This window comes from Pithys albifrons, chromosome 3 (assembly GCF_047495875.1).
Source record: "Pithys albifrons albifrons isolate INPA30051 chromosome 3, PitAlb_v1, whole genome shotgun sequence".
Classification (NCBI taxonomy): Eukaryota; Metazoa; Chordata; class Aves; order Passeriformes; family Thamnophilidae; genus Pithys; species Pithys albifrons.
This window is the reverse complement of record NC_092460.1, coordinates 63537530-63588508: the sequence shown is the minus strand read 5'-3', so window position 1 is coordinate 63588508 and position 50979 is coordinate 63537530. Positions and strand designations below refer to the sequence as shown.

The 50979-nt window shown below is 38.0% G+C and overlaps 2 protein-coding genes across 2 annotated transcripts; both read right to left on the bottom strand.

Annotated features, from left to right (window-relative positions):
* Positions 1–3139: 3139 nt before the first annotated feature.
* Positions 3140–34230, bottom strand: CAPS2 (calcyphosine 2). The gene is given in 19 exon segments (XM_071549954.1): positions 3140–3952; positions 3955–4062; positions 5352–5448; positions 6464–6565; positions 7110–7270; positions 9618–9694; positions 12526–12641; positions 15189–15282; positions 15378–15473; positions 17033–17107; positions 18189–18308; positions 20541–20608; positions 23011–23133; positions 25316–25471; positions 29176–29288; positions 29410–29453; positions 31024–31070; positions 33329–33435; positions 34148–34230. Coding segments are annotated over 18 exon segments (1740 nt in total). The 5' UTR covers positions 33407–33435; positions 34148–34230; the 3' UTR covers positions 3140–3887.
* A 2939-nt stretch (positions 34231–37169) lies between these two features.
* Positions 37170–44821, bottom strand: LOC139670461 (protein RIC-3-like). Its single transcript, XM_071552197.1, has 6 exons — positions 44600–44821; positions 42168–42373; positions 40966–41032; positions 39642–39732; positions 38420–38529; positions 37170–37848 (listed from the first exon to the last, which is right to left on the bottom strand). The coding sequence occupies exons 1-6, from the start codon at positions 44772–44774 to the stop codon at positions 37559–37561; spliced, it is 939 nt and encodes a 312-aa protein (XP_071408298.1). The 5' UTR covers positions 44775–44821; the 3' UTR covers positions 37170–37558.
* Positions 44822–50979: the final 6158 nt, after the last annotated feature.

The window sequence follows — 50979 nt, the reverse complement described above, 5'->3', positions numbered from 1 at the left end:
CTTTTTAGCAGAAGTGTAAATCATGATGGTATGAAGACAGTTTTATTATGCAGTGAGTTTCAAGGAAGAAACTTCTTTGAGAATCCCACTTTAACTAACACATTCTAATTTGGAAAACATGGGCAATTCTGAGAAATGTAGCAAATACAGAAAAAGTTTTGTTTGAAACACATTCAAAGGCAGTAAACCCCAGTAGACATCTCCAGAAAGTTTTAAAGCTACAAAGCATTGATGAAAGAACAGAATTCAGGTTCATTAAATGTTCAAAAGTAAGTCAGAATGCAATTAATCAGGGCATTGAGACCACTGTTAATAAAAAGTCAGATGCCACAGACCCTTGTTGGAATCCAGGTTATATGTTATTTTACTGACTGTAAGAATGGTTGGCAAGCCTTAGGTAGAAGCTACTTTGAATTGTCTGCTGCCATCTGAAATTTACTCAATAAAAAACAGTGGGCAGAAAAAAGTGACTTTTGTGAAAGCCGTTAAAAATTCACCATAGTCACCGTACCTGATGTTTTGAGACAGCTACTGATCATAGAATCATTAAGGTTGGAAAATACCTTCAAGATCATTGAGTCCAACCTTTGACCAAACACCACCATGCCAACTAAACCATAGCATTCAATGGCATGTCCACTCATTTCTCAAACACTTCTAGGGATGATGACTCCATCATCCCCTTGGACAGCCAGTTCCAATGCTTAATCAACCTTCCAGTGAAAATTTTTTTCCTGATCTCCAACCTGAACCTCCCCTGGCACAGCCTGAGGGCTATTCTACTTGTCCTGTTGCTAGTTGCCTTCCAGGTAGTTGTAGACAGGGGATAAGGCCTCCTCTGAAGCCTCCTTTCCTCCAGGCTGAAAAACTCCAGTTCCCTGAGCTGCTAATCGTACAACTTACAGTACAGGCTCTTCACCAGCTCCACTGTCCTTCTCTGGACAAGCCCCAGCCACTCAGTATCTTTCTTGAAGTGAGAGGCCCAAAACTGAACATGGGATTTGAGGTGCAGCCTCACCCTTGCTGAGTACAGAGGGACAATCGTTTCCCTAGTCCTGCCGGCCACACTATTTCTGATACAGGACAGGATGTCATTGCCCTTCTTGGTCACCTGGGCACGCTGATGCCTCCTGTTCAGCTGCTGGTCAACCAGCACCCCCAGGTCCTTTCCAGCCACTCTGCCTCCAGCCTGTAGCTTTGCATGGGGCTGTTTTTACCCAAGTGCAGGACCTGGCATTTGGCCTTATTGAACCTCATACCACTGGCCTCAGCCCATTGATCCAGCCTGTCCAGATCCCTCTGCAGAGCCTTCCTGCTTCTGGCAAGACCAACACTCCAACACAGTCTGTGAACTTAATAAGGGGCCATTCAATCCCCTCATTTAGATCATTGATAATCAAAAGATATTAAAGAGGACAGGCCGCAATACCGAGCCCTGGGGAACACCACTCATGACCAGCCCCCAGCTGAATGTAGCTCCATTCACCACTACTCTCCAGGCCCGGCCATTAAGACAGTTTTTACCCTAGCAAAGAGTGTACCCACCCAAGCCATAGGCTGCCAGCTTCTCAGGAGAATGCCATGGGAGGCAGTATTGGACACTTTACTAAAGTCCAGGTAGACAACATCTACAGCCTTTACCTTCTAAACCAGGCAGGTTACCTGGTCATAAAAGGAAATCAGGCTGGTCAAGCAGGATCTGCATAACCAACCCTGTAGTTAATAGAAATTATATATTTAGCAGGTTTCACATCATTACCAGAGTACCTGCTTGTATGTTCAGGCAAATTTGACCTTTAGAATTTATCTTACATGACTCTGTTAGGGATCTCTCTTCAGATTAAAAAAATACTACATGACTACCAAAGCTATGAAAGTAATATTCTTATATATATTCAATATTTCTTTGATAAGAACAACATAAAGAACAATTAATTTGCAGCAGATGTAACCTATGCAGCTTCTGCTGATAAGCAGGCCCACTTAGAAAACATCCACTTATGAATTTTTCCATTCCACAGGAAAATGTGGAATAATCTTCCTAAAAGCTTAACCATAAAATTAACCATTGCAAAAAGAAAATACCTCACTTCACAATTACTTCCATTCATTAAGCTGAACTACAGTTGTATTTGTTGGTACAATTCCCCTAAGTGAACAAGTCTAAATAGAGCGGGTGATTCTTTAAAAAACTAATAAAAATTCCACTTGGTATTTTTCAGTTATTTGAACTGACACATTAACAAGCAGATCACTGTACAACTAGATGAAGTTGCCCTTCTCAGAATCACCAATTCCAGGAACACTAATTAACAAAAATCTTTCCAGCAAGAGAAATTCTGGCAGGAATTGGGAACAAGAAAATCGTAATGAGCCACATCCGAATTCCTGCTTAGAATAATCATTGACAAAATCCTCACTTCCCTGTAAACCAATGCATAAAGACTTTTGCAGCCCCAAAAGAACCCTCCAAAATCTCTCATATGAGGATCTACAGCAGAAACTGCAATTCTTGTTATAGTTGAGGTCAGGGTACAAATAATCAAAACATAAAAATGCACAGGCTATCAGAAAAAGGAAGTACTATATCTAGACTATACCAGTCATCCACAGAGGGACCAAGTCCCTCATTTCAGCATCCATTCCAACACTGCCCTTTAATTCCTGAAACACAAATTCTGTCTCAGAGGAAGGCTCTGTTAACCACAGACTAAAAATTCAAAACCAGGCAGACAAGGTCTAAGGAAACTAATATATTTTAATTGCATAGGCTTAAGAAATGCAGTTCAACATACAGTAAATTTTAGTGATGTGTGTATTGAAAACAAAGGCTCTTTTTCTCTCTCACTCTCTCGCTTCTCAGTCTTTCTCTCACTGTAAAATTAACTTTTTTATTTCTTAACACCAGTAATTTTACAGAATTAACAAGATGTGTTACATTGAAAAGAGCATCTGTCTGAATACTTAAAGTAGTAAGGAATATTTCAATTTATGATTTAATTTTTGTGGTGACAGAGGTGGTTGTTTTGGAGATTTTTTTTTATACTTTTCTGGTTTACACTTTCAGAGCAGATAGGAAATGCTATATATCAGTTTGACAAAATATATAACTGCTAAGTTTTAGTTAAAATATCCCAGGGATATAAAGAAAACAGATATTTAAATATAAATTATTTCTTTAGAAAACCACATAGCACAATATGGGAAAGGAAGATACTAATTATAAAATACATGTGTGTTTAATAAAACCGTTGGGATTCAATGCTCAGTTTTGGATGCCTGACCAAAATGACAAAGTAAGACCAGTCAAGACGGCCCACAGGCCAAGGGGCTAGCTGCTGTGAACATCTCTGCACTTTCAGTACTGCAAACATCCTCAAAACTGGAAGAGGATGACCTGCTCTCTTTCAAGCCAAGTACCACCATAAGAAAGACAAAACAAGACAAAGAATGTTATAAGAAACTTTCTTAAGAAAAGTTATTGACACTTTAAACAGTCAAACCTAAGACTTTTCACAATGCATCATAAAATGAAATTTTCTCTTGCATATACACCTTCATGAATTTTTGTATTCTAATTCCCTCTTATTTTAAAATAGGCAACTTTATTCTAGTATTAAAAAATTACAACTTCTTGTATGAGAAACTGCTTTTATTATTTCTAACGGAAAAAAAAAGAACAGCATTTGTATTAAGAATGGCTAACATAGCTGAACAGACATTCTAAGAAATTTGCCATATATTACTCTGAAAGCATCTAAAGTTTTCAGTCCCTGAAATCAGTTTAACACACTCATTATAAAATAATGCACATTACGACTAAATCCTCCCTTATTTAGTCACTCCTTGTTTAGAAAATCTCTTCTTCATTTTTCTTGTTTTCCACTCTAAATTCCCCAAGAGTTCCTTAAGATATTAACAAAATCATCATCACACATGACTCCAAAACTTATCCTTCATAGTAATCTTCAAACTCGGAATAGGAAACTTCACTGGGGCTGCTGCAGGACTCTCCCAATGTTTCTAGAAATGATGATTTAATTTCTTCTTCTGCAGCTTTGCCTATAAAAGCATATATCCCATTAAATACATTTCAAAGAACAGTGAATATGCATCATTTAATATACTTCAGGCAAGAAACTTTCAAATTTTAGCTTGCAAGTATTTTTTTCATGAACAAAGTCAATATTCTGATTTCAGAATTAAGTCACTGGCTCACTTAATACCAGCTGTAGAAATCACCTTACTCTGATAGCATAGCATTAAATATCAACAGAAACATGGTCAGTAAATTGCAATGAATTATGACATCAGGAATATTTTTTCTTCAAGTGATGGCAAAAATTGAATAATGCATTTGTAAACTAAAATTTTCATATTTCAAAAGTTATCTTGTAAGAAACCATGTGTTTAACCATAATACAAATTCAAAGGTCTAGGAAAACTTTAAGATGCAAATTAGCATTTGAAAAGTGTTCTGCAATTTACATCTGCCTAGTGGCTTTATAAAGATAATACTAAAGATGATTCCATATCATTCAGAAAAACTGCAAAAAATATGCCATTATAGCATTGGAAAAAAATGCATGTTGTATTCCTATTACCACTATATGTCTTCATGTGTTGCCATTAAAATCATTGGCACTACAAAAAACATCCTGTTCTACAGGTAAAAACAAAAGGGTCACAACACAACAGACTTTCACAGTGACTGGTTGGGTACATGGAGATAATATTTTAGAAACTGTCATACAAATACTTAAATTCCTACTTTTTCCTAATGGCACATTTTAAACATTTTTGAGAATCCTGAAAAAATAATGAATAATGAATGAAAAATGAAGAAACCAGCACTTCCTCTATAAAGGATGACAAACCTGTGCCAGAAATAAATGAAGTTCCTTCTGAATGAATTATTCAAGTGCTGAGTACACTCTGTGTCAGCTGGAATCCTTGCATATTTTGATGGAAAACATTATTGTGAAAATTAGAGTATTCTCCTAAGTAAAAACTATTATCATGGTATCACTGATAACTTTCAGATGAAAGCTGAGAAATAACTGCTTACATGTAGTCCTACACAGGCAGGGAAAAGAACTACTCTGCATATATGCAGTGTTTGCAGCTTGATAAAGAGCAGTATTAAAATTGTATATATGAACTCCAGTACTATTTATAGTCATGTTCTGGATAGACACATTTTAAGTCATCAGACAAAAAAGTTATGAACAGCTCTAGTCTAAGCCAATGTGAAAATAGTTTGTATTTCTAACCAGTTTCTGAATCTGGTATTTTTGCTAACAAGATGACTTCAGTAGTTACAGATCTTTTTGTCTGTTCATGTGAATTACCTGCCAATACCAGAGGATGTTTCTTTGCACAGTAACATTTTCTGACATCTACCATAGGCACACTCCCAGTTTTGTTGAAATCTAATTTCATATAAGCCTATAGGGAAAAAAGAGTTAAATTATAGGCATATAAGGAAAAAAAGTGTAAAGATGAATATATCAAATATACTTAACTATCTAGCACATACTTACAGAACTTGTGCAGTGGATTATGTCAATTTACCTATTTTATGTAAGGCACCAGATACCAGAATATTATTCTACATTTTGCAGTTTCATGATTATGTTATGTGAACAGCTTTCATATCAATTGTGATCCCCTCATCAACTCAAAAAAATTTATCTTCTCTCCATAATTTCTAGCTCATCCTTAGAATCAGAAGTTAAGCTGCTTCCCCTTCTGTCTCCTCCAATTACTAAGATTCCTGCATCATTTTGAAAGAAGTCTCCACACAGCCTCTTCAGCACTGCTAACAGCAGCTTCATTTTCATTTCAGTTTACTCAAATGCACATACTCAATACATAACGCTAGAGGAGTCAAATCCCTCCATGATTGAAAGTATGAAAGTATATGTCATTTTTCTTCATCTTGATATCCAGTCACTACTACTTGGCTGGTTTGTAACTAGTGTTTGATACTGCAAACAGCTCCACATTACATTATAGACATATAACAAGTGCCATCTAAAATACAACAAGTCTCAAATATAATGACTAATTGCAGGTTTCAAAAGGAGACAAGTTATTGCCTTCTATTTCAGGCACTGTGGGAAAAAAAAAAAATCAACCCAGATACCATCATCTGCCAAAATAAGGAAACAGACGTCTGGAACAGATAATTTCAAGATGCCAAATACTTTATACACTGGATTGAACTATAATAGCACACATACACATAAATTCAAAATAATAAATAGAGTTTAAAATTAACGAATTCAACAGTGGAACAGCATGCAATCCTCTAATTTACTTTTACTTTAAAAAGTCAATTACCAGATACACAACTTAAGAAAAACAACAACAAAACTTAACAATCAGAACATGATGAGTAACTAACTCCAAAGTTAGACTGCAAAATATTTACACTTAGCATATCTGCAATGAAACTTACTTTTCTTACAAATGCTTTCCTAAATATGGCACGAGTAAATTCTCCATAGTCGACCTTATCACTCTTGCTATCATCAAGAATAAGCCATAGGGATTCAAAGTCCTGCAATTTAAAAGTATTTTGCCAAAGTTCTTCACTATGTCCTAGAATAAAACATTTGCTATAATGGAAAATTACAGTATTGTCACCCAAACACCCCGAATCTAAATCCAAAATCACTCAAAGATTTGTAAAAATAGTAACTGTCTTCATTGGTCACTAGTGACTATAATTCTAATTATTTGCAGTTCTGACAGCTATGGGCTATTTTTTAAAACCTAGTATATACAAAAATCAAGAAAAAATGTAAGAAAATAGCCTAAATTAATTTTTTAAGCAAAAAAAATTAGTTTAACCATAACCTCACTTGCTTTCTCGTGTCATGATGTAAAAAGACTGCCTGTTTTTAAATATATTATTTTTTATTTTTAAGAATGTCACATAGAACTGAATGCAGAAATACCAGTATACCAGAAGGGGAAAAAAAGACCACCACTAAAAAAACCCATGTGTGAAAATCAACTATTAAACTACAGATTTAAGAAGGAAAAAAAAAGCAAGTCCATACACTAAGAAAGATAATACCAATTATTACAATTTCAGCTACACTTAACCCTTCAGGCATTTCCAAATGAAATACATTTAGAGCTTCTTTAAAGGTTGCCTGGGAGAGGAAACCATTTCTGTTCTGGTCTACTTGTCGGAAATACTTTCCTAAGCCTGTTATAACCCGAACTCCTCCTTTACTTAGTGTTCCTCTGAATATACCTGAGAATTTCGAGAAATAGAGGACACAATGTTTACCTGAAGTTGGCCACTTGCTATGGAGACAACACGGAACACCACATCTACTTATGATAGTGCTGGTTAAAATGACATATCCATGTATCTGGGCTCCCTGATCTTTGAGGGAAGAATGCCAGTCCAAAAAGAAACTATCACTTACTTACATTAGAGTGGAAACCATATAAAGCAGCAGCAATATCTAACAAACTTTCAGAGAGACTACAGAAGGAAAGGAATAATGGCTATTGCCCTCTATCTGCTCAGACTGTAAAACTGTGATTATTTCTGCTAGCACTGATTACTGTCATTCAACATATAAAGCAACTTCAGAACAATACAAACATTCCACTATGAAACAGAGTTGCTTCTTTATTGTACAAAGATGTTAATACATGTGGAGACAAGAACAAATAAGAGTAATTCTGCAAAACCATTCCAGAATTACAGGCAGAGAACAAGAGCCTTACCAAAATCTTGAGATAGGTTTACTTTAGGGATGCCTGAGTTTCTCAGCCTACTCTGTTAACAGAAGTCACCTGCTATTACCCTCAAATTACTTGTATCTACAATTATAAAAAAAATAGGGGCAAGGTGCAGCAGGATGCTCCGGCCTGGAATGTCCTCAAGCAACTCAAACAATTCCCTGTTTGCAAAGCTAATAGTGGTGGACTGAGAGAAGATATATCTTGCTGGTTTTGGTGTTGAATTATGTTAAAAACAGTCTGACACATCAACCCCAAATTAACATCCTAATAATGAGGTAAAGATTTGGCAGAGAAGCTGCTAAGCTGACCTGGAGACATAAGACTGACAGTCAATCACTTTATACGATAAAAGCCCAGTCCACATTCACATGGTAGGTTCTTCTAACATAATCCTTCTTGAAGTGTGTGTGGGGACGCCCCTCAAGGTTACCCCTCACGGCTGAGTGAGAGATCTGTCCATGGCTGTTGGTATGGGTGAGTTTCATCAATCTCTACTTAATAATAGTTTCCTTTCTTTTTTGATAGCTTTAATACAGTGCACTATACTATCCTATCCTACTAGTTTTAGCTTCTATACTTTGTAGTAAATAATTCTGATTAAGATCTTTTATCTAATCATTTGTCATAATAAATAATTTGTTTTATATAAATATACCTGGTTTGCCATCTTTAGTCCTATGATAAACGTTGTACAAAGGTTCAATCACACCACTATAATTCCTTATATTTAAATCAGTTGAAAAAGTCTGGAACTAAGATTGGATCCAGCTGCACCTAAGCTCCTCTCTGAGAAGTTTAGAAAGCAAGGGCATCCTTTCTGCACCTCCTGACTCAATGGAAGGGCTTCTCTAATAAACTTTATCTGAAGCTCCCACTCCCAACCACAACATAATGTGAAAGAATGAAGTTTTTTCCAGTGAAGTTGATACTCAGATGCCAAAGGTGCCTTGAAGTATACCCACATAACCTTCTTTCAGGCCACTCCAGCAAACCTTAGACACAGATTTCTCAATTGGTGTCTATTCTGCAAGGGGAAAAAATGGAATAGCTAGAGGATTAAAAAATAACCCTAATTTTTATTCCAAAAATTTTTTGTAACAGTAAATGTCCAAGCATATTCTAGTGACCAAAGAGTGTCTGCATAAACCAGGTTTAGCGAATGACAGTAAACAGCGGAGATTATACAAACCTGGAACTGCTCAGATCAAGTTTTTGCTGACCACAGGTTACAAAGATAATATACGGCACTGAAAAAACATCCTACCATAATTTTAAACACAAAGCTATGCTTTTGTCCTAAAGACTGCAGATAGGATCCTAACAGAATTTATTTACATATTTGAGAGTATACTACTCAACCATACTCACGATTTTTAATAAGTGTAATAATAAAGAATACCAAACCACAACCTATCAATATATAGAAATAATGGCCAAAAGAAGTATCTAGAAGAAAATTAAGAAGTAAGATTGTGCTTGTACACTTTGCCAACAACAAATTTAATGTCAGTTAACAGGATCAGTGTTATGCTTTAGGATTTTTTCAGAGAATATTTCAATACAGAGATTAACAGTTTATTGATTACATTCATAATTATTTTCTACCTTCTCCACATTCTTTACCCAGACTGTTTATTTAAAGAGACAGGAAAAAGCATTCGTATGACTGATTTGTGCTAGTATCAGATTCTAGTAATACTCTGATAAATAGCTAACTGTTGTCTAATTTCTTTTATACAAATGAAATCTCCATAACATCACTACTGTTCATTCCACTGAGCTGTAAAGATACAGAGATACGAGATACAGAAATTAAAATAAAATGGGTTCTGTTAGACACAAACCTTGAATCTTCTTGAAAACTTTGCCGTCATTGACCACTTGCTTGGAACACTGTTGCTTGAATTCTACAGAAGAAGCTCTAAAGAAATAAAAACTAATGTTCACTGGTGAAATTACATGTAATACTACTATATTCAAAACAGCTGTAGTAAAAACCCCCAAAACACACTGAACTTTATATTTAATTCATATACTACCCTTAATAAGCACAGTATCAAATTGCTTGAGTTTGAGAGGGCACTAATAAAAGTTCTTGCTGAACAGCTACAGATATGCAGAAATTCCTTTCTGACAATATTCCATTAACAGCAAATCTACTAATTCAATAATCATGGAAAATTCTTCCCGTGCATAAAATCTCCAGAAAGTTATTTCAAAACAATCCTAATCTTCAGGTCATGCTACTGGAAGAGTTTATTAAAGCAGCCAGATTTAATCACCAATAGGAAAATAACATGTAATAGTTACAAATCTCTCTTTAGGATACAAACAGCAATGGTGCAGACTGAGAGCTGGATCAGCAAATCTAGAATTATGGTATATTTTGTGTTCTTTTCCTGGCAAGTTCCCTTCTGAGAAGGGCTTCCCATAGGCCTTCACCAAAAATTGTTATAAAGGTTGATAAAAATATATTGTGGAAGAACCCACTGGAAGAAGAAAGCTGCTTGCTCACTGGTGCTTTGCTGTGGCATACTCCTGTTTTCTGAGGTCAAAGACTTACCTCTCTACTGTCTATTAAGAATTTGCATCTCTGCTCTACATACTTCCAATTACAAAGTTCATAAAAGCTTGCCTATATCAAACCACCTAAACTGGAAAGTCAACAACCACCCACAGAAGACAATGTACTTTCTTGAAAATATGTGTAAATCAAAAGATTCATGGTTTGAGACAGCAGGTCATAGCTGCTCCTGGAAACCTGCAAGAGACCTTTTGGACTGTACCTGAGCAGCATTCTCTGTCAGTACAGTAATGAAGGTAAGAGGACTCAGTTCCAGGGTTTTGCACCAGAGACTACAGAATTCAGTAACACTCACATATAGAAGAAAAAGACAGAGTTTATTGTCTGAAATTTAGTTACTAATGGAAAGAAGAGAGAGTGTATAAAAAAAAAAGAAACAATCTATTCCACCACAGATAGAAAAAAATCCAAAATTACAACTCAGTGAGCAGGTCTTCTTTCTGGAGCCTTCAGTAATAACATTGGATCAACTCCAAATTTCAGACATGTAAGATTAGCAACAAATGAAAGAAAAAGCCTTTTACCTGAATGACGGCTTCTGAGATGTAAATTTCTTACATAAAATATTTTAAATTAAACTATATTGTGTTTTATTTCATGGAAACCTTGCAGAGAGGGAACAATTAGCACTAAGCATCATACAACTATGTATTTCTATAACCAATTAAATTTGAATTTACTGTTCCATGCACTGATATCTCACTAGGGCTCCTTTGCAAAGCTTTTATTATAAAGGGACATTACAGTGAATATTACCATCACTGAGAACACACTTCACACGTCTAAGCACTTGCAGAAAGAAAAATAATAGTCAACTTGTGCTAACAAAAGTAGTCTTTAGATATTGAAGATATTTAATTGAGATTTTATTATGCTGTTCCTAATCAAGAAGGGATCAAAGCCTCTGATATATGTGGAGAGGCTGGGAGAGATGGAACTATTTAGCCTGGAGAAGAGAAGGCTTGAGGGATCTTACGAGTGTGTATAAATACCTGACAAGAGGGAGTAATGAAGACTCTGCTCAGTGATACCCGATGACAGGACAAGAGGCAATGGGCACAGACTGAAACACAGGAGGTTCCCTCTGAACATCAGGAAACAATTCTGTACTATGAGGGTGACTGAACACTGGAAGAGGTTGCCCACAGAGGTTGCAGAGTCTCTATCCTTAAAGGTCTTTAAAAACCCATCTGGATGCAGGCTTGAACAGTCTGCTGCCATAAACCCTGCCCTGAGGCCCCTTTCTATGATTCCATGAAAATTTCTACCTTGTAACATCTGCTATCAGCAGACAGTCCTCACCAAAACCTGAGTAATCAAATCCTGACTGTATTTCCAACAGTGTTAAATAACTTCCATGATCAGGCAGGCACAGCAGTGTGATAAATTTTATACCAAGATTTTATTTGTGCTAAAAAGTGGTACATTCACAATAAAAGTCAGAAACCACAAAGAAAGATACTTAATTCCCTAGACAGATTACTTACCATATAGATATTGGTATGAGACACATACTCAAAATTACCATTCACCTAACCATTTGAAAAAATTCTAAAAAATTCTCATCTTTCAGACTCTTCACAATGTAATTTAGTAAAAACTCTTTTGAAAGAATAAGTGCAGAGATCCTGTCCCAGTGCCTGCAGTTTTCAACATGAAGCAATGCCTGGAAGAATGAAGGCAGAGGAAGGAAGAAAAATGAAAAAAAAAAAAAACCCCACCCAGTAAAACCCCAGAGATAGAAACCTCCAATTCTTCTCTTGTGCGTGTTCAAACACTTGCATTACCATGACTGATACAAGCTTTTAACATACATGTCACAAAAGATTCAATAATAATATTCATCATAAAATAAGCATTTTTCTCCAAATGTAGTATTTTAGTTCATCATGTAAGAAAATTTTCAGTTTATGATTTGTGCATAAAAACATGTGACTTTAAACACAGCAAATAAGATAGCTTCATAATTTAATTAATTCTTTCACTCCTTATTCTAGAAAGTTACTGAACTACGTAAAATCCACTAACATCTATTACTAATTTAAATAGCCTAAATACAGATTGCTTTTAGCAGTATAAGTAAGAAGGTAATAGAAGCTCTTATGAAAAAAAAATCTTTTTTGCTTAAAGGAGACAAAGTAATTTGAAAAACAGTTAGCAGCACTTACTTCAGAAAATCCATAGCTGCTTCATCAATACTTATCACATGAAGAGTGAAAACAGGGTTCTGCTTAACACTTTCTGGAAGGTTATGATCAACACTTCGGAAAGTTAGATTAGCTCCCTGTTGGTAAAGCATACAATGATTTAAAAATAGGTTGTGCCTTAGGCCCTGTGCTCTTTAACATTTTCATAAATTAATTGGACACAGAACTGGAAGGGGTACTGAGCAAGTTTGCAGATGGCACAAAACTGGGAGGAGCTGTTGACTTCCTCAAAGGCAGGGAGGCCTTGCAGGGAGACCTCAACAAATCAGAGGACTGGGCAAATCACCAACATATGGAGTTCAACAAGGGAAGTGCTGGATTCTGCACCTGGGATGGGGCAACCCTGGATATTCTCACAGAGTGGGGCATGAGATGCTGGAAAGCAGTGCCACAGAAAGGGAACTGGTCCATGGCCAGTTGAGTATGAGTCAGTAGTGCCCTGGCAGCCAGGAGGGCCAACTGTGTCCTGGGGGGCATCAGGCAAAGCATCACCAGCCGGTCAAGAGAGGGGATTGTCCCTCTCTGCTCTGCACTGGGGCAGCCTCACCTTAAACACTATGTGCAATTTTGGTCACCACAATATGAGAAAAACATTAAACCATTAGAGAGTGTCCAAAGGAGGGCAACAAAGTTGGTGAAGGGCCTTGAGGGGAAGCTGTAGAGAGGCTGAGGTCACTTGATCTGTTCAGCCTGGAGAAGAAGAGACACCTCATCACAATCTACTATTTCCTTATAAGGGGAAGAGGAGGGGCAGGCACTGATCTCTTCTCTGTGGTGACCAGTGACAGGACCCAAGGGAATGGCCTGAAGTTGTGTCAGGGGAGATTTAGGCTGAATATTAGAAAAAGGTTCTCCACCCAGAGGGTGGCTCGGTACTGGAGCAGGCTCCCCAGGGAAGTGGTCACAGCACCAAGACTGACAGTTCAAGAAGGATTTGGATGACACTCTCAAGCACATGGTGTGACTCTGGGTGATGGTCCTGTGCAGAGCCAGGAGTTGGACTTGATGATCCTTGTGTGTCCCTTCCATCTCTCCATATTCTGTGATTCTGTGTGTTTTGTATATGACACTGTCCAAGACTTTCAAGTGTTTGTTGAAAACATTTATGAAATGATGAAAAAGTGTATCAAAGGTCAGTTAAGCTTCTGAACACAGACTAAAAGCTGAGCTGAAGACTCTAGATGCTGGTTGGTCTAGTAAGAGGGCACACTGTTGCCTAACCTACAGCTACGAAACGTGAGGCTACAGGTTGTTGTTCCATCAGACAGGCTGTCCTTTTCAACTTTTCTTCTCCCTTCATCCCTGTAAGATCCAAAACTCACTGGATCAGACAAGCAAGTCACAGAAGGTGCAACACTGATTCCATGAGAGCAAAATTCTCTCAGACTAGAAGAAACTCTTCAGTTATTTTCAAGAAACTCAAATTGTACTTGAGATAAACAAACAACTAAAAAGTTGCCTTCTCAAAGTTAAAATTATTTCTGCAATGTTTAACAGTAAAGTTATTCTTTAACATTTCTAGATTTCTCTAAGAAATACAGAATAAAAACACATTATTAGTAGCACAGAGTTCTATTACCCAGTATTACAAATTCCCACTCCTTCCAAGCTCAGGACTGAGGACACACCTCACACATTCTTCAAAGTTAGAGATGCTTTTTGGTTTGGAAGAAGAGGGGAGGGGAGAGAAAGAAAAGCAGAAAACTAAAAGCCAAGAATGCTGAGAATAATAATAATAAGCAGTGGCTCTAACTGTAATATCCATGCAAGCTTAGGTTATAAAATCTTCAAAACTCAAGAATTCACAAGGAGGAGACAGAGACACTGTTATAGTGCGAATGTTTCAACATTTGAACTTTGTGAGAAATCTGTTTATCTTAATGTCAGCCCAGAAAGCAAGACTGAAAACACGGAGATTCACAGATACAACATCATTCCAAAGAGCTATTGAACTTGAGAGTAGGCTGCAAAAATACACAACAATAAAAAAAGAAAATCTCTAACAAGTACCTTCAATCTCCATAACGTTAACTCGTCTATTGGAAATTCTTAGATTGTCACTACAATTAAGCAGTTAGGATAAGCCATATGATGAGACAAAGCACACAAAAATACTAATGTCATCTTCTTTTACTTTCAGTACTTTATACAGTTTTTGCTCTGAAACTTCAGATTTGCAGGGGGATGTGAAGAACTCAGTGAAAACAGTCTGTACTTTAAAACTTGCTCAAATATTTATAAACCGTGAACATTTAACCCAGAAGTACAGCAGTACAGAAGATGGAATACAATTTGCAGACACTCTTCAGATCAGCTGATACGTGAAGCTTACCATTGTTTTAAACGCTAATTTTGCCTACAACAGGTCCACACTCCTTGCAGTCTTGTGCCCTCTAGGGGGAAAAAATCACAAACTACAGCTTAATCTGAAGGCTAAATTGGGATCAATAAAACGTGGGACAGCAAAATAATCCAGACTCCTGAAAATCTTTAATTTGAAAATGTTACTGAAGGGAAAGACTTTTCGTCTTCCCAGAAGGCTAGATCACAATTTTCAATTCGAGTATCTAAATATTAGTTCCAAATCACCAACAAAATTGCCTTACATTCATAGGAATACTTACAACATAGAGATCACTAAGATCATATGCTTTTCCCTTCCTTTGTCCACGCTGAAGTTGATAAACTCCCTTTTGAATGAAAGGCAAGGCATTTGTTCTGTGAAGTAATTCAAAACTGGTATTAAAACAATAAAATTTATTTAAGCTTCTTAGATATAGTGGAAAATGTTTTCTAAAACCTTTTTATCCTACCTGTTTTTTCCAAACTGTCAAAATTCATACACAGTAAGTGATCTGTCACATGCGAAAAAAAATCCAATAAATTCTCTACAAGCATCACGACCATTTCTAGAAGGGAAATTAAAAAGCACCTTCATGTTTTTCATCTACATAAATCCTATTCAACCCAAACATAAATAATATTTATTTTGGAATCAGAAATGGTTTGGGTTGGATAGGACCTTAAAAGGTCACCTAGTTCCAACCCCTCTGCCATGGGCAGAGACACCTTCCACTAGACCAGGTTACTTGGAGTTCCAGCCAACCTGGCCTTGGATACTTCCATAGATGAGGCATTCACTTCTTCTCTGGGCAACCTGTTCCAGTGCCTCACCACCCTCACAGTAAAGAATTTCATCCTAATCTGAACCTGCCTTATTTCAGTTTAAAGCCATTCCCCCTTGTCCTACCACTAAATGTGCTTGTAAGAAGTCCCTCTCCAGCTTTCTTGCAGCCCTCCTTTAGGCATTGGAAGACTGCAATAAGGTCTTCCTCATGCCCTCCCTTCCCTCTTGACTGAACAATCCCAACTCTCTCAGCTTGTCCTCCCTGGAGAGTGCTCTAGCCCTCTGATCATCTTCATGACCTTCCTCTGGACTCACTCCAACAGGTCCACGTCCTTCTTGTGCTGGGCACCCCAGTGCTGCATGCAGTTCTCCAGACAGGGTCCCATGAAAGTGGAGTAGAGTGGAAAATCATATGCCTGGACTTGCTGGCCACACTGCTTTTAATGCAGCCCAGGACATGGATGGCTTTCTGGGCTGTGAGTGCACACTGCCGAGTTCTGCAGCTTCTCATCCATCAGTATCCCCACGTTCTTATCCTGAAGGCTGCTCTCAATACTTATTTTCAATGTTGTGTATTGTACAACTGATTTTTATTAAAGTGGTATTTAACTATTTTCTCTAACCCACCAAGGAATTCAACTTCTGGATTCAGTCACACATTTTCATGCAATATTCCATTACCATAATGTTAAAAACACCTTTCAAGGCTTCACGTTTTAGTATATAAATATAATTTTCACTCATTAAAGGAGATTATGTATACCAGGACTACTGCAGTCATTGTGTATGTGAAGCTATGTGGCTGAATCCTTAGTTTTGTCTAGTAAGTATACAGTTCACAGCTTCAAAAAATCATCACTTTCAAAGCTGAAAAAAAAATGTTTATGCCACAGCTATTCAAATTAGAACAGTTTCAAAGATGTCCTAAAGTCCAATACATAACAAGATGCAAATAAGTTGCAAAGCCACATCTACAATTATGACATTTACAACAGTTGCCACATGTAAGACAAGGCTAAAATAAGTTTTAATCAACTGGGATGCTACAGCTAAAAGCATTATTTTACTAGTCCCTGTGCTAATTGTCCTGAACAGAGCTATGGGTAACATAATATGACTTACAGTTCTTAACACTCTACAGTGGGACTGTAAAGCCACTATCCATCAGCCATGTCAAAATTTGTATTGCACATGTATGCATGTATCTACAACTACACAGCATGTACTTTTTTCTTCAACATAGACAACAGAAACATTCAGTGCAATTCATTAGTTCAAGAGAATAAGTATCATCACACACAAATTCACAGATTTGAAAAGCTTCACAAAATTTGTGATTACCTCGATATAATCCTACTATCAAAGCGTAGCTTGCTGGAGAGCATATTTTCAGTTAATCCTGATTTGGTCTTTATTCTGTGAAAATAATGCAGCATGTTAATGATACCTATAGGTTCACAGATAAATGTTACATAAAAATCAACCATTTTAAAACAGCAAAAAACATGAAATATGGTATCCTTGGCAACTGGCTGAGGAGATGATCCCTTGTAGCTGAATAAGAAAGCAACTCAGAGTTGTAGTGTGTTCTGTGATTATATAATATGAGAGTACATTCACAGAAGGCATAAATATGACCTGGATACTTTGTTTACATACACTTATATACAGAATTAAACCCCTACCACTCACCATACTTCCAGGAATCAATGTGTTGTCTTGCAAAAATACCCAGATTAGGGCTTCTTTACCCACCCAAACATTTCATATTGGCCTATTACTAGTTCCAAAAAAGGAGATTTGTCCGTGTGATGTGTGTAAGAGATTGAGAGACTGGTTTTGTTGTCTTTTTTAAGATTACATTTGATAAGAAAGACTTTAGAGCAGGGTGCTAAAATACACAATGCAGAGATCCTTGCCCGAATGTTGAAAAAAATTAACAGAAAATACCTCAGACCTGCAAATTCATTTCATTTTATGGATCACAGTGTTTTCTCAGAGCTAGTCTTTCAATGCTGAGTCCAGGAATGTCATTTAAATGCCAGTAGAGTTAATTATTGCAGCAGAAATCAAAACATGAAAGAAAAGTATGATTATATTGTGAAGATCTACATTAGCATTTACAGATGCATATTTATGCAATTTACGTACCTCATGGTAGGAACCTCTAAAAGGATATGACAGGATTGCAAGCACCCAACTTGCTCAGAAGAGGCTGACAAAACCTTGTGATGAATAATATCAATGCAAGCTTAAGAATGTTCTTCCAGGTCTTATAAATTCTATGAATCAATCATTATACACAAAGAATATACATAAAAAGATCCCACTAGGCAATAACAAGCACATGAAGGCTGCAAACAAGGCCTCACATGAAGCTGGGGGATCCAAGCCAGAAATAAAACATCTGGAAAGGCAAACAGACTTCGCAGAGCCAATAAAAAATAAAAAAAAATATTAAAAAAAACCAGCAGAAAATGTATTTCTATAAACTTACTTTGTTTCATGCAGTGTTCTTTTTCTAAAACGCACTGGTGCTGTCCCAAGTTCCAGAAGTCCTTGAGCTTCCTTGCAAACATCAGAATGCATGGACTGCTCTGGGTCACTTATAACAGCTCTGACCACAAAGAGCAGGGAGAACCCCTCTGACTATTAGTGTGTTTGAATTTCAGATTTTACATATTCTTACTCAAGAAAGAAAACACTGAAAAATAACACAGCAATAAAATCCTGAAGTTGTCCATTAAGCTTGCATACATTTGTGGCCTTGATTTTTAGTTTGTTTTTACAAATCCTTAAGTCTATTACTCAAAATCAAATACATGCAATAATATTCTGGCAGTGGACTACTATGTTGCAACTTTACATGTATATATGCATTATTTAAAGTTTATTTTATATATCTTTATATAAAATAAACTTTACTATTATGAAGGGTTGTGCATTTTTTCATTAATTCCACTGTTTCTGTAAATATTCCATCAGTGATATTCTTATCTATGGCTCCCTCCAAGATCAGTGACAGCAGTTTCTAGTACTGGCCAGTGACCTCATCAAAGAATGGCTTGGGTGGAACGGATCTTAGACCATCTAATTTCAACCCCCTGGCTGTGGGTAGGGACACCTTGCACTAGACCAAGCTGCTCAGAGCCCCATTCAACCTGTCATCCAACAAAAACATTCGTACTTCCTCCCTCAAAGAACAGACTACACAGCTGATAGGATCTTAAAAGTTGCATCAAGCAGAAAAGAAATAGATGAACTGGTTTTGGAACATTTTGATATTCTTTGTATCAGTTCAACAAGTAAACAAAAGAAGAGACCATTTAAAAGTAAAGGAGGTACTTGTTTTGTTATTGAAATGGTTATCAGAAGGAAAAAAATAATTTTGCACAGCTATTATGGTTTTCTACACTTGCTCTCTGATCTATTCAGATGCATCTTTACACACATCAGTTACTGATTTAACTGCAAAACTGGTTCTACTAAAAAAATTATTCCAAACACCTTTGTGTTTCCTTTAATAGGGTTTTTTTTCATTCAACAGTTTTGAACTAATCTTCTCCAATTAACATCTTGTTATCTGATACCAATTGGTTTGACAGTACTGGCACAGTTATATTTGGAACATAAGAGATTTTTAAAATTAAAACTTCATCCTCATGCAACTTCAGCAATACTGAATATTGTTTTCACATTATCAATAGAAGGATTTAGAGCAGTAGAAAGAACACAAGAAAAAATAAAGTACAGCAGCTGAAGGACATTAAACACAGAATGAGCATTCATGAACTAAGATGCACAAAAGTGTACCTTAAATGCAACAAGAGTAGTAGTGAAACACTTCAACATAACCAGTGTATTTTAAAATAATTTTTAATAATCTTTAAAGATATATGACACAGGCCAAGCATTTGTTTGAAAACTGGGGATTTGTACACTGAACAGTTGCACAATTTAAATCCTACAATGACATTTGGAATTTAACATTATGTTTCATGATGATCTTGTTTCTCTCAGGCAACCTTCTTGTTATCTCAGCTTTTAAATAGCATAAAAGCATTAGTAGACTTTTAAACAATACAAGTCATTTAAACAGCCATCATAACGGAAACAAAAATAAAATGGTGAAGTGCAACAATTCAACCTCAAAGTCTTAAGATTTGATGGGCTAAAATACAAGTACAGATGACTTTGGACACTGTAAACTAGGCACAGAATGCAACAGACTGTAGATGTACCCACAGATAATTTATAGCAAGTGAAAAGTTAAATGAAACTATATTAAACTAGCTCATATCTTCCTATATTGCCATAATCAGACATCTTGCACAAAGCCCTGAATTATTAAAGTGTGCTTAATATAGGGGGATCTTTCCACACAGCAGCAATGCTTTCTTGGAGCTAAAGGGATAGCAGTGAATTTCAGAGAGCCTAACTGTACAACTTCAATCAACTTGATTTCCTCATGCCTTTTTTTTCTACCTGCCCAACACTGGTATAATACTCCTTTATATCTGAAAGATGTTGTGTGAGTATTGTTAAAGGAGTATTAATAAAGCTAAGATTCTAGGACAATAAATATTGAAGAAGTGCAATTTGTAGCAGCAGGGATCCATATATTTTGTTGAGGTGCAGGAGGGTTATTTCTCAGACCTAGTGCTGTTGTAAATCCTTTAAAATAGGTTCAAGTATAAAATTAAACATTACTCTTAAGAAAAAAGATAACACACACATAGCAATTCATACTGATCCTTTAAGCCAAAAGCACGTCTTAAGCAAGAAAAGCCACAAACAGATCTAAATTCTTCTAAGGAAGAATTCAATTTTACAGCATAAAGTCACGTACCTACATAACTGATCCACCATCACTTGTTCTATTACAGCCTGTTTTCTTCTCTCTGCAGCAACATCCTCCTGCAATGAAAAACTGACTAAGAGCAAATTAAACATATAACACCAGAGGCTTCAAATAACAACTTATCTTTTAACCATTCAGAGGTCACAATCTTACCAATGTCACAACTGATTTTTTTTTCTATCTTTCTTAATAGAGTTCTATTTGCATAACAAATATACATTCATTTTCTCTGTTCCACACTCAATTTGTCTATGCATATTAGCTGTCAAGAAATATGAGAATTCTACTATTCCCCTGACAGACAGCATCCTTATTTCTCTATTGTTTCCAAGACATTCTGGAAATACAACAGAGCCTGAGGAAACTCACACTGTTCTACGTTTCATGGTTGACACAGATTCCAACTCTGAGAATGAAACTTTACCTCCAGCAATATTTTGTCAAAAAATTCTTTTAAGACTTAGTCTCAGTGCAAGATTTTTCTCTCCTGAATGCCACAATAATTTTCTGCTGAGACAGGTCAATCTGAAAAGCCTCTCAGGAAATATCATCCATGAACTTCTTATTATTTTTATTAAAATAACACTGAACCATAACCTTGTGCTGCTCACTGCAAAGTGTGCAGATGTTGATCATCACCCCTTACACAGAAACAAACCAAAGCACAAGAGGATGCCCCAGGACAATATGGAGGCCACCAGCAACAGCCAGGACTCAGCAGTTCTGTTTTTTCTTCCAGATTTCAGAACTTTTTAACTGCACTTCAATTTGCCTTTTTTTCCCAAAAGACAATTTTTATATATTAAAAAACAGATATTATTGTTACTTAGGGGTCTATGCAACCTTTCTGACATTTTTTTAGGTATTCTGAAACTAAAGAATTAAGATGTTTTTCCAATTAGTTTGGGGGGTTTTTTGCACAATTCTTGTGTACAAACCCAGACAACTCCTGACTTCCTTTTAGAGCATGCCAGCTGCAGACTATCTGCTATTTTGTGGTCCTGCACTGCTCCCTTTCCCTTATTTGATTTAAGTAGTTACTCTAGTGATACTTCAAGACTTTTTTCCATTATCTTCAGTCCATAGTATAGATTTCTAAATTTAGTCCAAAACCACCACCTTCTTCAACTTCTTCATCAAAGCACTTTCTCAAAAGATTTTCTTACCATGAAAATGAACAGTGACTTCAGTAGTGGAACATCTGCATTCACTTTGACAAGATTAGAAACCAATGTTTGCAATGATGCAAAATTCAGGGCATAGTCATGAGTAAAGAAAATATTATTGACTTGAAACACAGCATAAAATTTCTCATGGCTTAATATTTTAAGAGAAAGTTAGAACATATAACTCTGCTCAACAATACTTTCAAAAACCAGTTATGAAAGCCATAATTTTGCATATGCTGATACTGAGTCATGCAATATCAAATCAAGGTTCTTCATCATTGCAATTGATCCTAAATTCAAGAGCTAACTTTAGATGGGCAAGAATCTTAATGGTTAAGTCCTAAAAGGAGTAAAATATATGTCTGTGTAAGAAATTAAAGAAACATTATTGGGTACCTCCATGAAAGAAAAGTTTTAATTCCCCTCTATGCATGCTAGTGAGACTATACTTTCCAATTTTCAGGGCTTCCTCCTTCCCAAGAGGAAGGATGAGGGGAACCCAGAAAGGATCTGACAGAGGATCAGAGCCAAAGCAACTGAAACAAGAGGCTAAGGGAGGTTGGGTTTGTTTAGTTTGCAGGACCAGCAGCTATGAGCCACTCTGAAAACATCCTGTGATGAGAAAGAAGTTACAAAGACATAATCAAACTCTTTTTGACAGTAGCCAACAGTATAACAGGAGGTGAGATTTACACACTGAGCCCTGAGAGGCTTGGTATGGACAACAGAATGAACTTCCCAAGGAGACTAGTGTATGACATGAACATGTTGCCTAGAGATGCCGTAGAAGCTCCATCCCTGGAGCTTGAACATTTGGCCAAAGTCATAGCTGACTCAAACTAACACTAGAAGTAGAGCTGATAGAATCATGGAATACAGGCTCCGTTAAAAGCTACAGATCAGAAGAAATCATAGAATATCTTCAGTTGGAAGAGACTCGAAGTATCACCAAAATCCAACCTGGCCCTGAATGTAATACTATATTCAGGTTCAGTCAACTCGCTCAGTTATTCTTAGTTGTATGAACATATCTGTATTTATTATTCATAATTTGCATTTTCATTTATATACACTGCAAAAATAAAAGCATTGCAGATAAGATTTTAAAAATGCTCACTGGATTGCTCAGTTCAGCTCCTATTGAAAGAAATGTTTAAACTCGCATGACTTTAATAGGTGCACTCACATATTAGAACAAAATCACCAAAGGCATAACTTCTGTTGAACATCTGGGAAGTCATTCTCCACATCTAGATTGTTAACAGCATAATACCAACCAAAACACTTACAGCTTCCGATTTCCTTATACTGTGCTGCATATTATAGGGCTTGTTTGTGTAGCATTGCTGCAGGAGAGCTTTCTCATCAAGAGCGACAAGATCATCATTATGTCCATCTTCAAGCTGTGTACTCTACACAAAAATACATTGTTTCCATAAATCAAATGTAATGCATTGTAAGAAAAACAAACAAAACCCCCACAGACATCTTTTCCTCAACAATTTATTTCAAAATACTGTTCTTCCTTTCTTTCTTTACTTTTTAAAATGTCTACTTCTTCCAATTCACATTAATTAAAATTTTCAACAGAAACTGAACTTATAAATCTGACTCTCCAGTCTTTCCTTATATCTTCTGAATACTTACCAGCTTTCATTTACACAGAAATAAATTTTAAAAAAGCTCAAAGCTACTGTGGTTCCTATAAGCTTTACGAAAAAGCAGCAACAAGTCAGAGAAAGCAGACTGTAGTACCTCTGAGAAGAAGACAAGAGCTCATCCTTTTTTCTGTTCTGCTCAAGAACGGCCAAGAGAAAGCAGTGGAATTGCTCTTAGGCATATAGCTCAAAGTTCACCACTGCAGAGAGGCTGCTTTGTGACCATCAAAGAAGTTAAATATAGTCTAGACAGGGAAAAGCCAAAGCATGCTGCTGAATGGTTCTAAGAGACTTGTAAATCAGTCCCAAGGTATTACAGAAATACATGGAGGATATGAAGAAAACAGACAAAGAAGACCATTTACAGATGTCAGGAAGGGCATAACAAGGGAAAGAAATCAAGAGTAGGTGTGTTAGCAGTGCTCCTCAACAAGCAGCTTCTTTCCATAAAAGAAAAATGATTGCAACTTCCACTAATCAACTAAAATACGTGCAATGAAATCTAAAAAGGTTTTATTAATCTAATCAGCTAGTGATAATATCTAAGCCAAAAAATTGTTTTGATAGACATCATATTGAAATTTGTGTTAAGAACTGGCACATATACTTTTAGTGCTTAGTATCTTTCTGGAACCCAAAGTCACCAGAAAAGGCCAGTCTCGCTTCTTCTCTACCAGTATACACTTGCACTCTATTTCTTCATTTTCAGATTAACTTAGCTGTTCTTATCTGCCACCAAACATAAAACTAGACCATTCATGCCTTTTGAGTAGAATGTTTATTTATAGGTTTTTGGAGGTTCTCTAAGTTTTATCTGAATACTAGAAGCATGACTGTGGGAGGAGAAAGCTCTATTAAAGCTATCAACAATATATGTAAACCAATAACAACAATATGTGAAACATAATTTGTGCCTTATGTAAGACCTTCCCTTTACATTCTACTGAATGTTAAGCAAGTAAAATCAGTAAACTCACTGTTATTCACAACAAACCTTTTCTCTGAAAAGCAGTAAGCACAATATGACCCCTCAACATCTGCATACTTAACTTCTCATTAAGATTCTTAAATGGTCATCTGCCTTCAGCAGAGTTTAGCATTCCACCTCGCCACTGTTCTTTATTTATTTTTCCAACTTCCTTACACCTACAGTGATGTATCTTTCCCTATTCAACCACCCTTCTCCACTATCTCTTTCAGAACAAAAGAAGAGTTGGTTTTATTCACCCTTTTGTTTTTCAGTTTCTCTCCATTGATCTTACCTTCTTTGCATCTTAGTTTTAATTTAAAAACACAAAACGAACCTGGCAGAATGAGTATGGCTTGCAGTTCAACTGTAGCGGATCTTAAACAACATCAAAGCAAGAAGTATGGATAATATCTTTCATTATTTTAACACCATATTTCTTTCCATTTTCAGTTAGTAGTTCCTTCAGGGTCAGATAACATCTTTCATTTCTCCTTTTTTAAGTCCTATATACAGTCACATTTAACAGAATTATAACTAAATTACTTGTATATTTAAAAAATAAAAAAGCTTGAATGAATTTCTGGTTTAGGAAATAACATTTTACCAAGATCTTCCTGCTATCTCTTCTCTTCTTGGGCTGTAAATTCTTCCTTATCAGTCATGCTAATCTTCATGTTCAGGTTAGAGGTGCATTATGAGGGCAATATGTTACTTTTCTTAACAAAGAATACAAGCATACTTAAATTCTCAAAGCACCTCACTTGCTTGCTCTGGAATTACCAAAATAAGCTTCCTATATTTTATTTCCTCTTCAACATTAAATGCTGAAATTACACATTTTTATTTCTTTACAATAAAAACATGGAAGAAATTAATGACACACACGAGCAAACCTCTCCAAACACTGTAATTATATACTGATGTGCATTTGCTATTTAAAAATGCCATTACTAGTTTGCCAGCTACCTTTATTGAAGCGTCTGGACACCGGAGGTGGTCTTTTCTCTTTTCTGCAATTCTCTGAGGATACTGCTTATATTCTTCATTCCTATCTGCTTCATAGTGATGATACTTCAGTTTGTATCTGTCTGTTGGGGATGGCAGATTTTCTGGTCTTGTCTTCTGCTCCAAAACAGAATGTCAAAGCAAAGAGAAATCAATACAAAAGTCTCTGGTTGATCTACAGAATGAGAACAGCATTAGTATAATTCCTATCCAATAGAACTTCTGAAACTTCTTGACACGATACTTCAAATTAAGAAAAAACGCCAACGTGACTGTATGACTGCATATTCAGGCTTAATTTTCATTAAGCTCTTCAAATTCTACCATTTAAAAAAAATACACAGGTGTTTTTACTTGGTTTTTCCTTTAAAGAAAGAAGCCAAATTCAGTGGTTCCACCATAAAACAAAATGCTACAGATCACTGAAGTGGAAATTCTGACATTTGATTTCAGAGGGCTGAAAATGGACAGACAGATGTTTTTCACTCAGAAGTTCTAATATTCTTGTATGGTAGATGATTATTAGCACTGGGATTTGGTTCCCTAGAACAACATTAGCTGAACAGGCAAAGTGCCTTTCTAACTTTATGCCCTTTTCAGGGTTCCACACAATGAAGGCTGGGAAACAGCAGCAATGACAGAAGGCCAATCCTCCATTCATTTTTCTCTCCCTGAATAATTAACACCTTCAGTGTTTAAGTTATATTCCTTCACTGCCAACAAAACTAAGGTGACCATATCTAGCATTTCTACTCGACACAATTCTTCCTGCAAAAGCAATGTAACAGTCCTGCTCTAGAAAACCATTTCTCAAAACGCAGAAAGATTCAGGCCAAGACAGGATTCACATCCATGTACTGGTTAATTCCTGAATTATAAGACTATATTCAAATTATTCCTCCAAAAAGTGACCTATTTTGGGAAGATTTACTTACACAGTTATTGAAGAAGCTGGAATGTATCTTGCAAAAGTAAAGCTCAGTCAGGGCCCAGAAACAAGCAATGCAGACATAAAGGCTGCTCAGAGGAATACATTGAAATATTCTAGAACAGCTTGAAAACCTTCACAAGAAGACAAGTGGGGAGCAAGTCAGGCAAAAAAAGAGAGAGGGAGAGCAAAAAAGGGTAAGTAAACAGAAGATACATTCCAGCACACTGAGCACTCAGTATTTAAGGCATAATGAAGGCAGAAAGCAAGCAAAAAGAGATAAAAGAAAGCAGAGAAGAAAGGGAGAAAAACCCTGAGAAACAGACAAAGCTGTATCAACCTTCTATTAGCATTCCTGCAGCTAGCCAGAATTATATGTATGAACTTTGTTTTCAAAAAAAAGGGTAAAGCAAGCAGTGAAATTATAAGCATCCAGACCTAAAAAGGCTATAGCAACTCAAGTGTGCTTGCACTGCACATTTACAAGGCAGTACAGAGGAAAACAACCTATACTAGTTACATGTTTACAGTTACATCTTAAGACATGCATGAATACCTATGTGGGGCACATACTCTGTAATAAAATATATATTTTAGTCTGTTATTTAAAAAGGACCAAAAAGCACTTAGCCATTTCACTTTTAATCTAAATGCAACTTTTTTTTAAGTCGAGAAACTACTTGGCTTTACAGGGAAATGTACAAACTTGTGATCTTGGCACATTCACACTGAACTCCAGCCAATTTGGAGTCCTGCCCTGCAAATCACTATATTATTTGTTTCAAGGAGCACAGACTACATACCAAATTAATTCAAAATTCGTTTTTCCTCTAGTTACACTTCTGGGGTTTTCTTAAAACACTCACTAGAATATTCTTAGGCTTACATAAGTTAAATATTTTTGAAATAATGGATTTTTAGTAAGTGTGTTTTTTAATCCTTCCAGAAAGAGATTACATTGTTAAGGTATTTCCTGCACTCTGGGCTGCCTTTGGCTGAGGCAGACTTAACTGACTTCACAGGGGCTAGTACGGACGTTTTGGATTTATGCTGAGCACTGATGATAATGCAGAGATGTTTTTGTTATTGGTGAGCAGGGCTTACACAGAGCCCAGGGCCTTTCTGCTTCTTGTACCACCACACCAGTGAGGAGGCTGGGGGTGCATGGGAAACTGGGAGGGAGCACAGATGGGACAGCAGACCCCAGCTGACCAAAGGGATCTTCCATACCATAGGACATAATGCTCAGTGTATAAAATAAGGAGGAGGAAAGGGGGGATGTTTGGAGTGATGGTGTTTGTCTCCCGAAGTACCTGTCACACATGATGGGGCCATGCTCTCCTGGAGATCACTGAACACCTGCCTGCCCAAGCCACGCAGTGAATTAATTCCGTGTTTTCCTTTGCTTTTGTGCACAGCCTTCGCATTTTCTATTCAACTGTCTTTATCTCAACCCATGAGTGTTTCTTCACTTTTACTCTTCCAATTGACTCCCCAGTCCCACAGGTGAGTACTGAGTGAGCAGCTGCATGGCACTTAGTTGCTGGCGGGGGTTAAACCATGACACAAATCAAAAACATGTTACTTACTACTTTTAAGACTTTTGCCATGATTATGTATGGTGCATGATTATGACAAAAAATAACCATATAGGTAGCTTTCATCCTGAATTAAAGTGCCATATATCAAATCTCTTGAATATGTAGAGACAACAAGCACAAGAATATCCCTGGTAGTACTTCAGCATTTTCCCTTCCATTGTCACATATGAAATACTCAAAATACTGATGGACTTCCTGCAGATTAAAAAGTTTCTCCCATAACCTAGTACCTGTGACATAAAATATGTTAAGACATATTACATTTCCAGAGTATATAGTATAGTACTAAGCTGCTAATGTTTTCTGTCAGTCTATTTTTTTCCAGCTCCTTTACCTCCATGTTGTTATGACAAAATTTTCTAGACCCCTGTTTAAAGGAAAGCAGCAATTACTATGTATGATGATCAAATAAAAACCTGTCACATTCATTTGTTCAAATTTAATTTAAATATAAGAGTTCAAATGAAATTTTTCCTGCATTCTGAGAACTTTAATAATTGAGTCATTACATTTTTAAAAGTGGTATTGCAGATATTGATCCTGAACAATGTTGTACCATATAATAAATCAAAATGTCAGCACCTGGGCTACTGATTTTCCTTAAAAAGGACTTGAGATTAATGGTGATTAAGTTTCTTCAGTCATCCAGGAGGAAAAAAATGCATTAACCCGATAAGGAAATTTTAACAATAAAAGAGCTTTGAGAAATTGAACATAATTCCACAGTTTATGTCACAGTTTTGGTTTACAGACAACAGCCTTAAGAAAAATCCTATTAAATGTATGCAAGTGACTCCAGAAGTTTTCTTTTCACCAGAAGTAATTATTCTTCTACAGAAGTAATACTTAGTGCTTGTAAACACGGAGTTTGTCTTCAATCATACACTTACTGACTACCAATCTTACCTTTATTATTAAGTTCCATTTTGTTTGGAAAGATAAACCAAGGTTACCTGCTATCTCAGAAGTATTATAGTTCTTCAGTTGCTTTCACAAATTGTTAATAAAGCTAGCTACTAATACATCTCTTAAAAAATAATTACAACCAAAGGGTAAATGTATCAACCAACAAAGAAGAGCTAAGGTATGTAATAAAATATTTTTTTAAAATATTCTACAGGATTCTCAGTAAAAAATACTTTGCCAAAAATATTTTGGAACAATAGTACCTGGAGACATGAGCTTAAGCGGAAGACAAAAAACAGAGAACTTCTATGAAAAAAGCTATGTATGCTTTTCCAAATAATTACTAAAGAGGTGTATTATAAAGATACTTATAGTGACAGACTGACATGTTGATGCTGTGCATATGGTGTTTGTAATGACGTTCTCAAATCTGAAAATGAATCTAGGTGACATGTATGAGGAAAGCTTCCACTGTATGCTATGTAAGAGTCCCCATCCTAAAATTACAGGAAAAAAACAACAAGCAGTTATAATTGTTTTACATTTAGAGTGGTATTTTTACATACTCCTGCAAAACATGAATTCTAAAAATTCAGCACAGAATTAGTTTATAATTATCTCTTCATGAGAATCTCCCAGCTTCCCTAGATCCAGGCATGGCACCCTGCACAAGTTAAAATTATCTTAATGGCAATACGATCTCTTCATTACAGTAAAATCAAACTGCCTATTAGTTATCACTATCTCCTCCACAAAAATTTCCCTGCAACAGGGATTTGCTCAGCAAATCCCTGTTAGCCCCTCTTGCTTCAGCTCAGCAACTGGCCACTGAGCTTCTTTTCTTTCCCAGTAGCAGAGTGCCCTGGCTCCACTTAAAAAAAAAAAAAAACAAAAAAAAAAACCACCCTTCTTCACCCCCAGCACAGCCATCTTTGCCTTCTCTCCACTGCCCAAGAGGAGCTGCTGCAACAAGATCATTAATCCTGTTTTCCACAGGTGATCTGTGTCAACATTCCTCTCTAATCAGTTAACAGAGAGGCAACAGAAAAGCGATCACGCCTTGGGATGCAAACCTTACAAACATTTTTTAAATTATTAACACACTAAAAGACAACCATATTCCAGTATTTTGTTCTGCTTAAAGAAATTAAAACATCTCCAATTCATCAAAGCATCTCTGTGCCTTCTTTACTCCAGACATACTCCAGCACACCATGAATACGTATTTTTTATATTTTACCACCAGTATTTCCAAGCAACACTATTAGAACTTCTTGGAATAAGAGTTTCTCATTTGGCAGTCTTTTTTTCATTAGATAATGACTGACAATACACAGAAATTGACGTTCTTTGACTTTGGTATGAACAATCCAAGGTCATGGCCACACACACTTGTAAAATAATGTAGAGAGATACATTGGCTCTAAGGCATTCCAGTAAACAAAACTGCCTAAAAGTAACAAACGTGGTCCTTGAAAGGGCAGATATTGCTTATCTGCCAAAGTCACTATCAAGTTTCAAATTTTAAAAGCATGAACAAAATTTCCCATTGCTTGTAAAACCCTTAACAACAGTTTCTCTGTAATTTGTACTGTAATACCTGCAAAAGTGAATGGTCAATTGTTGAAATATGTTTTTGCTTCTTTTGCAGGCATATTAAAAATATTCAAGGAAAATTATGTATCTATATGAAAGCTCTGAGTGACACCCTCTAAGGAGAATGTCAAGAGGATGAAGCGAGATTCTTCTTGGCAGTGCCACGCAACTGGACAAGAGGTAATGAAAAGAAACTGATGCACAGGAAGTTCCACTTGAGTATGAAGAAGAACTTTACTGTGTGGGCGACCACACACTTGAACAGATTGCCCAGAGAGGTTGTGGAGTCTCCATCACTGGAGATATTCCAGAACCATACGGACACAATCCTGTGCTCCGGGATGACCCTGCTCAAACAGGGAGGTTGGATCAGATGGACCAGTGGTTTGGACCCACTTTGCTCCCTTCCAGCCTTACCTATACTGTGACTGCAACTCCACTGTTAAGCTCAACCAAACATAAATCAACTTAATTCCAATATAAATAATGAATCAAATATTCTACTTCAAATATAAATCACAGAAAACAAACCTATGATGATAAGTTTAATGGAACACTGAGTTGCACATCAATACAAAAGCAAATGCGCTGTGTTAATAATGCACAATTAAACAAACTGATGAAAACCAAGCAGACAATCTGGTGGGCGGGGACTGTGACTAGCCCGTGTCTCTGGTCTCCAGACCTAGAAGAATTGACACGTGTTACATGCCTAGGGTATTAGACTACCTACATCTTTCAATTTCCCCTGGAATATTTAAAATCAAAGGCTCAAAGTATCTGTACGACATATTTGACTAAGATCTTTACAGGACAAAAGAATTTCTCATTAAAAGCTGATTCTTACAGACCAGATGACTACATATTCATCATGACAGAAAGATTTGCAGTCATTAGGAATCCAGATAGCATCCACATCAGCTATTAATAATACATTAAAAATAATCCATGTTCCTGCAGCTTTGTACCATCACTGCTCACAGGGCTTTAGGTCACGTTGTCCTTGTTGGCTGGAGACCAACCCTTAAACAAAACCACAATACCAACAGCCAGCTGGTTCACAAGAAACTAGCTCAGACACCAAAGAACCCCTGATACTTGGTGTAACTTTCATCTCAGATCAAGTACAGGAGTACATGATGATGACTTAGCAGCTCACACTGTTTATTTTGCTGTGTACCTCACAGACCTCCAAACCCAACCAAGCAAGAACATGGCAAGAAAAAAAGACTTGAGCCAAAGTTTCATCTCTCCCACTATGGACTTCTGAAAACAGGTCCCAGAAAATCCCTAGAGAAGGCTTTTTGACAGTGGCAAGCACACTGTAAAACCCTCCCAAACTGGCCCATCCACCTGAAAAAAAAAGTGGTTCAGGAATGTACAGAACGAGGGACAAGATCTCTATATTCACACTGTTCAGCTCAGAGATCTTGGCATAACAGCCTGAACTGAGCAGACATCCTATTTACAGAGGTGCCCGAACATCTTTCACGATTTGAGAGCATCCATAAAACTCACAAAACTGTAACTCCTTTTGCACCCTTGTGGTCTGCTCCCGAGAAAGAAGTTGAGCAACACAACCCTCCAGTGCCTTCAAAACATCATTCAGCGTATTCAGGTTAGAAGTTTCCCTGAGGTAAAGTCTCACGTAATGACACCGCCACCGTGTGGTCATGTACGTACAACAGTTAAGGCATCAAACAATTTAGACTTACTAAGGCTAAATGCAATGCATTAAATCTCAAGTGATGATATAAAGAACAGGCCACAGTCTAGATGTTAAAGCCTTAATGTAATTCCTTTTCCAGAAGTCATCGAATCAGGAAGAAAAAAACCCAAAATCATCATCCTGAATACTGGGGTGAACCACATGGTTTCAGTCTAATTTTAATTTAAGACATTTTTGCAAACTACCAAGGATCACATGGACCAAGAAGTCTAAATTTGGAAAATTAGTTGCACGAGAAAGAAGAAAAGGGATTAGAGAATTAGAGAAAAATTGATATTTCATTTGTTTTACAACCCGCACTAAAAGTCTCAAATGTTCTTGTTGTTAAATTTCAAAAAGCTGGTTAAAAGTTACCATTAAAAATTGATGTGATAACCTTTACAAAAGCTCCTCTTTCATTCCAAATAAAAGTGAAAAGAAAAATCAGCAACTTGGCAGTCAAACTCCCAAGAATTCCCAATGGAGTCATCCAACAAATAAGGAAGTTAAATAGGTGCTTGGGGGCTGAGGGAGGATTAGCAATTAGTTCACGGACATAAAGTACAGAGTATCTGTGAGAAAAAACAACTGTTACTAACAATATTAATATTTACCTTAGCTATAAGAAAACCAATGGCTCTCAGAATCCGAGATCGTATTATACTGACTTTGAAAAGTTAGCCTGAAAGTTTCTGCTATAGTGATCTTGTAAGGGTTGCACATCTATGTTCTCTAAAAGCATACTTGAAATACCTGGAAAACAAAATGCCCCTTCTTTCTGAACACAGAGTACTGGTTCATTTTACCTGTCAATCTGAAATCATGCCTTTGCAAATTACGGTTTTGGGGTTGCTTTGCTTTACTGCTGTCTTGCAAAACAGAAAGACACACCTGTCATCAGTTTCACCAACAGCCTGAGACAGCCCACAGTACAGGTTCAAGCCTCTGTTGCTCTTAGTTGCAAATACTAATTCAATCTTAAAAACTCCACACCCCAGTTAAGTACTTAGAGTATCAGTTATTTTAGGACAGCTATTTTTTTCTTGGAATTTCTTACCTTTATTTGAGATGTCATCATACTAAATTATCCCTTTTTGACAAAAATAATTTCTTTTAAAAGTTTTCTTCTCTATGGATGGATTACAACCTCAAACTAAGAGTCTTCTGAAGTATGATTAAAATATTTGTTAAAATGTTGAAGAAGGAAAAAAACCACAAGCCTTCCATTAACACACCTCACATTTCTTCCCCCTCAATGACAGCTCAGCCTGCCTTCCAGGTGATCCAGCAACTCCTTTAACTTGCAAATCCATGCAAGTTCAATGACACCTTTCAGAACAAGCTGAAAAACAGAAAAGACTATTGAGAAAAGCATATTTTTATGTAAGTACTTCTGAAAAAGTTATTGCATTAGAAAGAATCTGTGTATTGTCTTCAGCAAGCTATGAAATGTTACTGGCTTCCCTTTCTTCAGTTCTTAATTTCAGACTTTCCTTACCAATGCTTAACCAGATTCCTAATTGTAACTCCCTCTTTCCCTTACACTTCTTGATACCGTCTCATACCAGTATTGCTAATTTGCTACCCCTTCCCAGCATCAAATATTTTGTGCACTTCACTTACAGCTCCTGGCTCGCCACCACACCATGCCCTGGGAACAGGTATTTCCAGGAAAACACAAGGCCTCTCCCGACACACAGCAAGCCCTCCGAGAGCTCCAGAGCGACATTTCACCTGCGTGCCACCTGCTGCTCTGGGGCTTCTCCTTCCACCCAGCCGGTTTTGTGCATACCGGCCACGCAGACCCCGGCAACCAGACACTCCATTTCCAAACCACCACCCACAGAAGATGCCCGCATTTCGACCTCCCAAGCGTGTTTCGGTTCCCAAGCACCCGCTCCTTCACCGAGGACGGGCAAGGCTGCCGGGCTTGCAGGGCGATGGGCACGGAGCGGCCGCACAGCCTCCGGCCAAAGCCCTCGGGGGAGGAGGGTCCTCTCTTCCACCTGACGGCACAGACGGGACCGAGCGCTACCGAACTTAATGGTTCACACCTTTCACCACAAACAACGCAGCTGTAAGAGGCGAAATAGACATTATGGGCGCGGCAGCTCCACGGAAACGATATGCTCCCGCAGCCTCCCCGCGGTCAGCCGAGCGGGGCCGTCCCCCGCGCGTCTCCGCGGCGCCCGCGCCGGGTACCGCAGCGCGGAGGGGCCAATCAAAGCCAGGCGCCGGGGGCACATCGCGGGATGGGGAAGCGGCATTCCCGATTGCTCCTGCGGATACGCGCAGCACCCCGTCCCCAGGGCACGGCTGGTGCCCGCCTGGCCTTCCCCGCGCCCGCGGCGGCTCTGCCCGCCCTGCCCCGCCGGCCCCCGCAGCCCCGCCGGGAAAGGCGGGCGCTGTCACTTCGTAAGGAGTCGTGCCCTCGACAATCCCCGGCAGCCGGCATCGGAGACCAAAACTGCAACGAAAGGGCTCACGGTGCTTGTTTAGAGCCTTTCGTCAGAAATACAGCGATTATCGCCAAGTAGCTCAAAGTCTTTCGGACAAGTAGCAGCAGCATCCGAAGATACTGGAGGTGCAAACCACGACAGCGATGATTCAACCACTGCCGCGGGCAGGGAACCCCTGCGGGAAAGGACACCGGCACAGCGCCTGGAAGGCAACAGGACTGACCTGCACCCTGCAAACACCTCGGCGGGGCAGCACGGCTGGCTCCCTTGTCTTCATTCCCCTTGATCAATGGCTTTGAAATGAGTTTCAGTTCACTTTATTGGGTATCTGAGAGAAGTCTCTATGCAATTATGACTTTTTTAAACAGTTCCAGTTGTCCTGAATAACCAGGCCAACATCACGTATTTTTAAAAATCCAGCTGAGCTCTTTCCAATAACCAATAGTGTGAAATAAGGTTGCATTCTTGCACCAACTCTATTCACACTCTTCTTGAGCATGATGCTCCCAAGAGTCATGCCAGACCTCGATGAAGAAAACAGCATCTACATCCGATATTGTACCAATGGAAGCCTATTCAACCTAAGGTGATTGAAGGCCCACACTAAGACCCTGAATCACCTCGTCTGTGAGCTGCTTTTTGCTGATGATGCCACCCTCATTGCTCACACAGAAGCAGCTCTGCAGCGCTTAACATCCTGCTTTGCAGAGGCTGCTGAGCTTTTTGGGCTTGAAGTCAACTTGAAGACAGAAGTTCTCTACAAACCTGCACCTAAGGAAGTGTTCCATCATCCCCACATCACCATAGGTGAATCAGAGCTTAAGTCAGTCCAGCAGTTCACCTATCTGGGAAGCAGCATTTCCTCAGACAGTTAGATTGACAAAGACAATAGGTTATCAAAGGAATAGAGCTTTCAGAAAACTCCATAAAAGAGTCTGATCCAAAAAACACCTGAAGAAAAGTACAAATATCAGTGTCTACAGAGCCACTGTACTGTCTACTCTTTTACATGGGTCTCAATCATGAGTCATCTATCGCCACCACCTGCGGCTCCTCGAACACTTCCATCAGTGCTGCCTCTGTACAATTCTAAACATCCACTGGACTGATTACGTGGCCAATGTGTCTGTTCTTGAACAGGCAGGGGTCAGCAGTATCGAGGCCATGCTGATGAGAACGCAGCTGCACTGGGCAGGACACGTCTCCAGGATGGAGGATCACCGCCTCCCAAAGATTGTGCTCTATGGTGAACTCGCCAACGGCTGCCACAAGAGAGGAGCCCCGAAGAAGAGATACAAGGACTCTCTGAAATAACACCTCAGCCTTGGCCATATTGACTGCCACCAATAGTCCACTCTGCCCTTTGGTCAGGATTCATGAAGACACACCATTCACGACACTGCTGCTTCGAGAACACACACAGAATCAGTGTCAAGGAGAAAAGACAACACAGAAACGTTCCTCGGCAATATCGCCAAAGGAGACGTTCCGCTGCGCCTTTTGTGACTGGACTTGCCTATCCCGTATCGGCCTTTTTAGCCACCAGCACGCTTGCAGCAAGCGTGGGTAGTGCCCTTCCCAAATCTTCGTTCGCAAAGCCTAGCCATGATGATGTGTCCAAGTACTACTTCTGACTCATCCATTCATTCCTAGGGAAAAATCTGTCACCTCTTCGGAAACCCTGGCTCTGTATTGAGTTTTCCACAGTTAGGCAAAATTTAACTTACTGCAAAACTACTAACACACAGACCCCAAGAATGTATTTCTGGGCGCTGCTACTTCCAAGCCTGTGTGATTCAGTTTTAGAACCAAAAACATACCGTGTTTATATACCAGAATGAACAATTCATTCCATTTCAGTGAGTGACACAGTAATACATTTAGTCCCTTTAAGTACAGTACATTTCCTCCATAAAAACAAATCCACATGCTATTTTCCTGTAAGAATAAGGATGGCAAAAGAGTTCAGGCATTAACAACTGGCCTACTTAGAAGCTATGCAATTCTAATACAGGAAATTTAATAGTCTTGTACTGTCAAACCTACCTTTAAGGCAATGCCTGTTATTAAAGGCTGGCAGTACCATAAATGTGTGCATTAAGTGAGCAAAATAATTAGTAAAAAATGAAGGTATGGACAAAAATTATTCTGGCAAGGGAAAGAAATGCTTTTCTTAACACTGGCCTAAAAAGGCCACTATCAAGTTGGCATATTGGAAAAAGAACTGTCGATGCCCACAGTTCTTGAATGATACATAGCAATACATCTGTTAATTCTGATGTAAGAAAAATTGTATTAAAATGAATCAGAAAGCGAGGTTCTACCGTGTTAAAATAAATATGGTCAGTTATTAGAGAGGTGCTGAGTTTAAGCAGTGACAGGTAGGGAAGAAATTAAGTGATCCAGTGTAATGCATTAGAGTTTAAATTGACATACAAAACAATGCATCATTACTGAGGAGACTGCAAACTCAGACATAATTATTTTCATAAAGTGTCCACAGCTAAATTTCTCTCTCTAAATAAAGAAACTTAACTGTGAATTAATCTCAAAGACTTATCCCATACTGCTTTTCCATATCCCCCTAGAGAAATGTTTTTCACAGAGCTAAAATTCATCAGTGCATGCTCTTTAATGAACTCAAGAAAGTCACAGTTCAAGTGCCATCATGCTTACTAGTAACAAAGCATTTATGAAACATCTCTACTTTATAGTCTCAGTTACAAGATATTCTAATATTTTAGGGAGGCATCAGATGTAATTACAATGCATTATATACAGACTACGGAAATATTTTGATACGGAAAAAATAAATAGAAAAAAGTATGTAAATATCCTGAGTAAAATTCTGCTGCCACTGAAGTCAGTTACAGGATTGTCACAGATATGAGCACAGGCAGTATTTCACCCCTCTTTTTAAAGCATAAAGCAGTGCACATGACTTCATTTAAAACAGTTTAAAGTGCATACAACATAATAAAAAAAAATCAAAAGCTTTTAAAAGTTTTACATATGCAGATTCCATTCATATCTATTACGTCTCCTCAGTTCCATCTCTTCTGGTTCATTAGTATCTTTGTTTATCATTTCTTGGTCTTCTACAACATCTGGCTCCAACTGATGTATTTCACATTCATCATGTAATTCATGCTCTTCTATTCTGTAATCATTATCACTATCCTCAAGCAAATCTTCATTATAGTCATCTTCTCTGTTGTCCATTTCATTCTCTTGAGAATGTTCAGCAAATGACTGAATGAGATCTTCAAGTTTCTCATTACAAATGTCGCCAAGATCTTAGAATACACAAAAAATAATCAAATAGAAAGGCTCTAAATTTCACAGTCAGTTTAGAAGTAGAGTATTTTTTACTTGCTTTTTTCTGTTTAATTAAGACTCAAATCATGCAAGAACTCCCCAAATTTCTAGTGAACCATTCTTAACAATTTTTCTCTTGGGCTGCTATGAAGCTCTTGGAAGGCCCCGGCTGAAACTAATGTACAATTTACCATTTAGTGTTTTACCCACAGCCTCAGAGGTCTCATTTGGGAATCCTCAGACTAAAGTTAGTCTAATACCAACAGACTACTTAGGAACTGGCATTCAAAAAGCCTGTTTCAACAAAGCAGAATGTGACTGTAGGGTCCATCCCAGTTCAATGTCTTTTAGCACATATTCTTACAACAACAATAATGTATCAAAAATTTGAAATTGGATAGACCTCAAATAGGAAGAACGGTACTCCTCCAGAATAAAACTAATTCCATACAAATTGCCTAAGGTGCAGGAGCTGAGCATTATCATAGCAAGATCTATTCATTCTTTTAAAATATACTTAGTTCTCTACCTATGTGAAAATTAAACTACCTTTCATCTTGTCTTCTGATTTATCCAATCCACTTTCTTTCATCAGTCGTCTAATTGATTTGAGCTGTGTCATTATTTCATCCTTCTGCTCACAAGCTAAAGCATTAACACTAGAAAAGAATACAAATGTTAACAGCTGAAAGATTATCTTAGAAGTGAGTGCTTGATAGTAATACACGAGACTGAAATATTTTCTTCCATGGATGAATACCATAGTTAAGTTTGTGACACGTTTAGGTCAAACTTTCCTTGAAGAACTGTCTCTTGAGAAGTGGGGAGCTTATCACATACACCTGCTGAATAACCGAGTCACCAAATTCTAGTATTAGAGTCACAGTGGCCAAGGCTGAGTAACGACTACTGAAAGAAACAATTAACCAAAGTCATTTTCATGTTAGTATAACAATGCCTAATACAGAACTTTTCAGTTTAGGGCCTTTTCTCATTTAATTCAGATTTCCTTTACTTTCCTGGCCATCACTACTAGAAATTTATTAGGCAAATTGGTCAGTGCATTTGCTGTTTAATAGTTTCAGCCCATATTAAGTGCAGAAGTACACTAAAGGAACAATCATGGAGTTCTGCATATTTTAACCTGGGATTCATGAAGGATGTCAGTCTACAAAATGGACTGCATGGATATTTTTATTTCGAGTAGATCAGTAAGGCTCTAGCTTCTTAAGAAAAGAACTTCTCTAAAACTACAAGGAGTATATATTACTGAATTCTTTGCCACTCTACAACAGTCATTATATTTCACTGAAATACACACACTTTACAGGTTCATTTTAAAACACATTAGGCAGCTAAACCTTGATAGTTATTTTTTTTGTTCTAATTACATCTAAAGGAAGAAACTCTCTCTGCTACCAGAAATTTAATTCCCATAAGGGCTTTCAAATTCTACTGATCTTAAGTATATTTTCAGTATTAGTCTCTCAGCAAGTATTAAAGTTTAACTCATTAAGCTACAGTAACATGATTGTAAGTCTCAGCTTTTGCATTTATGTTTGGTGAACAAGAGATGCAAGGTGTCTGTGGAAAAGACTGCAAATTACAGAAGAGGTATTACTTCTTACAGAAGCCATAAGTAATTAAAGAAGACTCCTAAATGCTGTTCCTTACCTATATATAAGGATCATTTTAAGAACTCTTTCTTAACATTTTGGCAAATTTCAATTTACAGAAAATAACACTTACTGAGAAGTTTCAGAACACTCACCAGTTTGAAAGTGGATCCAACTGAGTCAATAAAGAATTTAACATTTTCTCTGTCTGTGCTAGATGCCGCTCCAGTTCTAAAAGCTGATGCTCTAACAAAAAAAGAAAAAAAGGGAGGTGGGGGTGTAGGGGGCAGGAGAAAGAGAATATTGGAAGAAATGTCTTTACAATACCAAATGGATATTTATTTATATTTTTGGGTTGGTAGACTCAAAACTAGGAAGTTTCATCTATCTATAAAATTCTAGAATGTGAAAAGGGAGTGTGGGGTTAAGAACACAAGCCTCACTACATGTGAACAAAGTCCTTCCCACCCAGTAGTGACCGATCTCCTACAGACCCCAAACAGAGGAGACCTTTGTAGAAACTGAATGAGAATGTGAAGCTCACCTTCCTAGTCTCAAAATCGATGCAGTTTGAAGACTTTCTGAGGTATAAGTACTGTATTAATACTTGAGATACTGCCATTAATTTATCCACTCATACCTCACAAATACATTTAATGCCCAGTGCACTAGAAGCAAGAGGAGTAACTCCTCCTAGAACAGTACTGAACTTTAAAGAAAGAATAATGCAACACACAAGGATGGTGAGTAAGCAGTGCAACAAATCACTGCTGAACCTGATTACAGACCTGGTGTACAGAGACACTGAAAGAGGCTGCTATTTGTTTAATTCACTAAAACTGTGTCTGTACAAGGAGGGATAACATATGAAAACACCTCAGCTTTAATGTGCCATTAACTTCTCCCAAAAAAGAGAAACCTCTTGTCTCTGCATGTGCAGAATAGACTGAATCAGTCAAAAATACCCTTTTCATGAAGAAAAAGATTGTATTGTTTATTCTGTCTCTTAAACATTTAATGGTTTTGACAGGTTTCTAATTTGGCCCAGAAATTAAAGTCTCTATGATTTTAAGCCATGCTGTTCCACTATCAATACAGCTCAATACTAAACCAGATCATTATATTCTTTTTAAATACCTTAATAATCTGAAGATAATTATATCTTATTTAAACTGAAGAAAACTGGACAGACCTTAATTAAGAAAAACATCAGACATTAAAAGGCAGAGAACAATATTATATTAGTATAGCTGTTTTAAAGAGTATTGCAATCTGCAGTATTCAAACAAACCTCAAACAAATGTTTCAAATATATAGAATAACAAAGTGGTTTTTTGTAGGTTGCTAACTGCTCTTAGTAACTTAAAAGACTTTTAAAAGACTGTTCTTATTTAGCTAGACTACATCAACAAAAACATGTAGCTCTGCTCCAGCAGGAAATAAGAATATGAAAATAAGCATTCTGAATGGGTATCTTACCCGTTTCCTTTGCCTTGTCTTCTGCACTTTTTTCCTTTTTGGAGTGACTTTCTTCATTTGACTTCATCTTTAATAAATACAGTGTTAAAACACTTCATCACTATTTGTGTATTAAAAACAAAAATGCATTTAGAAATGTACTGAAAGTAAACAGCGAGCACAAAAATGTACTACAGTAGTGAAACTTCTGCGATGTCTGCTTCCTGTCTTAAACTAAGACTTCTGATTTTATGCAATGACAACATGATTGACAAAACCTGTAAAAGAAAGCAGGTGCTATTTCAACTTCATTTTACGAAAAGAAACAGAAGAAATCTAGGTTACTGGATCCAGTCTGCTACCATCAACTAGGAGATAAACTTCTTTCTTACAGTAATAAACATATTATAAAAATATTTACATTTTAATCCCACAAGCCCAAGTGTAAAGAGTTTTTTAAAAAATTTTAAATAATAAACTGGGCAACCTCTACACTCATTTTGCTAAGCTGTGGTATTTGTCTCTGACAATAGAAATGCAGTTGCCATCTCCAGTCCTATTCCTGTTCACTTTTATTTTACCTGAAGGCAAGCAACAATACTGCAACTGTACTCTCAGCATTGCAAGTGCTGTAGTATCCCTTCCTATAAATAAAACATATCAAGTCTGATTCTTTCTTAAAAACAACTGATCATGTGTTCTCCTTTTTTAATTTACAAACAGCAGAAAGGGCATCTCATTACATGAATAAAACCTGTATGTCACAGCAGCACGATCAAATGAGAAGTGCAAATAAAAGGCCACGTCTACCTGCTATTCTATTTAACTGCTAAACTAAGACTATTGCTTTGCAGGAATTGTCCACTTCCTTCCCATACTCAATTTCATTATGAAGAGAGAAAAGGATGTGAAGTATTGATGAGGCAGTTACAGCCTATGGTAGCAGCACCTTTTAGGTTCTCAGACTCTTATTTCAGGCTGTGGGGTAGGTAAGAGTCTCACTTCTTCAAGTGTCTAAAAATAGGTAAGTCAGAAGCCTTCATAAGTAAGAATTAGATACACTAAAATTTTAACTTCGGACTTCACATTCAAAGTCAAACAGAGCAAGAAATGGCTTTCAAACAACCATATACATGGTCCCAAAATTGGAAAAACAAACAAGCCAGCCAAGCAGTTACATTTCCTTCTAATTTCAGGGACTTAATGCTTTTCCTATGGCTTACCTTAAGAAGTTTGTATGCTGCAAACATTCCCACTCCAAGAGCATACAATGGCATGAGGGTGAATGCTAACTCTCTACCGTTTCCTCTTGTTCTCTCACTTTTTATCTCCTTTTCCATTGCATTTCTCATCTGTTGAATACTCTGGTAGGTATTACTGTCAGAATTTCCTGGATTCCGATGAACTTGATAAACTGTCTGAGGACTACCTTAAAAATTAAATTGAGAGAAAGACAACAAAATAAGAAAGAAAATTAAAGAGTCCACAGCTGCAATTAAATTGTTTTCTTCTTGAGTAATCTTCTTTGTTCATCACTCTTCTAAGATGGTACGGGCAGCCCTGCATCCAAGTCAAAAAATTAAAAATCACTCTTACATTAACAGGATGCACAGTTAAATCTACATAGCAAAGACTCTCAAAGCAAGACTGATTTCTATAATGTACAAGTTTTAAGCTTCTTCCTTCATGGCAACATTGGCAAACCTTCAGCAAACCACAGAAAGGTAGATGTAACAAGAAACAATTTAAATCTTGAAATTAAAGCAAACTCAGAGAAATTATTGGTAATGCTGAGAACAGTTACAAACTGATACTTTTCCTCTGTAACAAAAGAAAGGAGCTATTTACAACTGAATTGTCTGATTCCAGAAAAAAAAGTGTTGTTGAAATACTCATGCTGTGTTGCTGCTTTCACTATTTTGACAGTAAATTCTGTGTTATATGGATATTCCCAGAGGCTTAGAAGTACTGTACCTCTGCAAATCAAATATTTAGCATGAAAAGATTACAAAATAGCAAAGAGATGCAACCTTGGAAGTCTGAAGTATTTTTGTGTGCAATTTGCCTGCCAGAATAGGGAGCAGATGAAAGCACACACAGCATCATTGGTTCCACTTAGGAATTAGGTTATTTGGTAGTTAAATCAAGGGTTCATGGGACATTCACATAATAGACAGTACTATCAGCTAAAGAACGCAGGTGCTTGCAGGGACAGACAGCAGGTGTTGGGAGATTGTGAAGCGTTCTACTCATGTCTCAACTGACTGCCTAGACTTACACATTCAAACTTATGGCAGAACTGAGTATGGGTTTAACAAGATTTACACTGTATAAACATGCCCAAAGAAAAGACCATTATGCAAATCATTTGTCAACTAATACTGTAACAGTGGCATTTCAAGTACTCACAGTAACACAAGGCAATCACATAGAGAAAAAATGAATATAAATTACACCTCCCAGTGAAACAAGTATTTGGTAACACCTTCTGCCAACTACAAGAGAAGAAAAATGAATCTAATTCTGCTAACCAAAGCTGGTACTTTGAGATAAGAGAACTCAAACAGTGTTTAGAATTGCCTAAAATTACTTAGACAGGAAAGTTCTAAATGTACTCTCACTTTTTTCCCTACTTTAAGTTCAATTTGTTTTTAATGTAAACAAGAAATATTACTAAAATATCTAATATAACAAGTGAAAAAAAATTCTGTAAGTCATACAAATTAGAATGTGGCAAGGGAAACATCTGGGCACCGAGGAGGAACGCTGAGTCCTAAGGGTGTCTTGTGCCTAGTTTATCCCACAGAAGAAAAAGCAAAGCAAGTTACCAGCCAAACAGGAGAAAAGAAGAACCCAGACAAGTGGGAACAGGAGATCTGTCTGAAATATATTTTACTCAGTGCTGGGCCAATACATCAGTACAATCAGAGGCATGTTGCTTTTTTTTTTAAGGACTCTCTTCAGTGCACTGCCGGACAGATTTTATATGACTCTGTGCATGTATTTTACCGACAGGAACACTTGGCTTCCTCATTGCACCTCTAACTCGGGCACGAAGTTTTCCCTGTGACACCTCCCAGCTCCTCATCTGTCCGACAGTGCCCCTGCGGGCACTTCTACTCACACTGCCCCCGTACGACACACTTCCCATTACTGGCTGTTTCCTGCATTTTAAAGTAGATTTTTTAAGGCAACACAGACGAAAATCAAAGTATTACTGAACCAGAAAAGCAGAACACGGCGGGGGCGGTGCTGAGGGTGTTCAAAGCTCACACAGGCCACTCGAGGCTGTCAGGCCAAGCCTCTCTCCCGCTCCACAGGCCGCGCACACCCCGCGGCGACTCCGCGGGGCGAAGGCACAGCGCTCCCGCTTCCCCGGGCTCCCCCTGCGCCCCCGGCACCGGGGGGCTCCCGCACGACACCGGAGCAGCACTCGCACGGCCCCGACACCGGGCCAGCTCCCGCACGGACACCGGGCCAGCTCCCGCATGAACACCGGGGCAGCTTCCTCACTCAGGGACATCGGGGGACTCTCGCACGGGCCCCGACACCGAGCCAGCTCCCACACGACACCGGGGAGCTCCCGCACGACACCGGGGAGCTCCCGCACGGGTCCCCGAGTGCGGCGCGGCCCCGGCCCCGGCGCGGCCCCTACCTCTGCCTCTGCCGTGCTGGCGGGGATCGTAATGGCCGGCACCGGCGCTGCCGCCCCGCGAGGCCGGGCCGGGCCTCCCGCCGCCTCCTCGCCCGAACATCCTGGGCATGACGACGAAGACGCAGAGCACCAGCACGGCCGAGACCAGCACCTGCTGCACAGCCGACAGCACCATGGCTGCGGCCCCCAGCACGGCGGTCCCAACACACCCAGCCCCAGCCCCGGCCCCGCCCCCGGCGTGGCTCCTGCGGGCGAGGGGCAGGTCCGGCCCGGCACTGCTGGGCAGGGTCAGTCTCTCCGCAAAGGAAGAGAGATGAACTACGCTGTTGGGGATAAAGGGGATTTCTTGGTGGCGAGAATGAATCTTTGCTTGTCGTGCATGAAACAGAGTGCGCTAGAAAATTTTTTGCGGGAAAGGGTTAAACGGCAGTGAAGAAGATGCAGAAAAAGCAGATGGATGATGTTTCGTCCGCTTTGTACCACGAGAGGAACGTGTTGAGAGCAATGAGCAGCTAAGGGATGAGCATCCCGAACAGGCCTGGGAACACGCACGTAACTCGGATACTGATGGCAAAGAAGGCCCTTTGCTTGGATGGGGTTTAAACCGCATTGGAAGTATAGGGGTATGATTTAGGAAGTGAGAAAGTTTGTGAAAAATACCCCACTCAGTTTTAATACTCAGGAATAGGAAAACCAGGGAAGGTTATGACTAAAGGTATGCATCTAGACATATGGTGAGCTAAAACTAAAGGCCTTGGGAAGAAAAGAGTGTCAGCAGCCAGTGGAGTTAATTGTAAGATCCACACAGAAACTAAGAGTGTGCTGAAGCATATGAACATCAATAAAGAAGTGGTTGTGTTCATCAAACATAACCTTTTTTTGAAACACAAAATTAAGTACTTTAATGGTAGAAGAAACTTGCTGAAAAACAGCCATGACTGGAAAACAAATACCAAAGATCATTCATGTTCAGCAATCAGACACTGCAAAGAAGAAAGAGGCAGCAGAACGAGTTACAGGCCAGGAATCGCCATGTTTACCTCTTGAAACCGTCTTTGTAAAATGTTCTGATGTGTATTTTAAGCTTTACCATAGGAGGAGCAAATATTTGTTTCCAGAGGCTCACTTAAAAATACTTAAAATATTCCTAAATTGAATCCATAGTATCTGTGCATTTTTACTTTGAATTTTTATTTATCAAATAGAAATCCTTAATGACCTGTTCAACAATGAAAAAACCCTCCAAGTTTCATCTTTAATTAATGTGCCAATAATTACCTGAAGAATATTTCAAACGTAATTTCAGTTGCTAGCAAGTGCTCTTACAAAGTTAATTTTCAACAGTGAAGAGAGGAAAAACTTGTCCAACAAAATTAATTCAAATTTCTGTGTTAAAACAGAAAAAGTCAATTAAAATAAAACACAGGTAGTTGCCCAAATAAGGGAAAGTATTTCTTTATGAAACTGCAGTGTATGATATCTATATGTGCTTTATTGCTGACTGGTTTTATCTGACTGTTTAAGACCTGGCTGTAACTTAACATTGCACAACTATTTCACCTTTCATGTTTTGCAGACTTGGGATGCAGTTTTGGCACATACTTCAAGGGCATAGAAAAATAAATGCATTTTTGAACATAATGTGTACTTAAGTAAGAAACATCAATGCTAATTAGACATTTGTTGGAGGGAGTATTTGGGTTGGAACTCATGAAACATGCAATGTTGCTGATGCCATTAAACTGTGGTATGATGAGGTCAGACTAAATTTTCAGAACTGCACTGAATTTCAATGCAGAACTGTGCTAAGGTTTGCAGGCATTACATTCAAGCAGGAGTTACCTTAGATAAAATGTCCCATATAGTCTCAAGCAACGACTGTAACGCATTAACCCTGGACTGGTTCACCTCAGTATCTTCTGTAATAACCGGCTCTTCCTGTCCACAGTAGTGATCTCACTGAAAGCCTCATTCCTCATCTCATTGTATCACTACTACATGAACTTTATAAAACAGTATTTTCCAGTTCTCTAGTTGCCAAGCCACACAGTTCAGAATTCTTTAGGTCTGGAGACGCTGTTGGAAGTAATGACAGTAATTGCATAATGTCTGTGGGTATTCCTCAGTAGAAACGTTGGCAGAAGAAAATATCCAGTCAAAATAAATTTTATTTGCAATTCTCATAGAAAAAAGAAAAAGAAAGATCACCAACAAAATTTATGATTACGTTTCTGATTTCTCAGTGATCATTCTGAGACACTTAATTCCACTAAGAAAGTAAAACTTTCCTTTGAACACTTAGTATTTTAAATTGATGTATTCATTCCCATGTTCAAGCTTTACAGTAGAAATAGTTTCATCTATGAGCAAACGCATAATATGTCACTGATCTAAAACAGATTATAACTTTAATGTCAAGTAGATCTTATCTAGTAAAAGCAACTTTTAAATTTCATATCTCAATGTTAAAAGATGCTTAGACTGCTCTCTGTGTAAATGACAGATATAATACTGTACAGTACACTTGCAGAGAAACTTACCACACAATAGTAGCCACGAGACTCTTTTTTAGTAGACTTTAGATTGTGACATGAAAATACTTAAAGTTACCGGAATAATTTACAGAGCATTTTCTTTGCAGCTCTTTTTATATCTTTTCTCACTTCTCTTCAAGTGTTAATTCTGGTTCTGCCTGTAACAAACCCAAAAGCAAGACTGGAGGATTTAAGTTTTGCTGTTTATAGGGCGGTTAATCTTCAGAAGACTAGAACTAGACAGTATCTTAGAACAATATTTCTCATTTTTTCTGTGGCATGATAGATTATAAAAAGTTACATAGAAATATGGTTTTTAAATTTTAATAGTTACAATTCAACCTTGTCTACACAGAATTCTGGAGGGTATTGAACATTTCTCTTGGAGTGATGTTCACTTCTGAACTTTTCTTTCCTCTGATTAATATTGCTTGCTCCTTTCTTGTTATACATAGTTAAGTCATATCAAAATGTTCATGCATTTCAGTCATTATTTCAGGGAAAATTATAAAGGAAACTAATCCCTGAAGAGACAAGCAGAGTACATGAGTTAAACACCAATGAAAGTTTAAAACTACCTATGTCATCCGAATTGATAATCAAAGACCATGTATGATCCAGGATCCATCATGTTCTTGAAGGCTCAGACACAAAATTGAATATGGGTAACTTTTATGAATCATAAATGGATAGGCTGTGTAGACCTGTTAAGAGATCCACAACACTGGAATCTCAAGATGGTGGAAATCTCAAAAACATGTAAAGCTGTTACATAAAGGCCTCTGAAATGCTTAGTCCTTAATCCAGGATTCAGATAACATGACATTAAACATTAAGATCCTTTTCCAAAAAAGGTTATGTTTGACAAACACAGCAGTTTTAATTGAAGAGGTGGAACTTTTAGGGATGTTCAACTCAGTTTGTCAGTCTAAGGTCTGTACCCTTCATACTGGAGAGATGCTGAGTAAAAACACTGTGTCTGTATGTTTTCCAGAAGCAGAATGCATGACCATCCACATGTTCTAGGTATATAATTAAACATTTTTACCTGAATTCACTACAGTTTGGTTAGTCATGTGCAGAAGGTATAGGAAGAATCTCCCAAGAAAAAGCACATACCCAAAGGATAAGTGAGAGTAAACCATCTTCTCTTAAGTATGGCGGATAACACTTGTTAGTCTAAAAATATACAGTGCCAAAGCTTTCAGACTTAAATTTACGAGAGTAATCAGCCAGATCAGTTCAAAATTACAGTAAAATTATCTTCAGTCCAGTCATATGCTGATGGCCTCCTCTGTTAATTGTGAAGCTGTTTACAGCCTTATTATTACAAAATAATTGTAATATTTTTAACTTCTAAAAAATAAAAACCAGTTTATTATAAAATAATTTTTGTGGAAATCCAATAACACCACCATCCTTTCATGTAATCTGTTTTCTGTCATGAGTGACATTGTGTAAAAGAAGCAGCAATGCATGTCAGAGTATTAGTTTATTCACAGTTCTGGAAGGCCAAGTGATCTTTCAGCTGACTAATCCTGACTAAGAAAACCCAGCAGATCCACCTCACTTGTTCAGCTGAACCCAGCAAGTCAAGGTCACACATTCGCTCTCCAACACAAGCAACAATATTCTGTAGGGAAGTTGATTATTTGAGGACAAAGTTAAATGTAATTTTACAGATTCCCAGGCATCTTAGATATCTGTAATAGTCTGTAATCCATCAGCTTTTAGTCCTCTGTCTGAATAGAACGTTAGGGAAAAAGTAAGAATCTGATGTTTTATTTTTCCATCCATTTTAAACTGAAAGAAGGTACGAGGTGAGAAAGCAGGATATAAACATGGGGCATTTTTCAAAATCATGGGGCTAGCTTCCTGCCCATATCCAGTTCATTGTGCTAAATTACACTTGAGATCTATGCAAGGACAGGCAATGCTTGTATTGTCCAGGCAGACATAATATATCCAAATCTTAAAACTTAATTTTCAAGATCCACTGCTTAATGCTGGCAAAAGAGTAAAACTCTGTTTTTTGGAAAACATCATAGATGCTCACAGGCAGGCTTGACTTCTGCTTTAATTAGACAGAATCACTAGATGGAGCCACAGTCAGCACTGCAGGAAAGCATTTTATAACCTGGGCATATCAAAATTTCCTACTGCATAAAGATTTCAGTTCATTTTCCAAGCACGGAATTTCACCCACATGCATAGATAACTACAAGATCACTGAATTTTCAAATGAATGCTTCAGTTTTAGTGTGATGACATTTTTTGTGCGAATTGCATGTAGTTGTAATACAATCATGGTTTTACATTGTCTAGCTGACTGAAGGCTTCAGATTCTCACAGATTGCATGGGTATTATTAGAAAAGGCATTAAAAAAAAGGAAAAGAGAAAACATACTTAATTTCTAGTTCCAAGGTAATTTTCAGCTGGAGGAAGAATAACAGTAAACTGAATGGCAGAATGGCATAAAACTGAACTCAGCTGGTCTTGCTTTAGCAAAGAGGCAAGATAATATTCAGAGTAATCAAAGCAGTACATGCCTTCCATGTTCAGTTTAGAAGCCAGGAAGAGGCCATTCACCATCACAATCCAAACTGTCCTAATTTGATCTAAGGATCTCTCCTTTACCTGATGCTGCATACAAACACCACACTGCCAAGTGCCACCTGGATCCTACCTTTTGGGCTTCAGGAGTGCATATGGTGGATTGGAGGGTCTTTGTAGTGCAGAAATGAGCAGCTGACAGGTAGAGTAGGACAGAAGGTAATGGTATCCACAGGAAGAAGCCTCCATCCCAAGATCCCATTCACCAACCCAGCCTCAACAGAAGTCACAATGCCAGCAAGAGTCCATCCTCCCATACCTTTTAAAATGTTGTACCACAGATCAGGGCTCTTACCACCTTTGCCCAGAATACTCACAAGCACTTTCTGGGACAGAGAAAAAGGTAAAGTGATTAGAGCTGTCTGCACTGCAAGTATGGTCACCACCTTGGACTGGGGTTGTGACAGTGTGGGTGCTTCACCTCCTACTTCACTTGCCAAGGGAGGTGAGTTTGAGGTGATTCATAGTGCCCCATGCATCTTTTCATCAAGGACATAACAGGCTCAAAAACACCTTGCACACAGCTTGCTGTGCCCATGGAGAAAGGTAGAGTGGCCACTTCAGCTTCGTCTTTTTAAAGCAGTTTAGAAAATGATGGTGATCTTACTGGGAGAATTTCAAAGCACAGGAAACTATTGTAAAAGAAAAGCAGATGACAGTATTGTTCAGTTTCCTCTCTGTCCAGCTCTCTTGGGATAAACAGACTCTGAGGCCTGTTTACTAATAAGTGCTATGTTAAGCCTGTCCAGCAAGAACAATTGTAGGCTCATTTTTGTTTGTCCCCCAAAAGATCCAAAAACACCAGAAGCCCCACACACACATTTTCGTGCCTCCTATCTTAATGAAATATGTCAACAAATCATGACAGGACTAAGAGAAGAGTGTGGAGAGTTAGTAATGCATGGACATCCATAAACACATGCACACAGAGAAATATTTTAATTGTATGCCTGCTGTTAATAGCCTAAATATGTATAGCTGTGATGGTGGTTGATGGCTACAGCTCCTTCAGCCTGGCTAAATTAGGTATCTGGATTGCAACAAGACTCTGGGAAGCAAATCAAGGATATTATTTTAAGAGGGAAAAGCCATCATGCAAACAGGGAAGGCAACACCAGAATGATAATTTCCACAAATGTTCAGCAGGATAAGACCCGACCTGCAAAACTGAGCAGGGAATGAGACCCATTAACATATTTTACAATCTATTTGCAAGAAATTTTCCCTGTAAA

Bases quoted from the DNA above. Each gene is read 5' to 3' on its own strand.
- LOC139670461 (XM_071552197.1), bottom strand. From the start codon at position 44,774: ATGGTGCTGTCGGCTGTGCAGCAGGTGCTGGTCTCGGCCGTGCTGGTG. The intron at 42,374-44,599 runs GTAGGGGCCGCG...TTAATTTTTAAG, and splicing joins CCAGCACGGCAGAGGCAGAG to GTAGTCCTCAGACAGTTTAT. The intron at 41,033-42,167 runs GTAAGCCATAGG...TATTTATTAAAG, and splicing joins CAGCATACAAACTTCTTAAG to ATGAAGTCAAATGAAGAAAG.